The 60,948-nt window shown below is 28.3% G+C and overlaps 3 protein-coding genes across 9 annotated transcripts; all 3 read left to right on the top strand.

Moving 5' to 3' along the window:
* The first annotated feature begins 1,397 nt into the window (after positions 1-1,397).
* On the top strand, positions 1,398-43,753 carry LOC132940168 (RIMS-binding protein 2). 7 transcript variants are annotated; one of them, XM_061007617.1, is made up of 28 exons: positions 1,399-2,248; positions 16,179-16,277; positions 20,104-20,193; positions 20,319-20,393; positions 20,468-20,626; positions 20,691-20,859; positions 21,033-21,125; positions 21,229-21,375; positions 21,586-21,690; positions 22,431-22,534; positions 22,596-22,806; positions 22,874-23,000; positions 23,065-23,167; positions 26,902-27,082; positions 27,162-27,245; positions 27,931-28,121; positions 28,809-29,058; positions 31,675-31,809; positions 32,597-32,773; positions 32,937-33,097; positions 33,275-33,428; positions 33,485-33,647; positions 33,710-33,953; positions 35,675-35,785; positions 36,571-36,693; positions 36,946-37,303; positions 40,565-40,596; positions 41,487-43,753. In XM_061007617.1, exons 1-28 carry the CDS (start codon positions 1,514-1,516, stop codon positions 41,892-41,894), a joined length of 4,989 nt encoding a protein of 1,662 aa, XP_060863600.1. In that variant the 5' UTR covers positions 1,399-1,513; the 3' UTR covers positions 41,895-43,753. The 7 variants fall into 7 exon arrangements, with proteins under 7 accessions (XP_060863602.1, XP_060863600.1, XP_060863598.1 ...); XM_061007615.1 differs by having other exon boundaries at positions 27,910-28,121; positions 33,488-33,647; XM_061007614.1 differs by having other exon boundaries at positions 27,910-28,121.
* A 1,294-nt stretch (positions 43,754-45,047) lies between these two features.
* On the top strand, positions 45,048-47,479 carry LOC132940988 (malignant T-cell-amplified sequence 1 homolog). The gene is made up of 6 exons (XM_061008834.1): positions 45,048-45,245; positions 45,916-46,068; positions 46,137-46,237; positions 46,475-46,608; positions 47,169-47,236; positions 47,305-47,479. Exons 1-6 carry the CDS (start codon positions 45,235-45,237, stop codon positions 47,384-47,386), a joined length of 549 nt encoding a protein of 182 aa, XP_060864817.1. The 5' UTR covers positions 45,048-45,234; the 3' UTR covers positions 47,387-47,479.
* A 7,222-nt stretch (positions 47,480-54,701) lies between these two features.
* LOC132940587 (zinc finger MYM-type protein 1-like) lies at positions 54,702-57,380 on the top strand. Its single transcript, XM_061008313.1, has 3 exons — positions 54,702-55,467; positions 56,029-56,849; positions 56,895-57,380. Exons 1-3 carry the CDS (start codon positions 54,702-54,704, stop codon positions 57,378-57,380), a joined length of 2,073 nt encoding a protein of 690 aa, XP_060864296.1.
* The last annotated feature ends 3,568 nt before the right edge of the window (positions 57,381-60,948 follow it).

The raw sequence follows: 60,948 nt of genomic DNA, 5'->3' as shown, positions 1-60,948 counted from the left end.
TTATTTCACTATTTATTTTATAAATTAACATTTTTATGGCATTGTTATTAAAGATATCACATTTTTAATTAATTAAGTAGATAAGGCTTGTCGTGTAGAAAAATTTTGATTTTATAAGTATTATAAAACTCATTCATATTGGTAATTAATAATTATTAATTAGGTATTATTATCAAGATAAACCAATAACAATAACATATGAATTATGAATTCTTACTTCAGTGGACAGCGGTCAGAGCTTTGTAGCTATAAACAAATATAATATGGACACTCAATTCAAAATAAGAACGTCTCTCTTCAGAGATCAGTTTTTGTTAATGGCCGACTGCCCGACCGGCAATACTCGTTTGTGTAGTGAAGCCTTACCCACAAGTCGGCTGCCTAGTACAATATTATTTTGAACAGAGTACCTATGTTAACCAATTCGCAAATATTTTTAAAAACAAACATATTTATTAGTATGGGTTAATAAAACCATATAGTATAATCTTTTATCATTAATTGATTGTAGTATAATTAGATATGGGAGCTTGGTAAAATTACCGATAATTTTTTTACCCGGTAAATATTTCTTACTGTTTTAAAATTTGAGTGACCAATCATTTCAATTGTTTTCATATGTGCAACAACGCAGGCTATAGTGACATCCATATCTCCACAATGCATGATATAAATATAACTAGTTATATACCTACTTATATTATTTATGTCATGCACATGAGATCAAATAATTATTACAAAGACAATTTTTAATACCATCATCTCTGATTTACTTTAATTAATATTTTTAGTCCAATATAACTATTATAAGTTAGAGGTGCTAAACTGCTAAGCACCCCCTGGCACCCCCGGTTGTGCAACAAGACATACTTATAATATATATAAATATAATACTTGTAGTAAGGAGTGGACGAGTGGTATATTGGTTAAATGGTTAGCTTAGTTATACAAATGTTATTGAGTTCGTATTAAATTTACTAAATAAAAATATTATACAGCATTAAAAAATGTACGTACATTTACATAAATTTACGGTAAAATTCCCATCTCTAAGTATAATGTACTAATTTTTAATTAAAAAAAAAATAATAAGCCATTTCAATTAAATGTTTTATTTTATTCTAATTGTTGTAGGTATTTAACCTAATTAGTACTTACTTCTGAAAAAGCTATAATATCATATTATATCAAATATATTTCGATTATATTGGGCTGAAAGCGATAAGCAGGGCCTCTGAAATATCTTTTTAACCTTCGAAGTGTATACATTAAAAATTGGTGTAATTATGCGATTATTTATGTCCCCTCATCGTGCATTTGTTTGCACAAATGTTCGCACGATGCCTTATCCACCGCACATACCACACATTTAAATTTAGTATGTGTGTGTTTGCGTGTGAACTATGCTTTCGTGTTAACGACAATAGGAGTAATTTTATATACTATTAATTGTGTTCATGATATAAGAAATTTAGTAATCGACAATGTGTTTGTATAATAGTGCATACTTGCAATGGATACGGCGGCCACTTGTAAGTATTATGTGACAAAGTTACTTGGTATAAGTCCTCCGAAACCGAACTGTGTGTACGATATACGTTCAGGCAATGTCCGTAATCGTGAGCAAAAATCGTTGTTCCGCGTTTTCTACCGCTCAAATGACCGACGTCGAAAACAACGTCAGAGAGCTAATATACAAGAATCGTACGTTCCTTCTATGCATGCAGACGAAGTCGGTGCCAAAATAGGCGATGGCCGTGTACTGGAAGAAGACACTGTTGAGGATATTGAAAAAAAGTTCCAAGGATTTCGGAACGTGTTTGAAAAATGTAAGGTAAAGAAAAAAAAACCACGTCTGTTCAATGTCAGTTCAGGATTGCGATTCACACTTGTTGCTAATTCCATGTTGATGGACAATCAAAAAAAAGCTAACGAAACTGCTAGTACAGCTATTAACACTGAAGAAAATATCATTGAAGAGGACTATGCTGAGGAGGAAGAGGAGGAGGAGGAGGAAGAGGAGGATAATTATGTAGAAGATGAAAACGATAATGATGGAAATTATATAGCTGGCAAAGATATAGCAATTGCGCAAAAGGAAGCAGTCGTTAACGACTTAAATGAAGAGGCTTTTTCTGAGTCCAAATGTCCAAAAGATGTAGCTGATAAAGTGAATTTATGGATCGATAGTTCCGTTAAGCAGACGGATGGATATTCTGAAGAGGAAAGCCTATTTGTCGACGAAGAGGTAAATTTTTATGATAAATATAAATAATGGAAATTAAAAAAAAATATTGTAATAGAATAAATTATTAATTTAATAATTTCAATAATAGGCAGCAAGGGTGGTAGGTTGTGTCTCGTGCCTGTCACCAAATGTTTGATATTTTCAAAATATTTAGATTAATTTTAAGCTAATGTCTATTCAGTTTTAGTAAAATAAATTACTATAATAGTAAATAATAAATATATTATATAATAAAATAAATTTAGTAATATAAGCTCGTTATATACGTCTAAGTAATTCGTTCAGAATCGTTTTTCATAAAGGTAATAATATTGTAATGGTTTATCATTGAAAATTGAATTCAAATTGAATCATCCATTATAGTGATTTACTCAGTAACGAGATGCACTTGATTCCATAGACCTATAAACTAATGGACAGCGCTTAGAGAGAGAAGTCAGGGGTACGATATAGCAGGGGCGTCTTCAGGTCAATTCCATGGGGGGAGGGGGTGAATATATTGCTAAATAATATGCTTATATAATCCTTATGTTTGATGTTTGTATCGACGGTCTGTATAATCAGTGTACATACAGAACAACATTTAGAAAATGTATTTATCTATTAGCAAAAACAGAACATCTTACGACTTATGGAGGGGGTGGTCGCCCCCCCCCCCCAAAGGACGCCCCTGCGATATAATAGAGTGAGCGAGAAAAGAAACAAAGTAGTAAAATGTATACAGTTCCTCATGCGGGCCTTATGCTGGCTCCTTCACTACTTAATGTTTTTTCTCTCGGTTATATGGTTATAATATGACCGCCTAGCGTAGATGGCAGGGCGGAGTGAAATGCGCTGTCCATTATATAGGTCTATGCTTGACTCCAACTGTATAATATTATAGCGGTTACCGACTTCTTTTTTTATTAATTTCGTTGTGCATTAACTATGTAAAAATAGATTGAAAACTGAAAAGTGCGGTACCTTGTGAATATAGTGATCAATGATCATAGTGACTATGTCCATAGTTCATTGATTATAGTGATCAATGATCATAGTGACTATATGTCCATAGTTCATTGATAATACAATGTGTATAGATTTTTCTTTGTTGAAATGTTGAATTCATTTTTCACATTTAATTATATAATACAAGAATAAAATTAATTTTATTGCCAAGCATTACATTTTGAAAGGTCCGAAAATGCTGCAGAATAATGCTAGTTAAATACTTATAATAATAACTAGGGAACTCGCTCTACTTTATCGTAGACTTTAGTTGTACTTATCTAGTAATTTAATGGGTCTGGGTCACTGTAATGGATGTGTTTAATTTGAATTGATTAATATCATATTAATAATAATAAATCATTAATAGGTACAGACAAACGATTTTGAGCGGAGATTGCGTGTCAGCCTCTATGTATTTTATATTTTATTAAATTGTATTCATAGGTTTCTTCTACTTTTTTATACTAATATAATTGTTAAATGAAAATGTCGCCTGTGAGGTATTACATTATTAATTACAGCGAATATACCAAGATATATTTTGCTGTCAAAATCATCAAGTGTTCTATAAATATTTCCGTGTTTTGTTAATTGTTCCCAATTATTAAAAAAAGTACTACCCTGAAATTTTCCTACTTTGTCACCCCCAAAAAATTTGATAAGTACTCAAATATATCAAATTTTACTACTTTTTTTTAAACTGATTTACAACATTTCGATATTTTGACAAATTTTGTTAAAATTTCAACTATTTACTTATAAAACAAATTTTGACCATGTATTTTTAATATTTTTTAGTTGCTGTAAAAACAACTTATAATTGACATTATATTAAAATTTCAAGTATTTTATTTACAAACAAACATGTCATTATATATCAGTGGCGGATCCAGGGCCTAATTTTGGGAGGGTCTAGGGGGGGTGCTACAAAAAGTACAAAAATTGGCGAAACACAGTGTAAAACAAAGGGAAACTATGGCAATTGAGGCGGGGAGGGGGCAAATGCCCGTTTTGCCCCCTGGATCCGCCATTGTTATACATAACTTGAATAAAATCTAAAAAAAGTTGAACAGCCCAAAAAGGGCCAGGATATTATATGAAAGTTAAATAATGTACAATAATATTAATATTTTCTGGAAATTATTAATGTATGAATTAGGTACAATAAAAAATAAAAACAAATACAATTTGGTCAAAAACTGGGTCAAACCATTTAAAATTGTTAGAAACTGGTTATCAAGTAATAACTTTATGACAAAATTCGGTTTCAGTAATTTTATCGAATATTTGAGGTAGTCAATACAGTTGGCAAAAAATGTATACTTTTAGACAAAAAAAAAGAGAAATATTATTCGTTAGCGCTTGACGACACGTTGTTGACATAATATGTGTGCACGTGCGGGAGTACCCCGTTATTTCTTTACACTACAGTCACGCACACTATAATGAACACTTATTACTACGCACGCATGCATAAAGTAAAAAATCCTATATTGAACTCTTTTAAAACGATCTGCATTAAATCTTCTTAATATATTTGAATGATACAAATTAGACATAAATTTAAAAAAAAAATCTTTCAACCATGGTGTGGAAAATGATTTTTATTAATATCTGTAATTGTCTGATATGTTTGGGATACCTATTAATTATTATTATTATATTTAAAACTAAACTACTTATATAGTTTACAGTAGTACAGTACAATTATATCTCTTCATTACTGAGAACAATACCTAAGTTATGAAAATCTATCCGACTAAAAAATATTGTGACATAATACGTATCATAATTTATATTAATATATTAGATTGTTATAATTTAAATAGAAACTGCAGTAAATTTGTGCGAGTATTATTCCTATACTACAGACCTAAGTAGGTGTACCCTAAATATATTTTTGGACAGCAGTATGAAATAATAATAATTAAAATGCTTCGGAAAATAGTATTGCGTGTTTGCGTATGAGCATTTAAAATAATAATTGTTATAGAACGTGAATTGACTATAGTGTATTGCGGGTGATCATTGTTGTAGTGTGCGTGCAATTGCCACGGGCGGAATATTATCGACCCGCATGGATGCCCACTCTTTCCGCAGTAGAATTGTTGTGCGGGGCGCTTGCGTTGTCTCAGAATGACGCGTCGAGACCAACTGCAGACTCTATAGACACCGCTGAAATAGTGTGGTTTTAAATGTTTCCTTTTTTGTTATATTAATTAAAGTTTTGACCACGATTTAAGATATCTTAAATACCTATACATTTTAAATCGTGGTGTTGGGTGATGGGACTACGATAGAGATCGTGACCATGTCGACAACTCAACAGCGAACAAAGTTAAGACGTTGATGGCGCTGGAAAAGAATTTTATTCCTGACATTTTAGATCCATATTTCTTACTATGCAATTTTTATGACAACAATTGTGAAACCAAGCTCTTCAAAGTTATTGTATAATTACTGTATAGTGTATATCTATGATTATAAATCCATTTATTCTAAATTACCTGTTGTTTCTCTGCCTTGCTCATTTACAGATATTACTTATGTAAAAATTGTGCCATAGTACTTTTATATTTTTAAATTACCTACTGTAACTTTGTGGAATATTTTATTACATTTTCGAACATTGCCGAATGCCAACCTCGATTTACATCGTTAAAAAACAACATTTTTATAAAAAAATGTATTTTTCTCTATTTTTATTGTTATCATTACTCTTTTTTTAATGACTGTATTCCTTAAAATCCTTTAATTTCTTCTAACGTTAAAAGTAACATTGCAGTAATATTGCTGTTTCGATGTAAAACAATAGTGTGGTTGAGCTTTGGCGGAATTCGGTGGGGGGGTCTTGATCTTTGTATCTAGCCCCCCCCCCAAGTACATCAAGCCCCCTCCTTTTTTAGTTTTCTAGGATCGAAGCGCCCTTGCTCACATTTATGTTAATAATGTTAGCCCCCCCTCAAATGCTAATGTATTTCCGCCTATGTTTGTTGAGTTTATTAAGTAAATATAAAATCATCTATTCAAAAGTTATTACAAGTTACAACATGTATTCAGTGTTGATAACCTTTTTTATATTAATAAATTAATAAAATTAATAAAATTTTTATATTTTTATATTTTTATATTTTTTTTTTTGTTACCTATTCAAACGTGGAAGCTTAATATTTTTAACAAATATTTTGGATCTTTTTGAGCTGTCATTTAAAGACACTTGCATTTTTTTTAGATTTTTTAGGTTTATGGTTGATATTATAGTACAGTTTTGTTTATGAGTAAAAATCTTTAAAATATAGTTGGTACTAGGTTTCTTATAAATTGTCACAGAGATTAAAATAAATATTGAAAATACATAGTCATAACTGATTTTATACACATTTGAAGTTTACATTTTGTCAAATTCGTCAAAAACAGTCGTGTCGACTATTTTCTAATAATTTTGTTGTTAAAACTTTACAAATCAATAACATTGTTACCTATTTTTAAAAGGATTGAAAATTTAATAAAATACTCCTGGTAGTTACTTTTTTACTGGAATTATAAAAACAGTGTATATTTAATATTACGATCCTATATTTACATTGTTATTTGTTGTATACAGTACCTACCTACGTCGGTATTGAATTCTATGTTGATAATGTTATAACGATAATAATATTATATTATAATAATCCGGGCACTAGGAGAAGAAGAAGAATACTATAATAAAATAATAATTAACAACATGATAATATTATATGCGATGTTTTTGATCAAAATACGTTCAATCTACCGTAATGCTAATAGAAAAAAAGGCCATATTTTAGCTAGGTGTAGGAGGTACTCATACATTTCTTTGTCAACCTATCGATAAAATCTCCCGAAATCCCCTGGGTAGATAATAATTTTACTTTCAAATTTTATAATATCGATCAACATCAACTCACTCTAATTTTAAAAATAACAGAATAAAATGAATTATTGTGAATGTAATGTTTGCCATGTTATACGTTTGTGACACACTAAGACGGTGATAACACATATGGGTGTGGCGTCCCTTTATAAGAAAATTAAAAAAATATCTTTAGAATTATAGATTTTAAACACAATCTCAATGTTCTGACATCAATCTCCAATGATTTATCATTGAATTCGAATTACACAGCTAGCTTCTTTTAAATGACTCAGGGACAACTGAAAGCTACACTCGAAAAGTTGATACATATTATATATTATTACACAAACAGCAGAGTGATTTAATTGGTTTTCAATATAATATTAATAATTTTAAATTGTGTGGGAATTTTTTTTTAATAACATAATTATAATATACTATACTATATTATTTAAATAATTTATTATGTTCTCGAAATTGTTAAATCATTGGTAATACATTGTACAATATTGAATACATCAAAACATTGTACCTACACTAAAATAAACTATTTTATCCTCTCTTATCAAATTATATTAATATATTGAAGGGAATATAATTCAGTTTTAAAAGACAACTTTTGATAGATTTGGATTGATAAATACGTAAAAATAACTAATACGTTATTGTATGAATGTTGTGTATTTGTGTACTTGTACGAAAAAAACACTCGACCATTAATTTTTAGTGTTTGTTAATTGAATTATTATATCGAAACTAATTTTAATTTTATCTGCTCTACCGACATATTTAGTATCCCATGGTACATATAGGTACATACGTTAAAAGTATTTAACAATGACCTGTACAATTTTATCTAAATATTTGTTGTTGTCTTGCGAGATTTTTAAATTATTTTTACTTTATTTTTTTTTATTATAATTTAGTATTAAGTCATTAATTAAATATAATTATTCATTCAACAGTGAACGTATAATTGTATAAATACCTAATATAACGAATAAAGTCATTTTAAACATTTAGATTCAACTTAAATTAGAACATAGGCGCAATTTCAGTTTTTAACTTGGAGGGGCTTAACATATTTAAATGAAACAGACCCTCCCCCCGGGCTTCACCCCACACCCCCCTTTATTTTTGGATTCATCACTACATGGGAGCCGTACGCTTTCTCATTCCTTGGCCCCCATGCAGCATCGTTTATTTAAATAAGTAAGCATATAGATGTGTACAGCAGTTGGTTTCAACCCCCCCCCCCCTCCCCACAACCCCTATTCAAATACCACAATCATATTTTTCTCACCCACTTTCCTACATTTAATATATTATAATAAATCTATTAATAAAACTAAAAATATTTGTACTAAAACAAATAACATTATTTAGTTATTTATATGTTATATAATCTAACATCATGTTGGTGCACAGGCTCGTATCCATGTTTATATTTTAGAAAAAAATTTCTTCAAACAACGTTTACTGTATTAGATATATAGATTAGATAATCACATCAATGAAGGATTTAATATACATCAATTTAAATACAAATTTTTGGAGGGGCTAATTGTAATATTATAAGTACCCCAAAATTGCGCCTATGAATTAGAACGCAATATATTCTAAGAATGTACCGAATATGATAGTTCAATATATAGAAACAAGATTATAAGAACTTCGTATTTTTATTCTAATAAACTAAGTCACCTAATATATATTTCCAGGTACAACTATTACTGATAGTCTCGACGTCCAATTTTCCGGCTAATTTTCATTATTTCCTTATTTACCTACTTACCTAATATAGCATAACGTGACAGTGATTTCAATCAATTTTGGGAACATTGATTGCTTTGAATATAATTTATAAAATATTTCTTTTTAATCAATATGCTTACGTCTTAATTGTTAGAAAGTAAAAACTATAGCTAATAGTAAGTGCACAAGAAATATATTGTTTTTTTTTATTTCGAAAACTTCTTATTAGAAAATTTAAATCTCTGAAATAGGTAACTAAAGAAAACATACGTATTATATTTCAAGATATATATTTTGGCTCTTTTTAATTTACTTAATTTTGAAATATTTAAATTTAAAAAAAAATTACATAATGAATAATTTCATAAATCATTACTTATAAAATTGTCGTTTTTTGGTAAAAAAAAGCTTTAGAATGTAGTACAATACAGTAGCGGTGCCGAACTTTATCTTGGGGGGGGAGGGCATTGGGGGACTTTGAAAATTTGGTAGGGCCAAGGCAAAGTTCAAACCGTGGTCTTTTTCCCACTCATAGGGGTGACACACTACCTATTATAAAGATTGGGTTGCATATATTAAGTTTCCACATAATAATTGGTTTCATTTTAATTAATAATAAATATCATATATAGGTATATTATTTACACACATAAACTTTATATTATATCATTTCAACAATTCATATTTTATTCGGCCAAAAAAAAAATTGTTTTTGACATAATATAGGTCATATAGAATTATAGAATTTCAATTTTATAATCTGTTCTTTTAAAGAAAATGTATTTATGGTTTCTTTTGTAAAGGGGTGGCCAAGGGGTGGCTAAGACAAATTTAGGGGGCTGTGGCCCACCCAGGCCCCCCTTGGCGCCGCCACTGGTACAATAAGACTTTACTTAAAAGTTGATCACATTTTGTTTTGTTTTATTATATTTTTTAACCAAGCTTTCATAATTTGAGAACGTGCAGGGCACTTAACTTTATATTCGGTACCTACTTATAATCTCCCTTTCAATGGTCAGTCCATCTGTCGGTGACAGCGCTATCTGTGCGTATCGCTTTTGACGATTCAGTATAATAGTGGCGACGCCAGTGATGACGGTAGCGGGAACGGTGGCGGTGGTGGAACATAGCTGGAAAATCGATTTCGCCCCCGCCCATGCACAGGAATAGCGCGCGCTGCGAAAAACCATCTACACGGTTTTCACAGCGCGCGCCACCACATTATCATACGTATATGCGGCCTTACCGCGCGCAACCGAACTATACGGACCAATGACAGCGGGGTGTTTCCCCGAAAAGTCTCTCCGTGCCCAGTGTCATAAAGCTCACCGAGTAGCAACAAGCCCAGTTCTGTAGTTGTAATTACTATTTTTTAAATTTATTTTTACTACTAGTGTATTATATTTTTAAAGCCAGTTTCCTAATTTACATTTTTTTTCATAATTAAAATCAAAGTTTTTCCATTAAACGTGCAGTGCAATATTGTTCAACAAACTACTGCCGTCGCCGCCGTCGCCGCCACCCTGTTACTGGGTGATAGCACTGCCCTGTCGTCATTGTACGCTGACAATAATCGTTGCCTTAAATAATCAGTATGTTATTAATAATAATAATAATAATTTTTATTTATTTCCCTACTACTATTTTACTTTACTCTGTAATTTCAATCCTATGCAACAATAAGCGTAGATTAATATACGTATTGTTTTTCATGTGGTTTCATTGTAGGCCACCGCGTATACAGTAAAAGCAAATACTCGTGTAGGTCCGCGTGTACGGCGCGATAGTGTGCCATGGCACACTATTGATTGCTGCCACTAGCTCCCCATTACTACACCATAACACTATGCCGCCTGGTAGACAACGTTATGTATGTGTGTGTGTGTGTGTGTGTGTGTATGTGTGCAATAGCTATAACTTATAAGCCTATATAACTGTAGCGTTTATTACATGGTAAAACGTGGTGGTTTATCCCCCCCCACAATTTCTTTTTATAATTGTGTCTCCCCCCTACTTTCTATTCCAATGATACACACACGTTGTACCTATCACCTTTATTTTGTGAGATCAGATTCATGATTCATGTGCAATGAGATCAGCTGGAGTTTATGAAAATAAATTTGTATAGTTTTACTAAAGTATTGTACTCTTGTGTGAAAAATATGAGTGGTTAACATTTTAGTTTATGTAATTTTGGATGTATTTTGTAATGTAGGTACCTATATATGTTTATTATTACTTGTTTTCTAACTGTGATTTAGTAAAAATACAAGTGTCATTGGTTTTATTATATTTTTACTTCGTCCGTTGTCGTTACGATTCTACTATTATTTTTTTTATGTTTTGAGCTATTGAACAGAGTATACGAATAGTTTGAAATAAAAATGTCTTCACTTGTTATATATATAGAGGTATTACGCCTTAAACACACAATCCACATTGACTTACCTGCAGGCCTAAAATGTTAACGAGGTATAGTTTTTATAAATAAATAAATAGCTTTATTTATAACTAATCAATAATCATAGTAAACTTTGATTTTAAAATGTTTAGCCAAATATATAACGACTTCGTGGAAAGTAGATAGTTCAATGAGTACCTCTATGCCCTATATATTAGGTACTTATTTTATAATTTATAACAATTGTATGAGAATATATTTTATAATTACTTACCTATTGAATATTTATTTAATTTGATATATTTGATATATTTTATTTTGAGTTATTACTAATTAGTATATGTTTCAATCATCATGTAAAAGATTACTCATGTAATTAAGTAGAAAAGGTTTATTTTTTAGAATTTTAACAAAAAAGGTAACTCAAATCATTAGAGGAAAGTTGGTTATTTTTCGTTTAAATATTCAATTTCGTCAAAATTTGACCTTAAAATTTTTTTTATATTTATTTCTAAAAGTTGTGAAATGTTTACTTTTGACCACCCAAAGTTCAAACTTGATCCAGTTTTCTACCATAAAATACCATCAATATTGAAGATTGAAGCATTTTTCTGATATATAAAGTGTTTTCACACGCACAAATAAAAACACACATTGTAAAACCAACACATTCGTTGCTCCGATAACAATCTAAAAATTAATCTAAAATGTCGGAACCTTAAAATATCTGAGATCTTTGTATTTTCTCCAACATATTAAGTTTCAAATATAATTTAAAATTATACCTACGAAAACAACATTTATTATAAAAAATGAATATCCATACGACCATGCATGTTTTATAATATAAAAAATGTACCTAATACAATATAATTGTGAAATCGATTTTTTCTGTTAGCAACAACTAATCTTCGAAACTAATGGACGGATTTCTTTTAAAGTTATATTAATATATTCGTTGAGACTCAAGGAGTCAGGATGTGTCTTAGTCATCTAAGACTTTTTTATTTTTGAACTCAAACCTTCAGGGTGGTCAAACGTATATTTTACAAATACAAAAATTTAGTTTTTTTTATATACATATATCTGGTTGCCATTGGTGAAACTGATGAAAAACAGATATGTACTAAGTACTTATTACTTATTAGGTATTAATTAATTTGATTATGATTGGAAATAAAGACCCCTTTGAAAATATCCTTATATTTGCTTATTATTCTCATGTTTAAATGGGTATTTTAAATACCGTCTCGGTTTGGCTCTGGAAATTAGAAACAGTTATCCAATCGTAATGCGGTTTTTTGTAAATGTATAGAGCACACCGTGGAAAAAGTTAAGTAAAGTGATCCTGAGTGTTCAACCCCTCCAACCCCTTGGTGTTTTTTTACTAGATTATACAAATTAATAAAATAAAAAAAATGTTTTGATGTACATACATATTGTGCATATATTTTTTTTATATATTAACCCCTCTCATTGAAAATATCTGGGTATGCCACTGTATTCAACACGATTCACCGAGGCATACATCACATCAACAATAAAAACATTAATATTAAGTATTAACAATAGTTGTACAGTGTATACATACTACATAGTACCAATAGATATATAATATTGTTATAAATAAAAAATAAATATTTTGTCAGTGAATTCAAATTTTTACAAAGAGAAATCATCAGTAAATATATTTTTGGTTTTAAAAAAACTTACATTATGTTCTATAAAAAGACATTGGATGTGTTAATGTTTTTTATTAAGTCTCTACACTTACTACGTTTAAATAAGATCCCAAATTCACAATAGAAATAATACGAATTCAATATTTTATATACAGATTATGAATTATGATAGATAAAGTACAGCATATATAGACAGAATTATTGCTAATATTATCTGAGATTATAAATATTTGTCAACCGCATCGCCGTGGTAGAGCACATTCTAGTATTCTACATGTAACCGTAACAGCCAAGAGATCGCAATCTGCGGTAGAGCACATACGGCAAGATCGCAGTTATGAGTTATGACTTACGAGTTGAAGGCAAAAATCAAAATCGGTTAAACTTTAGAAATGCACGGACAAAACGAGATGAATCCACTGTACTTATATACTGAACGTATTATTTCACAGTTTTCCCTGACAATTCTAGTATTGTGAGTAACGTCGTTTTGGCAAACTGGAGCGTCAATAAATTTGAATATATTTTTATAGTAGATACATATGACCTATCTATTCAATGTATTTTTAATATTAAATATCAATAATTATAGAATGCATAATACTGTATAAATGGGGCCTAGTGCTATGCGGTGGTTGGCCGCAATCACTTTAATGTGTACGTATCATCATCCGGCGTCGCTGGATCCCGGATGGGTGACCACTCGTGTTCTTGGCAACAAATCCTTGCCCCACATAAAAACACGCGTTCCAACTGTACAAAGGCCACACTCACACTTACACACACACTCAATGACCTATGTTCCCAAGGGTAAAAAAAAATACTATCAAAAGATCTAAGAATGATAAAAATAAGTTCTTAGTATACCTACCTAAGTAGCTTAATATTAGTCATAATATTTTAAACAATTTTCTGTGTACTTATAAAATAATGATATTATACATGATGCCAAAAAGTTTCAAGTCACTGCGATAATTACAACAAAAAAAACTAAAATCTTTGTCTTTCGTTTAAATGTTAAAATTTGTCAACATTTAAAATTAAAATGTCTGTAAAACAAAGTTTGTGTATATATTTTGGATAGATATTTTGATGTAGCTGTAATAAAAACGTACGATAAACTTTTGATTCAATTTTCAAACTTTTTACCCAAAAACATATATTGTGTAAACAATAAAAAATTAAATTTAAAATACCTAAAAATACCACAAAACATACAATATATTTTGAAGAATTTTTCGTGTTCAGTAAACTCTAATAAGTATTAATAAACGGTGACATTTTCAAGTCTTTACAGTTAATAATTTAAGAGTTCCAATGATTTAAGGTCCAATAGTAAAAAACGCAAAAATATAAAAAAAAATACAGATCTTTGTAAAATTAATACGTCATATTTCATCGCTTCGATCAGAATCTAAATTTGAAAAACAGACGTTTTTACCTATACCGAACTAGTTATCAACAAAATCAATTTTCTTATTTTGCTGAACCTAATTAAAAAATAAATAATTGTAGTAACTTCAAAATTTCCCCAACATATTTATACTTGGTAAAATTTTCTCCGAATATTTACATTTTCTATACATGGTATAATTTTCAAAATATTTTGACTTTATTTGTGAGCCATTTTTATTTTATAGTTATAAATGGTATTTTCTCTAAATACTTATAAAACTTTTTTCGCCTGCTCAGAAAATTTAATATAAGCTTCCTCGTACGTTTTTATTACACTAATAAAAGAATATCAAAAATACATAGGTACCTAGTCATAATATTTTTTTTATAAGTATTTAAAGTTAGATATTTGTTAACATCTCGAAAATCTGAGAATTATTTATAACATTTTTAATATTCTTATCTACCTAAGATTTGAAAATTTAGGATTCCCACAAATAATTCATTCTGTAACCAAAAAATCTAAAAATATATAAACACAATTTTTTTTTATAGACGTTTGAAGTTTAAATTCGGAAGAAATTAGATATTTAAACCAAGAATAACGTCTTTAGTTATTTAATATTTTGATGTACCTAATCAAAAATGTTATTTGCATGGACTTAAAACTTTTACGTATATTGTTATATTTTACTACCTATACGCAATGACATTTTCAAAATATTTAGTTTAGTTTAATATTTATTTATACGGTAGGTATACCATATAACACCTACAGTATTACTAATAACTAATACGAATATAAATATATAATAAAATATATTTAGTATACCTATCTAATATAGGCTGACAGACAGTCTTTCCACAGAATTCTTTTACGTATGCAATTAGTTATCATTGAATTAAAATTTAACATATAAATATACATTACAATTTACAGTGACTTACTTAACGACGAAGTCACACGACATATACTGTAATGTAGAGAAATTACCTACCTAGGTACTTCAATGATGAACCAAAATTACTTAACCAAACCATTACATCTAACATTTACCCCTCTTTTTTCTATGAATCATTTATTCAAAAATTACTTATTTACAAAAACTGAATTCCATTTCTACTTATCCAAACTACTTTCGTTGTATTAAAATATATGTTTGTCTAAAATACTAAAATATCATTGTTACATTCTTAAGTTATCATCAGCTTTTTCATTTTGCCCGTACTCAATACCTAGCAGTTTAATAAAAGTGAAATGTATAAATTTTTTTTACATTTTAACTATAGGACTTCATTCATTTTTTGTTTTTCATCATCTGACAGACAACAAAACGCAGTGTGCACTCCCAAAAATATAAATGGGTCGGACGACATACGGATTAAATGTGGACATTCTATTGTATGCGTGTGCAACGAATATAATGTACATCTTGCAGCCTGCAAATCAATAATATATTATCTTGAAAATACAGTTATCGTTTGGGACTTTACCTTTTTCTAGATGTACTTGACTACATAATTTCCATATAACCGACTTTTACGATTGAAAACTATCTATAAGCTACTATTTTGTTTGATTATTAATTTGAATAAAAAGGGTCAACGAAATAATATTTCTGAATGCGCTTTGTGCCAGGGTGCTTAAAAAGAATATTTTTCAGTTTGACCTACATACACAATAGATATTTTTTGCTCAGTTTTTCTTAACTCCGCCACAATGTACTTTTTTGTATAGTGTCCGTAAAAAATGTTAAACACTACTCAGTGCACTAGTGACCAATTAATAACGATTAAGCTTAAGCGTATTGTTATTTTATTTTTTTTTAGGATGCCGATTATTATCAGTGCGTACAAAGTTGTGAACATAGTACTTCCCGTTTAAACAGTGACTTATCTGACAACGACGGCTCAACGGCATTCGCACTGGTAAGTTTTATTAATATTAGGTACCTATACCTAATTGCTGATATTTGCTGAAATATGTTAGAGGCACAATATTTTTGTCACCGTTTGGCTTTCATACCAATATTAGACTGATAAGTGATAACACTTTGAAAATGTCGGGTATTTTACGATAGCTCAATTAGATTACTTTCATATACCTACGTGACCTTTAGTTATTATAGTGATTAATTTCAACTAAAGTCTGTTATTGAAGAGCTGTTCAGACATTTAAAGTTGGTAACGTGTGTTTTATAAAACCTTTTTTTAATGGTTTATTTAAAGTTCAAAAAAAAATGTTGAGAAAAATTGAAGAGCCATACATTTATATTTAAAGAGCAAACTCTTGTAACGTTTTAGTACAAAGTCAACCTTTCTCCGGTCATGTGAATGCAAAGTAAAATATATTCTACCGAAAATGTTTAGTATTGCCACTTTAATATTGTGGAAGAAACAAAAATACCGACTAGTCGTAAATAACCTTTCTGTTATATTTAAATAATAATAAAATCAAATAAATGTTAGTTAATTATTAAATAACTAAATAATTTGAGTTGTAAATTAATATGTCAGTCTTTTAACATGATTTATTTTGAAATTATATTTTATACTATCTATAATATTAAAAATTATTAATATTCAAATTCAAACATTGTAATACATACTTATTGTTCAATAATAATTTTGTAGGTCTGATTTTTCAGTGACGGTATGGTGCCCATTTGTGTTCATGGTTTTTATATTATGCAAGTCCCACCGGCCGGTATGAATTAGATAATATTGTACCGGTGTGACTTCAGACTTGCATCATATTAAACAATATTACGATCAAAAATATTTTACCGTTACCGTCTACCGCAGTGTGTATGGACGATGGACGTCAAATTTATTTTTACGGTAGATCTTTAAGTTTGTTTTGAACATTAAAACTACTTGCTTATTTTAAAATAAAGAAACTAATATTTTCCTTCTTGATTAATTTGAAATCATTTTTGTAATGGTTAAGAAATAGTTCAGAAAAGTTTTACCTCTAACTCTAAACGTTAATAAAATTCAAGTTTTGTCAACAGCGTGACTGCTCTTCTAATTGGTATGAATCTGATACGCAGAATGCAGATGGTTGTTTACACTCCTAAGATTATCCAGCTCCTGTTCCGGAGCGATACCGCGTTTCTTAGTTTTTCATTATTTTCCCAATCAATAACATGCCATATTTACTCCTAGTGCCACATTTAGTGCCGACCTTTATAGCCCTTTAAAAAATTAGTTAATCATGGTCTGTATCTATGTATTGAATAATTCATTGACCTTATTTATTTTGCCTTGTGAAAAGTCTCGGAAAGCGATCTAAAGCTCAGGCAACAAGTATAAGTGTGTAACTATCACGAATCAATTATGCCGGGGGATCCCGGCAGAAAGAAAGTTGGTAAAACTAACATTTGGATGTTGCTTCGCTGGGTAATATTTCAATTATTGTATTCACTATTAGAGAGATTTTTAATTTGTTATCAAACAAATAGTTTTTAGCCGTACTAGAGTACATGTTCAGTGAAGAAGGCTAAAACCCAGGTCATGGGGTTTATTGTGAAAATATTTTAATTTAGTTGAACAAACAAAAAAATAATAATAGATATGTGATATTATAGATTGTCTTGAAAGTCGATAGGTTATATTTATACAGTTCAGTGTGCAGTTGATACTTGATTACACCGATGTTCTTAAAATTAGTATAGGTATACTACCTAATCGGTGCCTAATTCTTAAATAGTTTAGTAATGGTTAGTGATAGCTGACTGATAGGTTACTAATAGTAGCTATTCCAGTCTTCATGTAGTTATGTATTCATTGATACAACAATAAGCATACATAGGTAACAGGTAAAAATAAACCAAATAAAATACAAAAGATGTTGAAAGAAAATATCAGTGTTTGGTGAAATTAGACATTAGTATACCATACTCCCAATTTGAATAATCAGAATAATGAATTATATCACTGAATACTGAGTCCGTAGTATTTGTGTTCTAAATGGTCCTTTCACACGTATCTAATGATGTGTAAGCGTACCTACACATACAACACACGATAAACATTATTCTGTTAGCTGAAAAGTTTGATAATGTTTTTTTTTTATTGTTTTATTCTATATGTTATATGTATATATTTTTATTACAATAAAATAATATTTGTGTGATAATCATTACGTCTTGGGAGGTAATATTTGATCTGAATGGTACTTAGAGAAGTAAAACAAAAAAAATCCTGATAACTTTATTAATAGTTAGGGAAAACTAAAAAACAATCGGGAAAACGGGAATATTTATGCAGTAAATAAATGTTTATCATTGACCTTAAATATTATACACATCCCATTGCAGTAATAAACTAAATATAGAAGTCGTCAAACTTAAAATACAAAGTACAAAATATTAATACTCTTACACGCATTTAATTTTTGATTTTATGAAGATTGTATTTATATCGGTTCAGTTATTGAGTTTAAAACGTATTTTAGAAAATGCCATACTATTATATTTTAGCTATTATTTTAGTATATTATAGTATACTAGGAGACTCTGTCCCTGCTTGCTTCGTTCACCACATTTAATTTTTTTTTTTTGTAAAGGGGTTAGTAAGTACGTGTCTGATGCCTTTTTTATCTATCTTAAAATGTACAAAAAACTGTAATATTGGCCACCAGGTTGATTATTTGATGAAGCTATTTTTCAAACTTTTTTGTATAATAGAGATCACGAGATATTAGAAAAATTGAGTAGGGAGTTATATAATAAAGTATATATTGTGTCATTTGTTATAATTTGTTATTGATTTATATTCAATGTGTTTAGCTTTTTCATTGTCTGGAACCACATCTTGACCCGCTCATATATTGTTCAATTCGTATGATATAGAAGAGAAAAACAATGAAACAAAAGAGGTTCTTACTAGTGTCTAATTAAATATGAAAAATCTAGAACGTACATAATAATAATGAGAGTGGGGTTGATTTGAGAGTCCTTTGTGTGTGTGTGTGTGCGTGTGTTATACGCGTCACCTATCCTAAAAGGTATAATATATTGTGTTCTTATTCATTTGATTTATCATGTATGGTGCCATGAACAATTCATTGCTTGGATAATTTACAAATGTATTAATTATGTCTAACGTGTGAATACATTTTTTTATAATATACTTATTGACTTTTTTTTAACCAACGATTAAATTGGTTTTAATAGCCACTATTTAACTATGACTTCAAAAATCAAAATATCATTAAATACATTGGAATTCGTATGTTTTTACGAGATAAAAGACACTTTAAAAATAATTTATCATATAAATTTAAGTAACTAAATGTATTTATATGTATTAAGTTTTTGATTACTGGACAACTTCAATATGATTTCAAATTTCAATATAGGTAATACTTTATTGTTTATTGTATTACATAAATATAATATATAATATTTTATAGAAATTACTTTTAACAAGGAAATTAGTAGTATTTTTCCCCATTTACCTTACCAGCATTTTACTACTGAAATAAAATATAATATTTTATTGATTTTAAACCACCTGTTGGCTAAATGAGGTCCGGGATTTTAACAGTAAGAGTTTTGACCGACAATGGATTGTAAATATAGTTTATTTTATTAAATAGTAAATAGAAACAACAATTTCCGGGTTCATGCAGGGTTACTTAGCCAGCATTATATATGATATGTATTAATGTATTGTATGTATTATTAAATGTATTATTAAATGTACAATTTTGTGTTTTTTCTAAAATTTGTATTTTGTTGTGTTATAGGAGGATCAACTAGTCAGAGTGTTGGAAAAAAATACCGAGCTAACCATCCAAAATACAGATTTACACAAACAAGTATTGCAACTTCAACATGTGAGCAAATTTAAATTATATTATTTTATACAATTTCAATTAATGTTTAAACATAGAAGTTCTTTTCATTTTTAATACAGATTTATAAATTATAATTTATATGGTATTTATTTATTTTTTCTTAGGTGAAAAAAGGCTCCGGGCTGAACTCAGTATCAGCCCGGGCAGATGCCGATCAAGAAATAGATGAAATTCTTAAGGTGAGTATATTTATACTGGGTTCATAAAAATGTTATTTTATAATCTTTATGTATTACATTGTACGATACTTTAGCTTATGCAAGATGCGACGGATAAAAAGAGAGCGTTGGAAAAAGATTATAAAGAATGCGTTGTCCAGCTTCAAGATAAGCAGCGCGAATTACAGACCCGGCCATCTAATATCAACTATGCAGAGAAAACTAGACTGTGTGAACACATTGAATCATTACAAGTAAAATATAATAATATTAATAAATAATACATAATTTATAATGGACAAATGTGTTTAAATTTAGTCTAAGATTCGAGAGTTGGAAAAGAAGATGGAATTAGAGAATGTAAAACAGGAGGAATTGCAGTTGGAATTAGAACATCACAAAAAGTCTACACTAAGAACTTCGTACAAGTCTATAGATCTGTCTTTAAACTCACCCTCAGAATCTACAACATCTAGTGTAGAACTAAGTAAATTGGATTTATACTTAATACAACAATAATAAATGATTTATAATAAAATTATTATGTATTATAATATACCTATAATAGACATGTAGTATTAAAAATTCAAAAACAACAACTATCTTTATGAACTATCCCATTAAACGTTTATGTATATTTTTTGTATTACTATTTCACAGGATCGAATTCTATTAATCATTCTTCTTTACCTGCATCATTGGAGCACATGTATTCGACTGACCATCTGAGACAACACAGATTACAATCTGCAGGTAAAAATAATTGTTTTTTATTCACATTTAACACCTACATAAATTAAGTTATGCTATAATTTGTAAAAGTCAATAGCAATAATTAATATGACTCCCATTGCAGGAGATGTATTGGAAACAATTAATATCAACAGACCAAGTATTGCGGGTAGAGTATCTACTTTGCCATCAGAAATCGACCGCATAATGGCGAAAATAGACCAAGATAATAGAGTATTAGCAGAACTAGACAAAACAAGATCTACTATAGGTAAGAATAACACCAAGTTTCATGAACTGCATAAATTGTAAATATAAAATCCAGGATGTTTAATATATATGACTAATTTTTTTAAACTAAGATTACGTAATATGTTTATTTATGAAAAAATTAATTTTATATTTAATTATATATACTGAACACCTTGAATAATGCGTATATATATATATATATATAAAAAATAAAAAATAAAAAAAACAGTTGCCGGGGGTCCTGGGCAAACAGCACCGCTGCATAAAGTCAAAATAAAAAGTGATAAAATGGATTCAAACACAGCACCGCTTCGGTCGTGCTTGAAAAAACGCAGTAAGTCATGGACAGAAAATAAAAAAAATGCCTTACTTATAGTTCAAAGAGTAGTTCATTAGATTATTAAAATTAATTTTAAAGTTAATTGTTTATCAATAAGAAAATAGTCAAATAAGCATAACTTATAGGTAATTTAACAAAATATATTCAATAGGATGTTTAGATTTTTTACTAGCACTGACGCTTTTATATGTATATAATATATAATATATATATATATTTATATATTTATATTTACTATTAAATATACTTTATTTTAATATAATTATCTAGACTAAAATTTTATAATCATTCTAGCACAATATTAATAGTTAGAACCTAAGTATTTATGGTGTATTAGTATTACGTGCATTATAATTATATTATGTAGGCATATAAGTATGCATCAAAACACATTGAAAATTAATGTGGTCCATGTGCTTATCCATTCCTGCTAAAATTATTGCTAGAATTATTTTTCCATATTTTGCAAATTGATTTTGACCAAATTAGCCGATAATGCATTACATTTATTAACTAAATAGCATATATAATATAATATGCATGAGTTTGGTCAGTGCCAAATTTATAATTAATAATTATTCTATTCAAATTATTCCTATTTATGTCTCAGCCAATTGAATTGCTAGTTCAATATTTTTTTTTTAGTAATTTTAATCTAATTATTGTAAATACGCTAAGGTACGAATTAACATACAATTTATTTGTGTTTAAATCTACATTTTGGCATATTTCAGGTTTGCCAACTGCTGGTGTACTTACACCATCTGCGAGTTCAATACAAGATCCGAATTATGCCTTGGCTTCTGTACCACCGCATATGAATTATCCATATACAGAGGTATGTCTAATATTTTGTACCTAACTAAATAGTTTGTAATTTCATATTTTACCATGTGAAGCTTTATCGCGTGGCCCCTGGTCATCTTACACAGACATATCAACCCTTATCCATTGGCACATCAGTGATGCCAACCGTAGGACCGCTTACTACAACGACTCCAGCATTGGATACTGTCTTATTGGCTACTGGACAGCAGTCAAGAATTCAACCCAAAGGACGGATTATGCCGGCAATTCCCAGCATGATCAATGCTCAACAAGATATTGATTGTGAGTGGTTATTTTTAATTTTTGCACAATGAAATTTACCACTATAAGGATTGAATTTATTTCGTAGACCAAAATAACATAATTAACGACGCATTAGGCTTAAGTATGGATTCAACAAAACGTATTGGGGAAAGGCGAATGCCAGACATGTTGGATATACCAGGAAAAGGACAATGTTATGTTTATTGTGCGAGGTAAGTAAAAAAAAAAAGGGATAAATGTTTTTATTTCGTATAATTACGTAATATTTAATTGCAGGTATACATATGATCCTTTCTATTGTTCACCTAATGAAAATTTTGAAGAAGAACTTCCAATTACCGCAGGGGATTATATTTTAGTGTGGGGTAATAAAGACGAGGTACGTTCCAGTATTATTATCATGTTTTAAATTATTGTAAATTCTAAACAGAGCGATGAATATTGTATTGGTTTTACATTCATGTGTATTATGATATTTCTAACGTATTTAGAAATATTTATTTACATAATTTTCAGGTACTACAACAACATAATTTGTTGCTATTTACTATTATTAATTATCATTATCATATATTTGTAGAACATGTAACTACATACTTTTTTTATGAGGGATTGAATTTCAAATTTTGACGGCATTGGATATTCATGTCTAAAATAGGGATTTCTCCTCAAATGATTTTTTGATATTTGTTAGTAATTACAAAACGTAAATTGAAAAAACATGAAGATTTCACTATTACTTAAAATATCATTTACCATGCACTGTGACATTTTCAAAATATTTAGAATTATTTAAAGCTATTTATAAGCATTTGAACGTTTCAAATATTTTTAGTTTTTTTTTAAATGCTAATAAAAATGTGAAGGTATCACAAAGTTTGAAAATTTAAAGATTCTTTATAAGTTTTTATCACAGCAACTTCAAAATATCAAAAGAAAATGCAAAATTTTTTTATAGACAATTCAAGTGCAAATTTGGTCAAAATTGGATGTTTAAACGAAAAATAATGATATAATTTACTTATTAAAAAAATATTAAGTATTTGTTAAGAACTTTTTGCCTCACAGATAAATCACCGCATTTTTTAAATTTTTTTCCCGTAAAAATTTGGATTTTACAGCCAAAGTAGTATATCGCGGAGAAGGTTTTAACATTTTTCTTCCCCTATAGATAGCTAGAGGGTGCTCACACATGCATATTTTTCAACTTACGATTAACAAATATTATATTTGTCTATGTAAATGGTTGCCATTGGTTACATATTGTATCACCTACTATTATTATAAATTATAATATTATAATAATGTGGCATATCCATCTTTTTATAAATATATTAAAAAAAAACAACAACAAACCCTTGCACGGACAGCGTCGGACAGGACTGCTAGTTATATAATACATACGATTTATTTTAGGTAAAAGTTAGTTGAACCTACTGTATTAACTAATAACAACAATATAGGTACCTACGTGTATTATAAAATATAATTTTCAATTACTTATACGGTTGGTTGCACTTATATTTTTTTTTTGTGTCTCTCATCACCTTTTAGGACAGTAAAAGTGCTTGGATTTTCTTCAACAGTAACTTTTCTGATAGGAAAGTGAATATAGTTGGTACTTTGGGGGGGTCAAAAGTAAAAATCTAAGCAGTTTTCAAACGCGAGGTGAAAAACAAAAGAAAAATTAAGGAAAAAACGGGAATTTTTACGCAAAATCTGTTTTCGAGAAAATCGATTTTGGTTTTTGGTGTAACTCTATTACAAATGACTGTAGCCTGTAGGTTCATGAAATTTTGACTGAATGTTTATAATTGCATTTCCTATACACCATAACATTTTCCAAATAGTTTGACTTATTTTGAGCTGTTTACGGACATTGTCAATTTCCATTTTTTTTAGTTTTTTTTTCTATAAATATCAATAACATTTTATTTGTAAAAATAAAAAAAAGCTGTAAAAAAGCGTGGAAATTTAATATAAGGCTCCTGATATATCGTTCTAATAGCACTTGAAAAATATTAAAAATACATAGGCACAATTTTTTTTTATAAGCATTTAAACTTTAAATTTTGACAAAATTTATCAAATTTATAATTTAATAATTATTTTTTAGTTAAAAATTTATAAAATATTCAACTTTTATAGCTAAAGATTGAAAATTGAAAACAAGGCTCCACGTAAATAGGTTACATATAAATTACTTTTTTTACAATAATATCATCAAATATACTTGGTAATATCATAGGCTGACTGACCGTTTTCGCTCAGAATCGTTTTTCTTATACAATGATATTATATTCAAATTAACACCATCCATTACAGTGACCCACTTGTAACCTACTGTATAGCAGAGCGACATCCACTTACCCACCTTTTTCCAATTGGAGGTACAATTTTTTTAAGAGTGTATGGAATTTAAGCGTTGACAAAATTAGATATTTATGCGTAAATTAACGATTTCTCATCAAACGGTTTTAGTTTATTTGTTGTACCTACCTACTCTATTGTAAAAAATAATAATCGTAGAAACTTGAAACATTACACTGTTACTTAAATTGTTATTTTATATTATATTCCATGACATTTAAAAAAATATTTAGTTCAATTTAAAGTTCTTTAAAGACATTTAAAATTAAAAAATTTTTTAGTGTTATTTTTTTAAAGGGTTGATAAATATTTTAAGGTACGATCAAACAGCTTAAAATTGAATTTAAGATCCCATATGAGTTGATCTTTTAGCAATCTAAAAATATTTAAAATGCATGGATACCTTAAATTATCACCAAAGTTGTTAGCATTTTAGACGTATAGTATAGTTTAAAACAAATTGAGTTGATTATAGACGTTTGAAATTGTCTTTTATTTTTAGATTTTTTTTCTACAAATGTTAGTATTTAAAAATTTGTAATTATAGTTAATAATATTAAACGCTCAATTTTTATTTGTAAGTATTTAAGTTCTAATTTTGACAAAATCTGTTATAAGATCACGAAAATATATAAATTTTATTTTATAGTTAAAAGTGTATGAAATGCTCAATTTTAGCTAAGGCTTGGAAATATATGTAAGGTTATTATATAATAAGGTAAAGGTTATATAAATTTATATTCCGGGGGATGGCCGAGAAGACTAAGGCGTCGATTATGACGCGCGCCGTCGCCGGTTCGAGCGGCACTTCTCTCCGGGCAGACATCTGTCTGGAGAAAGAGGCCATCATCCCCCGATCAGGTATGACAGAAACCTACAGGTGCCCAATTTTAAATTCTGTCAAACTAAAACACACGTGTTTACAAAAACTTACAGTACCTTCCCACAGTTAAAAACCACCCAATGGTCTAAAATGCCGCGGATTAATTAATATATATAAAAAAAAATATTATTATATTATACAAGATTCCCAAAAGTATAAATAATACTAAAAACCTTGAAAATTCTATTTAAATTGTGTGTTTAAAAATACATATTAAAAATATTAAATTAATTTTAAGCTATTAGGTATTGCCTATTTATTCCACGAACCTATTAACACTGCAGTTCAACGGTAAGTATATCGGTATTGGCTCAAAAGTAAATAACAATCATATATTTATATATGATATAAGTATATATGCTATTATAATAATTTAATAAAAATAATGTTTTTGTCAAAAATTAATTCAACCTAGGTATCATATTACTAATAGTAAAATAAATTACTATAATAGCAATATAAATACATCTTAGGCAAATCTAAAAAAATTGCAAATGTCTATAAATAGCTCAAAATGCTTGTATACATATTTATGGTGAACATTTGACGTAAGTCCGGACATTTGTTTTTGAATTAAAATAAAACAAGAAAATCGATTTTGTCAAATATTGGTGTTTTGTAAATATTTCCGCATTTTGTTTTGTTAATTATTCCTGATTATTTAGAAAAGTGCTAGTACTGTTGAGTTACCAACACATTTGTTGGATATATTTCATATGTGTCTGATAATTGTATGGTTGTACTGCTAACGTTATGAGGGATAGGTTAGATTATGTTTACATAATATTTTTTTTATTGTATAGTACAAAATGTCTATATTTTATGTAACAATAATAACCGGATATATTTCTTTGATATAGGACGGGTTTTTTGATGGTGAGCTTTTAGACGGAAGACGCGGATTAGTGCCTTCAAATTATGTACAACAACTATATGGTAGAGATCTTGAAGATTTCTATCAATCTATGGTGGTCAGACTTAGAGAATGTGACGATAGTGCGACAACTACGGTTCCTCAAAATATTGAATACATGCTCCCAGGTGAACATAAACAAATATTATTTATAATCAAAATTGCTCAAAAATTTATTGCCACTTAATTTTTTTTAAATCTCAACAGACGAACAAATGAAGAGACTGGCTCAACAAGAGTATAATAATATGTTAGAAGAATTGCAAGAAGACGATAACGTCGATGATGATGGTGAGATTTTGAAAATTGTTTACTTTTATAATTGAATTCTGTTGTTCAGCTTCTTATTTATTCTTATATTATATTAAATAACAATTAACATAACAATTCAGATAGACTTTTGTCCAAATATGGCAATAGGCATAGGAGTAAATTGCTTGCTAATAGGAAAGTATGAAATATAAATTATAAAGTATATTTTTAAGTTTGTAGAAATGTTGTAATTTAAATTTTTCTTTAAGTTTTGGAAGAGGAATACTAGAGGATATATTAGTTACAATTAGAGCTTTATATAGATCTTTAGATTATGTGTGAACTGTGGGTGATATGTCTTATTAAATAATTGTATTGTTTTAATATATTTTTGCCTAACCTAAACTAACATGGAGCTAGAAAAACGTTTATTTGAGAATTCCGTAAATAGATTGTTATTAAGAACAATTTAATAATAAAGCATTGAAATCCATTTTATTTGTATCAAATAGTTTCAAGTAACATGTTTTTTATGATAGTTAAAAAAACCAATAGGAAAAAGTAATAGTGGTCTTAAAATTTAAAAATACTTTTACATGGTGGTGGCTGAATATTCTAGACTAGTGCATGTAGAGCTAGCGTAGAGTAATAGCGTCTTGTTTTGGGGGGGGGAATTGTTTTTCCGGGACATCGTCACTGTTAGACATGTTCTTCTCGCTGCTAGTACCGGCACCGAAGCAGCTGACATTGGAAAGGCAGTTGAACAAAAGCGTGCTGATTGGTTGGAATGCACCTTCATCTGAAGAAGGTTGTTTGCCAGAGTCATATCACGTATACGTAGATGGAAATTTGAAAACGACTATTAAAGCTACAGAAAGAACCAGAGCTTTAGTTGAAGGAGTTGACTCAAACAAGGTAATAATAATATATAGTTATGTGTATATTATTTGGTGTAAAAATAAAATTTAGTTTGGTTTTTAAAAATGAATGCACAATATTAATTATGTATACTTATGGCTATTACCTACATAATAATTCCACATATATTAATCTATGACCAAATAAATGTACATAATATAACCTAAGGTATATAATTGTGTAAGCCAACAACAAACAACATTTTCTTTAACGTTTTTACTGTTACACGCTAATATATATAATATGTCACTTATATAGCAGTATTACCAATGATTACAATGATTTAAAACGAATTGAAATTGAATAACATATTATATACATATATTATAAGTTACATATACATACGTCATAACAGTATTTACTATAACTTGCTGATTCGAGTTGCAATACGACTTTGATGTTTTATGTTGGAATTATTATTTATGTAAATAAATGTTTAATGATTGTATTTCATGACATTGAAGTTTCCCATAGCTTTCTATTAATTTTATTCTTATATGATCAAAATATAATAGTGTATTAGGTAGGTATCTAAAAAATATAATTTTCAATTGCATTGTTTTAGTAAAATATTTATAAATGTTTCCTAAATATATTTCTAAAAATGAAAGGCTTTGTTTTGCTTATTTCTGAATGCAATACTTAACTTGCGTTTTAAATATTATTACGATGTATGGTTTGCAGCCACATAGGATCAGTGTAAGATCTGTAACAGCTAATAGAAGAACTTCTAGAGATGCTGCTTGTACTATGGTTATTGGTAAGGAAAAAGAGTTGCCATTACGGCCATCACACGTAAAGGCTAGCCAAGTGACATCCACGTCCGCTGTTATATCGTGGCTGCCAAGCAATAGTAATTTTCAACATGTGGTTTGCGTTAACAATGTCGAACTCAGAACTGTCAAACCAGGTGTTTACAAACACACAATAACAGGTAAAATTAATTGTTTTTAATAGATAGGTACTATTATAGACATCATCATTATCATCAAATATGCATATTATAGCTTTTATAGTTGACCGATTACCATTTAACAGTTTGTACAATATGTGTTGTATTTTAATCAAATGCATTTCAAAGGGTCATGTTGAATATTGTAGTTGTAGGTATAAATATAACGGCATGTGCTCGTTAATTGGTTTTTAATTTTTACAAAGAAAGTTGTAAAATAATTTTTCTAGAAAAATAAAACCATCATGTTGTATAATATACAAATAACATTACAAATAAACAAAGTAAAAAATAGGTGTAATATTATTTTTGAGTTAACCTAGTTAGTAGTTTCATATTCCTATTCAGTTAATTGAGTGCGTCTGAGAATCCCCTATGTAAATAATTGCAAGTTATATATTTTGTATAACGATGTCCTGTTGTTGTTTACTAGTTATTTTATTTTTGTATTTAATATTTATATTTGTGTCATAAGTCTATGCAAATGTTATTATAACATTTATTAAACTGTTACAGTAGTGTCATTTTAGTTTTTATTAGTTGGGGGCGTAACTTTATTCTATACCTGAGGCAAAAATTGCATCATTTTATCATAGCAAAAAAGACGCAGAGGAGCCAAATAATAAGTTATGGTACCTACCTATACCGGCTACATCGGCCCAGCACCTAGTTGGCATAATTTTAAATATTTCTAGAGGGGTCAAACAAATTAATTTACTATAAAACGTAATTAAAAATCAAAACATTTTAAACATATTATATTATACAGGTTTTTTATAAATCGTGGATAAATTCAATAGTGATAGTTTTATTTTTAGAATTTATTGCATCAGACGACTATTTTGAACCAAAAACTATCATAAATAATATTAATAACTATCTTCACAATCATTTTCTAGTATCTTCACAATATTATGTTTCCTCAAAATTAATAAAATGATTACGACAATTTTCAATGCTAATACAGAAACAAGATAATAGTTGTTAATAATTATCTTACATGGTAATATACCTAGTTGACCTAAAAGAACACAGTTACAATTTAAAACAAAGAAAAGCATGATGTGGATCTTAAATTCCAAAATTGCCAATACGTTTCTTTTGGTTTTTTTTATTCATTGGATAACTTGATTATTTAAAGAACGTAGCAAACGTTGTAGGGGATGATTTTACCCTATATGATGATAAATGGAAAGATATATGGAAAGGGATATGATTTATAGATTAACGTAAAAACTGACATTGAAAGGATGCCAAAGATCGACTAAAGAGCTATTAAGATCAGAAGATCTCATGACGTCGAGAAGAAAGAGTTGTATCTTAAATATACTTTGTAAGAGCGGCTAGTATTGCTGTGGATGATTAACATTAAGAATATAGGTTAAATGAGAGAGAAATTTATTTTGGACATGCTCAATCCTTAATTCATCTATAGCTAATTGAGAACGATAGACTACCACAGTACCACCCCGTATTCAAGTACCGAACGAATTAGGACAAAGCAGAGTGTACGGAGCCAAACAGTGGAATAAACATCGCCATATTATGTTTAATAAAACCTAAGGCTTTGAGACCCTTGGTATGATGGATTTTGGCATATAGTTTCTGACATCAGAGTATCAGTCGAGTCACCGGATTTAAGTACTGTGGAAATTGAACATACAACTTTTGTTAAGGATCACCTAAATAGTAAATAAATATGATACGGATAATAAAGTGACTACAGTTATATGAACAACGCGTTTCGGGGTATGCCATCAGGAGCGTTAGAATATGTATTTACCAATGAGTTAAGGGCAGAGATAAAATCTTCTAGAAAAAATAGACTGCTCCACATTATTAATATCAATATTAAACTTGAGTCTTGACAGAGCTAAACGAGAGCTTGACAACATTAAGGATGCCACAGCCTTGTGTGAGGACTATTTAAATGGTGCCTATCAAATATAGGATAATGATATCGTATGTTGTAATAATGTGGAAATAGTACATTTAAGATCGATCAACTTAGTTTTAAAGCCACGCACATTCTGATAAAAAATATTTAAACAAGAATTAGGACTTAGGAGTATAAATTATTGCATGACTTAATGATACACCTACTATTTTTAGCAATAGAGCTGGAATAAGAATACTTTTATTGGTAGAGATATTGCAATGTTTATCGTTAATTTCAGAAAAATACTCAAGTATAGATTTATAGCGGATTTAGACGTGTAGGTGTAGTACTGTAGTAGATACATTCTGAGTTGGAGAGAAAACTAATAATATGTTGGCAGTTCACTTATATTATTGATATTATTTGAAATATTTATGTCACGATTAATATCCACAACATTTACAAAATTGTTTTAATAAAAAAATCATACGTATTATAGATACTAAATAGGAACCCAACTTTTATCTATTCAAAAAAATTTAAAAGAAAACCAACAATAAAAAATACATGTTCAATTATCTATGATCAGTTGATTGTACTTTGTAGATCAATTTCCTTTAATTTAATATGAGTTAAAAAAATATAATTTTTTGATTATATAAAGTATTAATAATTAAATATATTTTTTAAGTACATTAGTTCATGGGTTTTGTTTATAGGTTTGGTGCCCAATACATTATACAGAGTAACAGTTAGTGCTAAGACGTTACGTGCACCGACGTTTGATCAAAAAAGGACTTCTACCTCTATGGAGAAATTTTCTACGCACATAAATTTTAAAACGCTGCCTAAAGGTAAACATTTTTGAATTTATGTTTCATATAATAATCGGACATGAGAATTACCGCTATATTACCCATTGTTACTTTTTATTGAAAAATAATGTGTTGGCTTTGCGAAGTTTAAAGCTAACCGAGTCGGTTTATACCGAGTGAAGTTAATTTATTCAACTGCAACATTTTATTTTAAATCATATTACTCTAATAAATATTGTTAAATAATGATATATGCAAATTGTAATTCTTTGCTTGTTTTCTTTTTTGTATCGTGCTTGCATGTTTGCATACAGGCTGCAAAGGTAGATACTACATCATTTTATATTTTTGTAGAATATATTTGCTATACATTACAAAAAAAATGTAGATTATTTAAAGAAAAAAATGCTATTATTAAAATGTTATTTTCTCTGATAAATATTTTTTAATTCATTGTCTTATAGTTAAAAATAGCTATTAACCTCCTATAAAATAAAATGTATTCTTCTTCCAACTTTTGGATTTAAAAATTAAAATCATTATGTGTTGTACCTATTACTTAAAATTTTGTTTTCGTGGATTTTGAAAATTAAAATACCTTCCTATTCAGATATATTCTAGATTTAAGAACTGAATAATTTTGTACTTTAATATTAATTAAAAAAATATATTAGAGGTACAGTTTTAAATTTTTAATAATGCCTAAAAAATATTATTTTCATTCTGTTTCTTTTCAGTAACATTTTTTTCTTTAAATTTTCTTTGTATTTGACATTACTTTTTAGTGGATATTTTATTATATGTTAATCTACAATGTTATTTTTAGGACTTCCAGATCCACCTTCAGAAGTACAAGTAGAATCAGGACCACAAGATGGAACTTTATTGGTTACGTGGCTTCCGGTGACTACCACACTCAGTGACCCCTCTAACCGGGGTCATATAACAGGTTATGCTGTATACGCAGATGGAAAAAAAGTGTCAGATATTGATAGCCCAACTGGTTAGAATTCATATTCATAATACATTATATACAATTATATACATTATACAAAATATTATTATACCTTGCCACTTAGGTCAAGTAGAAATAAAATAAATACCATTATAGGAATTAGTATGTTATAACATAATACAATTGTATTGATTCACATTTTGATTTTCAGGCGATCATGCTTTAATTGATATCACTCAACTGCTCAGTCTAAACCCCAGACAAGTAACTGTACGCACTAAGTCTAGAGATAACCAGTCTTCTGATAGTAATCCAGTTTTGATACCCGGTGCAAAAAATAAATCTCCTCATCATCACAACCATCATCATAAAGTAAACAATTAAGTACCAATAAACAAAATAATAATAAAAAAATTATTTATTAGTTTATTCAATGTAATAAAAAAAAAAATGGTATTTATTTATCTATCTTACTATTATTAGTTATCTTTAAAAAACTTAATGTATGCCTACGTAAACTTAATCTAACCAGATTTAAATATACTTTAGCAAGATGAAGACAAACGAATTAAGTATGGATCGGCAGTACCAAATCATATAAGACCGCAAAGAAATGCTTATGGTCAGGTCATCGTGGACACGGAAACTGAAAATCTAAGTGATAAAGAAATATTCCCCGGGCAAATAAGCATACCATCGATAGGTACGTAATAAATTACATTAAATTATTGATAACCTTCAAATCATACATTTGGACAGAAGTTACGAAAGATTTTGCTGGAGAGGGAAACTATAGTGAAGAAGAGTTCATGGAAAACGGTCGAGGAGCAAGGCGTGCTCCCTCAGCTCATCCACATAGACCTGCAGCGCCCACTCCTAGGTCCAAACCTCCTCATCATGGCCGCCATCATTACGATGAAAGGTATTTTTAGAACTAGTGATTGTGATATACTATAGAAACTATTTTATTCGTCATATTTATAGAGAGCAGTTCTATCAAAACGAGAAACAGATAGAACCTAGAATAAAACACGTTAGTGGTAGTGGTGACCAAAGAGCCTACAGAGGGAGAAGTTCTGATCCCAGGCAGACTGTTTATCAGAAGACACCTAGAGACAAGCGACCTAGATGGGTAGTGGCTATTTATGACTATGATCCTACTACCATGTCTCCTAACCCAGATGTTTGTGACGAAGAATTACCATTTAAAGAGGGAGAACATATAAAGGTTTGCTGTTAAATTACATTATTATATTATAAAAACATATTTAGTAGGTACTTAAAAATATTTATTTATGTAACAATTACTATCATAAACCAAAAATATTATGTTTATTAAAAATAATTATTAAAGTCGGTATAAATATATAATGCTAAATAATACATTTAATAGTGAATCTTATATAATTAACTAGCTGTATCTATTAGATATAGCGGTTGGTGTATTTGGTTTAAGTGTAATAACCTCTTGAGATAATCGGTTGAGTACTTGAGTTATACTTCCACCCAGTGCTTGAAACCAATTGTTAAAAACCGTTAATAATTTTGAATCCTTATTTTAAACACAATTCTATTCCCGGTTATCGGTTAGTATTAACCGGGTACCAACTACCGTTACTCATAAACTATAATATGTTTAATTTATTTTAGCTACATAAATAATGATAAGCTTGTAGCTCCTATAATAGTTTAATAATTAATTACTTTTTAACTTCTTAAATCCTACTACATACGTGTATCTATTTTTAGAAAACCGGTATTTACACAGACAGTAATTTTTTGTTTAATAATATTATTATAACATTATAATAATGAATAATATTAGTATAACGTTATTATAATACTATTATAATATTACCATTACAAAATTCTGTCTGGGTAATCGCTTAACGGGAACCGACATTTTTTTAAAGCGGTTACCACTTAATCAGTTACCTATAATAATGACTATAGTACCGGTAATAAGTTACCGCTAACGATAGGACTGGTTTTAAACCGGTAACTGGTATCAAAATTTTTTTGGTTACCACCAAAGCGGTAACCGAAAATTTCGATAACGGTTTCAAGCCTTGTAGTTCCATGAAAATTGTTAACAGTTTTAATGTTTGGAGTTTTGTACTCTTTTAAATGACTACCTACATATATTTTTAATTCCATATTCCTAAGCAGAATAATTATGAACTGTTCAAATTTTGAACAAGTATTTTATTAGTTATAAGTATTTAAAGTATAGACAAGGGAGTAGTGGACCAATATTTTGCGAGGATACCCTTCTACTACTCAACCCCTCTACTAATCTAAAGTTTAAATACTTATAACTCCTAAACAATAAACTACTTGTTCAAAATTAAATTTATATATTATATCGAATAACTCCAAAAAATATTCTGTTTTGGAATAAAGAATTAAAAATGCATGTTATCGTTAAAAAAGTAAAAATATTAGAAAATAATAATAATTAAAATACCTAGTCAAAAATTTTTTTTAGAAAAATTACGTGGTTTTTTAACAACTTCAAATCATACACAAAAATATAATTTCAAAGACGTTAATAGTTTTTGAAATAATGAGTGCGTTATTAGTCGGTAGAGATAATATTATATATACTATTTCATAACTCAATTTTCCAGGGATAAAGTTGGGTGTACAAAACTATGATTAAAACTTGATCCGTAGTGTGCTCCATAAATTAAAAAATATATATCTTGTCGGTAGATACGTGGTTACAGAAAATACTTTTTTCAGTCACACCCATTTTCTCGGACGCCACCGCCCCAAATATCTTAGAATAAATAGACTATGTATATATGACAGTGAGCCGTTTATGTATATTGTATACACATTATAAATATTATAATCCAGATATCAAAAATATAATTATGTGTTATTAACATCGTCCAAATTAAGTGAATTACTTTTAAAAATATACTTATACTTTGATTATTGTAGATATATGGAGATAAAGATCCGGATGGTTTCTATTGGGGTGAAAGTAGAGGAAGATTTGGTTATGTTCCTCATAATATGGTCATGGAATTATCAGATATGCAAAAGGTAAATGTATGTAATTTTATTAATCCTCGATTGTTCAATTATATTATTATATAAATAAGAAGCAATAACATAGTATAAAATATAATATCAATATTTTTTTTGTATGTTCAAGTTTTGATCAAAATATATTTGAGTGGTTAAAAATATATTTGAAAAGGGGGAGCGTAACTAAGTATTTAACAGTGCAATAGTTTAGTCAAATGTAAAATGTGCCTCGTCATTGAGTACTGAGTAGGTCAAATTTTATGGATGTGTTAAATTTAAATTCAATGATTTATTCATTGAATACGAAAAACGATTCTAAGGGAAAGTCGGTCTGTCAGAATTTTATCATATAAAATATATACTGTTATTAATTATTATAGGTAATAATTTATTTTAATATTAGTAATACGGTATGAACTATAAATAGGCAATAGCATAAACATTATTATTTATTGTTAATCCAATACGCCTTGCTCAAAATCTAAAATTTAACCAAAACAAAATACCTCCTATATTCATTCTAATATTGGTTTGGCATTATTTGTAATAGTAAAATTATGTTTGAAAGACTCAAATAAGTAGTGTAGATTAATGTATGCTGTATTTTTTTTTATGGATGACTTAAATATTATAATCCCCTTTCTACTCCCTGTTTAAACAAGACAAGAAAAGTAAATTGGATTAATATGGAATGATGTTTTGAAAAATACTGGTAATATGTGTGACAATAGGAACTATATTTTTATTTATTATTTATTTATACTAACATTTTTAATATTTTTAATATGTTATTGCACTTTTTCTAGAATCAAGATCCTAGGAGTAGAAAAGATGACCGTTGGATTGATCCGTATTCAGGTCCTGTGAAAAAAATGGTGGCACTGTACGATTATGACCCGACTGAAAATTCACCGAATGTCGATGGAGATGTTAGTCAATTTATTATACCTTCTAATTTTAGGACAGATAATATTTTTAATGTAATATATATTATTATATTGACATATTGTAACTATACGTTAGTCGTGATAAATTACCGTGGATTTTATTTTTATATGTATTTATTGAAACAGTTTTGTACGTGTAATAGTTCATCTATATACTTAGGTATTATGTATCAAACGCAAACCATTCAAAGCTGAACATACAATGCAATGTTTTTGTTTTTTGTTTCGTTACAGCAAGTGGAACTACACTTCAAAATGGGTCAGACCATATTCATATATGGGGAAATGGACGACGATGGTTTTTACAGAGGTGAGTGTAATGGAGTCCGGGGCCTAGTACCTTCAAACTTCTTGGTGGAGGTAGGCTCAGAATATGCTGATGGCGAAGGTGTTGGGCCATTACAGCCCAAAGGCCAACGGCAGTCACAGCATCACCAACAGCAGCAACAGCAGCAACAACAACAACAACAACAACAGCAGCAGCAGCAGCAGCAGCAACAACACCAGCAACAGGATATGAGAGGACACGGCCCGGGGGCTCGTGGTCCACCACCTCCACCTCGAGGCATAGACCAGCCACTTAAGCGCAAAGGTACGCATCTCCAAAAATGATACCCTCCACTCTTTAATCATAGTCCACACATAATTATTTCACAGATATTCTTTATGGTTATATTCTACCCTTGAAGCAGCTGTTTGCATTTAATGTCCATTACACACTTTTACATTTTTCGGGTGTGCGGCAATTTACATAGTTAGACGATGATCAGCAATGGAAACTATAATCGTTTTGCCGCACTCAACTCTTACAATGTAACAATGTATTGAATCAAACTGTAAATGAAAGTACCGTGATGGTGGGTTATCCATTATCGTTGTAAAAGTAAAAAAAAAAAGCGCGTTAAATAAAAAAATAAAATAAATACATATAAAATATTATAACATTATGGTTAATATTTAGACACGCGAGATCTTTAGGAAAAACATGCATATACACCTACACAATAAGTCGAAATAGTAAAAATATATAAATATGTTTTATTTGTTTTTGCCTGATTACTTCAGCAGCTTGTTTTTGTTTTGTTATGTTGTTATTTTCCGGCCCGGTTTTTGTCACGGAATTTATTTGTTACCCTATTGCAATGGCTTTTGAAATTTTTGTTTTGTTTTGTTATTGAAAACTTGACAAAATTATGTTGTGTTATTGTTAATAAATAAGTTTGTTTAATGTTCCTACCCGTTATTCTCTGCAACATAAAATATGTGCATCATACCACAATAAAGCGGACTTATTATAAATTCATATTACCCAACACATATTATACAGTGATTTTTTTTTAAAATGATTTACTAATTATCTCGGTAAATGTTTGTGATTATAAAATAAATATTTGTTTACAGTTTGAAGTAATTATAACACATAATTTTGAAAAAATAATTAAATATATTAAAATTGTTTGTATAATAGTGATTTTTAAATATGTTTTATGACCACAAATAATTTATTTGTGTTAAAAAGCATTTCCATTTTAAACATTAAATAAGAAATAAATGGTAAGGAGTATCCTATAATATATTACTAAGTATTCCGCTCATTAAAACTTTAACTTATTAATAAATAACTATTAATGTAATAAAACACTCAACACTTATACTTCAACCTTTTTTTTTTTTGATTTTTAATGGTTTCATTAAAAAATAAAAATACTAAAAACAATTTTTTTCAAAAATGAGATTACGATTAAGATGAGTCTTGTATTGACTTCAAGATTGAAACTATACAAAAATGTATTTTTTTAAACACAAAAATTAACTAAGATAATGATTGTTTTTTTTTTAATATTCCATAATCCATAATATTTTAAGTTATATTATGCAACTAATTTTGTGTTTGCAGTAATTTTTAAATGTAAATATGAAACATGTAAATTTGAATGTTCGCACGGTAGCACGAACGTGTTGGTACTGCAATCAAAGGAAGGTCAAATGTTTAGGTTTTAACTGATTCCATTTTAATGGATATCTAATTACACCCCTTATTCCAATAGCATTGGTTTTTATTCTGTGAACATTATAGAAGAGTACAATAGAAATCGATAGCAATCTTGAATTAAAACAGATTAACTAATTATATATAATCTACTATTTTTCCTTATGCTGCATTCAAAATTAATTTCTTACTTTTTTTTTAAACATTTAGGTTAATTTGAGTGCGCTTTAATAAATACAAACCGGGGAAGAATCTATGCTTTATAGACGTATAGTTAATATCAGGTGTGCCTCATCCCATTGAGTAGGTGATAGGTCACTGTATTGAATATATTAAATTTGAAATTGAACGATAAATCATTGCACACGGAAAACAATTCTGAGCGGAGATACACTGCAGCCAGCTTTATAAAAATATTTTATATTTTAATATTATTATTAGGTACTATAACTTATTAGGTGGTAATATGGTAGGTTAAATAATTTTCATTAATTATTACTATTAATATTACCTATATAATATATTGTTGTAATTAACTTATGAGTAAATATCGTATCTATTTTACTGCTCCTAAAGGTGACATATTAGACGTAATAAAATGAAAACACATACATATATTATCTTTCATTTCTCCGCTCAGAATCTAAAATAAAACATATTATGAGAAAGTTTTTTTAATTGTTTTTAATAAAATTAATTGTATTAATGATTAAATTCGAAGGAATTAAAAAAAGAGTAAGTGGAGCTATAAATTACAAATAAGTACAATTACGTTTTAACTCCATATCTTTAATCTTGTACCAAAACATTTATTTCATAGTACCTATAGTATTGCAGAATATATAGAACATGAAAATAAATAAATTGATTTATTGTATACAGGTACTTAAAAATCATATTTAAAATTGTAGGGTAGTTATGTTTCTAAAGAATGTCAGTTGAAATTGTTGAATCAATAAATATTTTATTTTAAAGAAAATTCACAATTTGTTAGCTTATTAATTATAACAATAAAAAAAAAATGAATTTAACTAAACTTTAAAAAAAAATCAAAATCAATATAAATTTAATATAACATTTTCAACATTATTTATGTAACCAATAATTTAACAAACGTTGTGTTCTTAAAAGCTATTTAGATGTATTATTAAAAATTGAAAATATTATTTTAAGAATGTATTTTTACATTAAAAAAAAAAATAAAAACTTTTATTAAAAATTTATTTTTGCTCACTTTAAAAGGAAAATATATTAAATATCGTTTAAAATATACGAAATAAGTATACAAACGCAACTGATTTATAATATTAATTTTAAGTTTAAATATACATGAAAAATAATACTTATAGCTCCACCTACATATTTTGTTTAATTGTTTTTTTTGAAAATACAAAGTGCATGTTATAACATTGATCTCTATGTGTGCTTTAAATGTTTTATTATTTTTTTCTTTATTTTTTATAATTCTTGATAAATTCAAATTTATTCATCAGTTATAATAATTGTTGTTTTAATAAAACATGCTGAATTGGTTTGTTCAAACTGAATAAATTTGTAAATTTTTTGTCAACGATATGACCCACCTTCAATGTGTTCCAAGCATGTAAATGGTTTTCCGCCGCACACAAACACATCTCAAATAAAAACGAAATTAAAAAAAAAAAATCTACAGTTACGTTTTTATTTTTGATGATTTTATTTTTGTGAATTCATCCATTACTCATCATTATGAAACTCAGATATTGCATGTTCTGTGTCTTAGTTTTTTTGTCATGGTCAAAAAAACCAAACCATACAAAATTATATGTTTTCTGTATGTTTTTCTATCTTTTTGTTTTTCTATCTTTGTTCTGTTCGCTATAGATGCCTGCCTTCCGCAGTATGATTATCACCAGGTGAGTGCGTGTGAGCTATTAATGATCTGTGTCTTCTTCAGTACATATATTTATACAACAAATACACTCACACTCTTTATCGACCAGACAACAACAACCTCTACAATATTAACACACACAAAACATAACATATTCTGTGTGCTGCGTCTAGCTGCCGGTGCACCCGTCGCATTATAAACATAATGGAATAATGTACACAATATTTAAGTTTAAATCATTAAAATTCTATAATTACAGGTATATTGATAATATAGTAATACATCACATAGGATTTTATAAGATAATAAATTTATTATTAGTGTATGTTTATTCTGTATTTTAAATGTATGCAATTGATATTATTTTTCTCTTTCAAAAACTTATAACATAAATACTTTTTTTTCTTGTCCTTTGTAAGATATACACTATACAGTTTACACTCTTATATTTACTATTATAACGTAATTTTAATTTTGGATTTATCGTCATAGTAGCAAAGTAAATTAATTTTAATAACTAATTAGTGTAAACTGTATATGTTAATAAAAGTGTGATTTCCGGAGCCCTTGGATGTATTGAGAAAAGTTATATTTTATTAAAGCGTTGGGTATAAATGATAAATCATAAAAATGATTTTGCTTAAAGTTTTTAATCCAGTAAAATTCGAAATTAAATTTTAATTGTCTAATCTCAACACTATATTATTTTAGTCGATAATCATTAATAATATTAATTCTACCTAGATATTGATTTTATTTTCTATGTTCTCTCGAAATGTATTCATAACAGGCAGCTGAATTTATTTACTCAAAGGTATAACCAAGACTTTGAGAATCCTATGTATGTTGGTCGCGTGTTAGGGTAATTTTGTTGGAATATTTGGGACTTAACAAACCATGACGGGATTTTAGATGTCAGCGGTGGATGCGAGGGAGAGAGGAGATCCGTACGAGAGGAGAGATGGTAGAGACGGAAGCGGTGGTCAGTCAGCAGGTAGTGGTGGTCTTCAGAGCACGTCGGGCAAACTATTCAAAGGCCTAGCACATGTCGTTCCAGACTTTGGACTTGGTAGCAGGCCACAAGATGGTCAACAAATCCATAACCAAGGGCAAACCGGAGGCGGAACGTCAAGTTTCATGCAAAAGCTGAACGATCTGACCCATCACAATCCTGTTAACAACACCACTATGAACCAACAAAACCAACAGCAGCAGCAGCAGCCACAGCAGCAGCAACAGCAGCAGCCCGATCATGGTGTGGATAACATTCTGTCAAAGGGCAAAGAATTGATTTTCATGAAGTTTGGGCTGGGAAAATGATGTTTACCGACGACTATTAACGTAGTGTTCACTGCCGATGTCACTGTGATCCGTTTATATTGCTAACGTATTATTTAATGTCTTTCTTTACGTTTCTTGATATCGGTAAATATTTCTATATATTAAAAAGATATAGTAAACCGATATGCTCACAGTTAATTGAATAAAAATATAAACAAATAACAAAAATGCTAAAAAATGATCCTTCTTCTAATAACTGTAATCGTTGATGAATAAACCATGTCACTTGTTTATGTTTTAATTTTTAAAACCCTATTTGGATTCATGTTAATAGTCAACGGTAAATATATCTTTTTATAGAATATGATGTCATGTATTATTCTCTTTTTGACTTCCATATAAGATAAAGATTAAAGATATTATTATTATTATTATTATTATTATTATTTTTATTTTCTAATCCGACTTCACGTACATTTAGTTAATTATTATTTTTTATAATAATATAATCCAATAATATAAAACAATAATGTAATAATTTCATTATTTCGATTGGCATACATAGTATAACGTACATATACATAATACACGTCATTATTATATTTTAAGTATATTATTATTAATTGTTAATATATATTATATATAAATTTATATTGTATAATTTGTATATGCATACATAATAGTATTATAATATTATATGGTTACGAATATTAAACGATAGGTTTGTTATAAGCTGTACGTGAGAAAAGTCAAAGGCTGTGATATTATTAGTTGTTTACTTACAACCGCCTGCACTATACTTGAAGTAAGACATTATTTTTGAAATTACAAATTACATGATTTCGATACTACAAATAGTAAATACACACAGCGGCGGTGGCGCCAGCTTTCAATTTTCCTATGGAAACAGCATTCGTGACTCGTTTTATCTCGAGGAGCCCCTTTAAGGCCCAAAAACGACTTGTACATTCATAAGCTGCAAAATTTGCACATGACCGCACGAAATGATCACATAAATCATATTCGTGTACGCACTAGTCTTTTTAATTAATGAAATTTCTTAAAAATGTTCAATTCAAAACGAATCGTATTTATATTATTACCTACCTACATTACATAATGTAAATATATTATATTTTTTGGTTAACTAAATTTTCACATGTTACAAATTATACGTGCTTATAATAATAATAATAATAATAATAATAATAATATAGAGATTTCGGTGCCTCGATTATAATACTATAACAACACTGATTCCATTTCGCAACTGCCAACTATACATTATATACCATATACGTACTTCTTTTCTTTTTCATGTGTCGGTTGCTATTTGTGTTTTTGTCAAATATTATAATATAATAATGGATTATGTTAGGTATTTATACTGGAGGACGTATTAGTTATGTCTTATCAAGTCCTATATTATAGCCTCATTGATGTACATAGGATGACATAAAAAGTTATAGATAGGAATAATTTAAAAGCAGATGGAAAACTCTTTTTTTCGAACGTTTCTTGGCATTCCCATGCGTATATAATTTGTATGCATATACACATATGGTAATATTATTTATATACATACAAAATTTAATAACATAATTATAATTATTAGGTACGTTCCTCATAAAATGTGTATTGGTGTAAATAATAATTCTCACCTTTAGATTTTTACTAGAAAAATCTTTTATGAACATTGTTTGCGTTATCGTTTACTATCATTTTAATATAACATTAAAATTGTCTATAATTATATTCTACAATGATTATTTTTAAGCTATATAATGGATTAAATCTAAAATATACTCATTTTATCATAATATGTAATGTAATTTTAAGGTACTTCAAATAAATTATTGAATGCTGTTCATAAATTAAAATATAATATCTTTCAAATATGTACAGTCTTGTTAATTCTAATCGTTTGAGAGATAAATATATGACAAAAGTTTATAAATGTTTTCTATTCAGAAATGTAAATTGCATGTTTTCACCCAACCATTAAAACTTCTTAAAAAATATTGAAACATTTAATTTTTTTATTAGACTGATTTGTTCTATATTACACAGTAATTCTTTATACTTTTATAGGTAACTATACATATAACATTCACGTATTTAAACCAGCAAAAATGAAAAAACCATATTGGGGAAACAGATTAACAAAATGCGCTCTGGTGGAAACAATTTGTACCTTCCAATTCGGGATGTATAGATATAGTTTTATATTGGTTATTTTACTTTTTATAATAAATTAATTTTGGTATCGAAACTTTATACGCTTTTATAGCTAACTGTATACGTTGGTAAGTACATTTTCTACTAATATTATCAAATACATTCAAATACACTCCACTTAGGAAAATATATGCGAAATGTCGGGAAAATACATACAATCTCCCGACTCGAGTTTAAGATATACTTAAATCGTGGTCCCGACTCCACGTAGGGGGAACCCGCCTAACCCTCAGTACGATAGTCGTCGACAGCGCTCCCAGTGTTAATCTGTCTTCCCAAATCAAGTAATTTAAAAATATGATTAAATAAAAATAGTATGGTTTTTTTTAAAACATGGCATGGATTAATGCGTAGGTATCTGAGCCACATCATAACAATGAAAATGAAGTCGAAAACATATTCATACGAAGTAGTTTAAACTTTAAACCCGTTAAAAACATTTCAACAATTTTTTCTCAATTACATTGACCGAACAAATTCCACATGTGATTACTCAAAACACCCAGTAAACATTGTTTCACTACCTACTAATATTGCAATCGGTCACTGTGTTAGCCAATGTTCCTCTATGTCAAAAGGAATCGCCTTACAATTTAAAAATAAATGTAATAATAGGTATAACCACGATTAAAGATAGTATGGCCACAGTATAAAGAGTAATATAATATATATTTATATTTTTAAATTTTTATTAATTAACGCCAGTCGGCTTTTACAACAATATTGACAAAATTGTACATATATAAGGGAATATGTTTAAGAATCAACGTAAAACAAATGATAACGTTGTCCGCTTTATAAATGGCGGCCGACTTCAACATTGGTCACAACAACTGTAGTATAAAGACGGCATAGTAAGTTGTTGTATATCTATGGTGGTATCCGTGCATCACACTATCACCTTATCTTCTCTACATCGTTCAATATTATAATATTGTGGGTTTATCACCACAGACTACAGACTACAGAGTGATAAATATGATCAACAGTCAACACGATAACATTCGATTTTTAATGAGCTAGTTTCATTTTCAATATTTTCATATATTTTCATAAAATACTGAATTCTCTAGATTGTTGAAAATCACTCTACAGTCTGTACACTTATTTTTTTTAAGTAAAAGGATCATAGCCATATAAAATGTTCAAAAAGTAAGTATAACAATCTTAAATTTATTTGATTAATGAAAACATGAATAGTTAGTTCTTAATTTATAGTAACATTATGACTTTTTTTACTCAGTGTTATTTTAAAATATACCTTTAGTGTACCGTCAGTTTTGATATTAGAGTTAATTTACCTATTATCAAACTTTTAGGTAAGAACATTATCAGTAGTTACTCGATGATTAATAACGATATTTTTATTTTTAAGTGAATTATGAGAGTTTTCAAATATTAAATTTTACATACTCTCATAACTTACTTATAAATTAAAATCCAATAATCATCGAGAAAACACAGACAATGTTCTTACCTAAAAGTTTGATAATAAGACAATTCACTCTAATATCAAAATTGACAATACACTATTGAAACTGGCGAACGAAAGTTTGCTATGTCGTATTTGTGTAAGACGGAGACAATACATGCTGATCAATATAATAAATAAATCAATACAATACATCCAAGTCCTCTTAATTCAATTTCAATTTCTGAAAAATGTGTGCACAGCACATTTAATATTGTTTGCATTTTAATTGTTTTTTTATTTTTATTGGTGTTCACATCATTATTAAAATTTTTTTTTTTTCGAGTATCATTTTAATAATATTATTGATACATATCTGCTAATAGTAGTATACTATTTTAATTTTTCCAGATTTGACGATAAAGATAGTGTGATAGGTATTCAACAGTTAAAATCGTCTGTCCAAAAAGGTATTCGAACAAAAATTCTTGACCAATATCCAACACTAGAGGAGTACGTAGATATGATATTACCTAAGAAAGATGCACTAAGAATTGTTAAGTGGTAAGTCTTTAAATGAAATGTACTCAATAATATACATTTTTAATTATTATAAAACCATTATTGTCTAGCCAAGACCATATTGAAATAATTGTTAATTCAGCTGGTGACTGTTTATTTTTCCGGCATAGAAATGGCCCTTGGCTGCCTACACTGAAGCTTCTTCATAAATGTAAGTATTATGCCTCTTAATGCATTTCACAATATTATTAACCTATGAAATATTTGAGATTTTATATAGCAGAAGTAACTTGTAAATAAAATCTGAAAAAAAAATTATTAATATTTGATTTACCATTGTACATATTGGATTCTTAAGTATTAGAATATATGCATTAGGTACTAAGAAATATTATTTGTTATTTTATAATGTATTTAAATTAAATACGTATTGTGTTTTTTTTTCTAGATCCATTCTTCCTTCCTAAAGAACAAGTAGACTTAGGTGCCATCAAATTTGTTATGAGTGGTGCCAACATTATGTGTCCTGGTTTGACTTCCCCTGGAGCAAAAATTGAGCCTGTTCCACAAAATACAATAGTAGTATCCTTTAAATTTTATATTTTTAAATTAAATCTTATACTGATGTTTTGACTGACTAAAATTCACAATTATTATTTACTGGGTCATCCACGGTGTTTCCCGTGACAAATTAAATAATGCTAGTGGATTTACCCTGTCTTAAACTCCTTTAATTATAAACTACACATATTTTTAATACATTAGTTTAGGTAATTTTGACTACATAAAATAAAAGTCTAAAATGATATCCAATTGTAATAATTATTGTATTTTCTGTAACAAATGACAACCCTATTTAAACAAAAAAAATATTTATTTTTCGTGAGCCAATAAATCCCTGTGTAAACCCCTTATTAAACTGCAAAATCTAAAAATTTGCCTTCAAGGTATAAATTCTCATTTATAAGATTATGTATGCACCAAATTTCAGAACCATCAGTGTGATAGACTAGGCTATGGATCGCTTACACACACACATACACACAAACATTGCCTTTTATTATTATTATTTTTGTATTATGTTATTTAAATAATTTTTGTTACAATTTTACTAGTATTTTCTTTAACTCTCATTTATTCAGGCTGTAATGGCAGAAGGCAAACAACATGCTCTGGCCATTGGAATTACTAGTCTTTCTACGGATGATATGTAATTTTATAGTTGATATATTTTCTTATAACAATTTTCTAAAAATTTTATTTTGATATTTATTTCAGATTAAAAGTGAATAAAGGAGTTGGTATTGAAAACTGTCACTATTTGAATGATGGTCTTTGGCAAATGAAAGCTGTGAAGTAATACAAATAAGCATAGTAAACATATTGTATCAAACTATGTACGAATTATTTTGAAATTTAAGTCGTATGTTTAATAAAATATTCTCAACATTAATCTTGTATGAAAATAATTTCTAAAATTCTGTATCTATAAGAGGGCTGTGTTTTAACGTGCCCATGTTATCTCCTCAAGCATACAACGTACATACACATTACACACCTATATAGATAGGAGTGTATACAGGGTGTTTCTGAAATGGATGAGGTAATTAGTATAAGTGTACTAGTGATGGCCCAATGAAGATTATTTTGAATTTTTTTTTCTATCTTCAAAATCTGGGTTTATACAATTTATTTTTAGAACATTATCTTAAATGTAAAAATAAATGGTCAAGTTGTATTTTTTGCAAAATTCTAATACGAATCGAGGTGTCACATCATTTTTGCGCTTGTCGAGTGTTTTTCATGTTCAAAACGCCGACTAAAAAAAAATGGTGTAGCACATCAATTTGTATGAGAACACTACAAGATAAACAGTGGTGATAGTTATTTGTTGTCATTTAACATATATGATTAATTGACATATTATTTTACATTGTCAACCAATAAAAATGATAAAATAATAGCAAAATTAGGGTTAACAAAGTTTTAAATGATCAAATTTACTGGCATACATTTAAGTTGTGTTACATTGTAAAATAATCATAATTAAATACACTTGATTTTGAAAACCTATTTTTATCTACAGTTGTTCAATGTAAGTATGTGACTACTGTTAACTTCGATGCACTTTTCCATCCGATGATTTAATGAACTCCAATTTTTTTCCAACAAATTTGGTGTTTAACGGATAATATCAGCTACAATATTAATTATGATCAAAAAGTTCATCTTTATTGTTTAATTCTTTGGCATAAACATGTTCTTTCTGCAGATGTTCTCTATGCATGCATATTCAATGTTAGTGTACTTCGTTGTTCAAAATTTAAATTAAAAACAAATTTAAAGTGTTGTTCAATTTCAAGTATTGAACTCAGTTATAATCAAATCAACTATTGTTATTTATGTACAAATTACGGTCAATTAGTTATTTTATAATAGACATAATGGATAAAATAGTTACCATATTTTATTACTTGTACATCTAAATCACACAAATTAATGTATGTCAGTAAATTTGATCATTTAAAACTTTGTTAACCCTAATTTTGTTATTATTTTATAATTTTTCTTAGTTGACAATGTAAATTAATGCGTTAATTAATCATGTATTTTCAATAACAACAAATAACTATCACCACTGTTTATCTTTTAGTGTTCTCATACAAATCAATATGCCACAACATTTTTTTTTTTAGTCGGCGATTCGACCGTGAAAAACGCGCGACAAGCGCAAAAATGATGTGACACCTCGATTTGTATGAGAATTTTGCAAAAAATACAACTTGACAATTTATTTTTACATTTAAGATAATGTTCTAAAAATAAAATGTATAAACCCAGATTTTGAAGATAGAAAAAAAATCTACATTGGGCCATCATTCTGAGTACGCATCTACTAATAATTACCTCATCCATTTCAGAAACACCCTGTATAATATCATAGTGGCCTAGTGTAATAAAATGTAGGATTTGAACCAACATTGTATTTTAATCATACAACTGTTAATACACATCTATGATCAACTTCAATGTATTTTATGCTGCAGGAAAGTGGGCTGTGGCCGTTCCAATTATTACATGTTAACTATAATATCAAGTATATACCTTATATACTTTTTACCTAACCTCCGGCTGTGTCCTAGGTGAATCGGTGAGTACGGTGAAAAACAAAACAACTTGTATTTCTCTGTATCGGAGAACGGTCAGAATAGAACTCGCACTCATTCACATAGAACACGCACGGCACGGTGTTATAACTCAATATAATTATACTCTTTAGTAGGGGTTCCCAACCAATTAAAAAAAAGGTTTATAGCAATACGAATTACAAATTTATCATTCTATTTTATGATTCGGTCAATCATGTTCATATTTACATAATCCATAGAAACCTATAAAAAATATTGAAAATAGAAATTATTGTTCATAACTCAGTGCCATATTGCCATCATAGAATCATGTGGGTATAATATAATACTTTTTGTTTATAAATTATAATTAGGGCTGAGGATTTCTAGTTTTTTCATATTTGTCTAGAAAGGTCACAGTAAAATGTGGGTGATGTATAAATATGTTTCATAATACAAGTGGGTTATACAGAAAATTGTATTTTGTATATTCTGTTGTTATTGCATATAAATGCATATTTGAGCATATTAAACAAATTAAGAACATATTTAGCCATTTTTTTTTATGCAATATAGTTAATTTGGAAAAATAAGAACGTATTATTTATTTTGAAAAATGTTTAGTGTAAAATTATGGTTTTTGACAAATTAGGGGGTATGAATACCGACCGTTTCTAAGGCGTTCATTATAGGCAATTTTCTATTTGAGTGCATGCGGGTCGTGTAAATGTGTGCGTAATAAGTGATCATTAGTGTGAGTGACTGTAAAATAAATAGCGGAGCGCATTCGCACGTGCACGCACATGTCTGTAACGCAGCATTTGCACACTAATTACAAATGTGAATTTTAGTGAAACACTGAAGCTTAGTTTCGTATTTCAAATAATATAGCTTATCGAGTGACATTATAGTATGAACACTTATTATACAAATTTAAGAGATAAGTTTATCTAGGCTTGTATTGAAGTCGATTTTCGATATTTTATTTTCAATTTCCAATATTTAGCTCTAAAACTACGGATTCCCTGCAGCGTCAAACAATGGAACAGCACGGCCGCGTCAGACGCGGACCTACGTCGAGACCGGTATAGTGACGCTAGACGCTGCGTCCAGCCGCTGCAGGGAAACGTACCTGAAGACTTCTGATATTTTACTTTTTGGGTTTTAATTATTATTTATTGAGTTTGGTAATAATTAAAATATCGAAAATTGACTTTTAAGTACCTAGGCATAGATTAACTCCTCTTTTACAAAATTTTTAATAGGTGTATTTATTCTCAAACCTCTCAATAAACCATATTATTGGAAATATAAAAATACATTTTCATAGAATTTTTCCATACTATTCATACCCTTTAAGGCTGTTGGAGCATAGAATATTTTAAGTAGTTAAGTTTAGGAAATTGTACAAAAATATTATTGACAAATATTTGTCATTGTGTGAGTAGTAAATGAACCTTAGTGTGTGTAATCCGTTATCTGGGCTATTATCGTGTTATCGTAAAAAAAACGTTAAAATCGGTACAAAATAGCTATAAGCGGAAGATTAGTTTATGTACTTCCCGATGTCCGATTATTATTTTAAAAATATGTATGAACTCATCATCCCCTTTACTAGGTTATGTAGGAAAAATAATTGATGTTTTAAAACTGAATGTAAAAGTGTATAAAATAAAAATATTTTCATAATTTTTTTAAATGTTAACATATTTTTAAGCTTAATTGAATACAAAAATCAAAAATCTGTTTCCTACATAACCTAGAAAAGGAAATGATGAGTTCATACATATTTAAAAAATAATAATTGGACATCGGGAAGTACATAAACTAATCTTCCGCTTATTGGTCTAAAACTACAGAAAATACGGTGTGCTCCAACAGCATATTATATTATGCTATATTATATCAACATTTGAAAATTGAATGTTTAAAAATAAAAAATTAGGTTCTACACTAATTGCAGCCTATTATACTATTATATGATATCTTATCGACTTTATTTATTTTTTTTATTAATATTTAGTATTTAATATTGGTATTCTTAATAATACATAGGTATTTTATATAATTCCTGGTCTATTTTAAATAAGTTGGTATATTATAATATATACAATTACCCTTAATACCTATTAAATTTAAAAATAGGTAATAACTACTACTAATATGGATAAAATGGCCCGGATAAGGAATATATAATAAATTCTTAGGTTTTTTAACAAGATAATAATAATTCACATTAAATAAATATTTCAACGAAACCAATATTATACCATACCTATTAAATTTTTTCGTTTTGTGTTTCTTATTTTTATATATTACGTTTTGCGTTATGTTTGTTTAATGATAAATTATACATTTTCAATTTTGTTAATCGTTATATTTTGTTTTCTGGTAATTAATTATTTTTGCTTATATTTTTCCGTTATAATTACGTTTAGAAATGCAACCGTTTTTTTTTTTGCCAAATATAACAAGCCCTGAGTGACTTCTCCGGGTTTTTTTACTTTTCAATTCATCGAATTGGTAAATAGGTACCTACCTAAAAGTTCTACAAGTGTGTGTGAATTATTTTGCAATCAATAGATTTTTTTAACGATTTAAATTCTGACTTGAAATTAATTTCACCAAGTTTTCTAAATAACTTTATAATGAGGGAGTTTTATTGTAAAAACGAAAACCCAGGATTATTGTATGTTTACTGGCACGTCATTCACACATTATAATGTACCTATTCAAACTTCCTATGTAAGTTGCTTGAAGGATAATTCTACGGATCGTTAATTGTACGGATTTTGAATGCATCGTAATTTAGTCTTTACTTCTTGTGGATGACAGGCCAGAAACAATGCTGAACTTCTGAACTGCATGTAGATGTAATAAAATAATTTATTATGAAACACGATTTAGGTACTTTTCGAGTTAAGAGTCATTGTACCTATAATACCTACCCGTTTAATTATAGTAAATTTATTATAGGTAGGTACAACACATTATGTTTCATAGAAGCTTTTTGAATAAAATAACTTTTATTACCTATAGGCACTTAATTAAATGTGGAAGTAGGTATAATTGCTAAATTTAAAACGTTTTAAATTATTTATATGAGCATATGGATACATGCTTAAATTTCCTTAATTTTTGAAATATTTATACACATATTATTTTTACGAGTAAAAAGTATTTTGTACAGGATTTAGAAAATAAAATTGTAAAAACTTGAAATATTAATACTACCTAATCATTGTTGACGAATAGGCATATTTTCAAGTTCGAAATTCGAATTTCCACGTAGTAGAATATTTAAAATTTTAAACAAAAACTAACAATATATATTATATTGTTATTTTAATTTGTTGTTAGGTATTAAAAAAAACACAACTATAGGTACGAATATTATTATTTAATTGGTATACCTAAGTACACAATGATTTCTTCAAAATAGGTATTTAGATTAATTTTAAACTGTTTATACCACTGACATATTAAACCATTCTACAAAAGTCAGTTGATAATAACAGCTAGTAATATGCAAAAAAAAATATAATAATTGATATTTATTTTTTAAAAATTTAGTACAACCTACCGCAGTTACTACTAATATAAATTTCAAATATCAACAGACATGTCACCCACCCCCTTCACCATTACAACATGGAAAGTATATGAATGTATTTATTATATTATAATATTATGTACCTAAGTATTATGATAAGCACCCCCATATTAAATTCCTGTACAATATAGGTACCCACAGGGCCGGATCTAGGGGGGGGAAGTCGGGGATTTATCCCCGGGCGTATAATTTTCGTGGGCGTATTTTAAAGGTTTTAAATTTTAAAAATTTAAATTTAAAACATTGAAACAAAAGTCACATAACTACAAAATAATATTTTAATAGAAATTTGTAAAAATGAGTATGTAAATAAAATAATATTATTTTTATTTTTAATTTTAACAAGTAATAACAATGTTATTTTTAAATGGACAAATAGGTACGTATTGCAGTGGAAATACCCGTCCACGACTGTCGGTGGGTTGACTGTCGCTGCAGATCTAAAATAAAATATTAATTGTTCAAATAAGTGGGAAATTAAAATATTGTTGAATTTGATTTTATTATCATTGTATTGTGATTCATCGATTCGTGTGTCCGTGTTATATTAATAATAATATAGCCCGTATTAGTTTATAAAATCAGTTTATTTTATACATTTTTGCTGAATTCCATTTTAATTTTGACACCGCAACAGTTAAAAGACGTCAGTGCTCAGTCATTAGTACTCAGGTTAGTACAACCAAAATACCAAAATTAACAATATTAGTTATTACTAGTTTTAGTAATCTGTATGTAGACATGTAGTCATTAGTTTTTTTGTTAAGAACATTTGTGAATATCTAGTATTTGTTATGGAACTTTATTAAGTCGCAGACCGCAGGGCAACCTTTTTTTGGAATTTTTATTTTATTTTTCGATGTGTAGATTTACTCTCCAATTAGTGATATAATGAAGTATGGTAAATTACATTGTTTTCTTGCATATAAATATATAATATATATACATATTAATAAATTATATAGGTATATCTTTTTTATGAATTATGTAAATAGTTATTTAAAATTTGATCTTAAAAATGGCTTCATTAATTGTAATTAATTGTTATGTAATTTTTAATCAACAGTTATTTATTTTTTTAAATAGAACATAAAATGTTACTTACTACTGATTTAATTTTATTAAATTATTTATTAAATTAAATACCTATTTGTACGTTTATAAAAGTCTTTATATTTAACAATGCCTTTTTACAAACTGAACTTTTTTATAAATATTACTATAGCCACTGGATAAATTAAAAAGAACAAAATTAAGCATTGTTACAGATTACACCAAGTACATTGTTATTTACATTTACTATTTAAATACTATTTATTTTCTTGATAAACTTGATAGTACAAAAGTACAACAAAATTAAAACAAAAATACTATCCTATCGATGAGTAACTTAAGTCAGATCGGTTTATTAATTATCATGTTTTAACTATTCATCATATTATAATAAAATAATTTAAAAAGAAACTTATTTTTTATTTTTATTTATTCTTCAAGAAGATAAAGATGGGTTCCACTGAACATGTTTGTTTATTTTGTTTCATAAATTCTAAGACATCTGATAAATGTTTAAATGCATACATTATTTTTCTTAATTTATTTATTACAAATTTTCTGCGGCCATTCCATTAAATAAAATGTATATAATCAATTTTATTATATACATTTTATGATACATTTCTATACTTAAATATTTACAGTTTAACTATTTTTACAAAGGTTTGGCATTTACATACATTTTGATTTAAACACACATTCTCATGTACCTATAAATCGACTTGTTTTATTTGGTTGATTCGAATTTATAGAGATATTTTTGAAAGGTGTACTTTCTCCTCTGTTTTGTTTAAGCTTTTTTCTGCAGTCTCATATATTCTATTTTTATAGTTGTTTTTATTAAACTCCTTTCTTCATCTTATTTATTTTTAAAGTTCAAAATGTCAAAAAGACCACCGGGTTCCTATTTCCGAAACAAAAAGAAGCAAAAAGAAGCAGAAGCCAAAGAACTAGCAACACAATGGGAGAAATCTAAAAGTAAATGGTTCAACGTTAAAAACGAAATCAATTCATTAGAAGATGGGGCTTCTGAAATTCAAAAAATAAATGAACGTATTCAAATTGAAATTGCTAGTGGTTGTAGTCAAGTTGAACGAACATCAAATACCAGTGAATTGATTTTCCAAGGAATACCTGTTGAGTTGGATGAAAATATTTTAGTCGATCATGATTTATCACATGGTATAGTTGAAAAACAATCACTTGTTGATGAAGAAATAAATGCAAACATGATTGAAAGAACATCAAATATCAATGAATTTAGTTTTCAAGAAATACCTGTAGAAACTGTAGAGTTGGATGAAAATATTTTAGTTGATCATGATTTATCGCATAATATAGTTGAGAAACAATCACTTGTTGATGAAGAAATAAATGTGTTAAAACCTCCTGAAATAATATTTAATAATCCTCAATCGTGGCCAACCATAAATGACAAGTTAAGATGCATACTTGTTCAACATGGCCCAGATCGTGGAAAAATGGAACATAAGCCTTTTAAAAACCATTGGTTTTACAAAAAATTACCTAATGGAGAAAGTGTTGAAAGATCATGGATGATATATTCTCAACCAAATGACGCAATTTTTTGCTTTTGTTGTATATTATTTGGTAAACAATTTACTGCTTTAAGTGATCCCAAAAGAGGTTTTTCGTGTTGGAAAAAAATGGAGCGCTTAAAAGAACATGAAGATTCTCAAGACCACATAAAACATTTTTTAGAATGGAAAATGCTTGAAAAAAAAGTAATGAAAGGAGGGGGTATTGATGACTCCTTACAGAAAGAAATAAAATCAGAACAAGAAAAATGGCGACATGTTTTGAAAATAATATTAGATGTGTTACTTTATTGTGCAAATAATAATCTAGCCTTAAGAGGAAATTCTGAAGAAATAGGTAATCCAGCAGCGGGACATTTTTTAAATCTCATTAACTTAATAAGTAAATCTGATGGAGTATTGAGGCAACATATTGAATCCCATAAAAAAGGATCTGTATCTTATTTTTCTCATCACATTCAAGATGAATTTATTTATTTATTATCTAAAAAGGTCAGAGAAAAAATAATAAATCAAATCAAGTCTGCAAAATATTTTACTATTATGTTCGATTGCACACCTGATGTTTCCAAAAGGGAACAAATGAGTCAAGTTATCCGATATGTACATATTTCTAATGGGAAAGTTTGTATAGAAGAAAATTTTTTAGGATTTATTTTATCACATGAAAAAACTGGAAAAGGCTTAGCAAGTGAAATATTAACTCAGTTATCTGATGATGATTTAAATATACAAAACTGCAGAGGCCAAGCTTACGATAATGGAGCAAATATGGCAGGGAAATATAAAGGTGTGCAAGCAAAAATTATGGAAAAAAATAGTTTAGCTACTTTCATACCATGTACTGCTCATAGTTTAAATTTAGCTGGTGTCAACGCTGCATCATCAAATGTTCAAATGAAAAACTTTTTTGGCAAGATTCAACAATTATTCAATTTTTTTTCGGGTTCACCTTCTCGTTGGGAAGAATTGAAATCATTGAAACTCACACTTAAACCATTTTCTGATACAAGATGGTCTTCTAAATCTGTAGCTATAAAAGCGGTTTTTACACAACTACCCGAAGTAAGAAATGCCCTTAATAATATAATTGAAAAAGGTAATGCTGAATCAATATTTTTGGCTAAAAGTTTATTATTATTCATTGACTATGAATTTATTTGCTTGTTATCTATTTGGAATGCTATCCTTTCAAGCATTGATCGCGTTAATGTTTGTCTACAATCGAAATCATTAACAATAAATAAAGCTGCAAATCTAATTAAAGGATTAATTAATGAAATCACCGATTTGCGAAATAATAGACTTGAAACATTATTCCAAAGTGCTGAAGAATTATCTAAAAAAATGGGTATTGCAACTGTTTTTCCTCAAAAAAGAATAAAACGAGTAAAACTATTGGATCTTGAAGAATCTACAGATGACTGGAATGCGACTTCAAAAAAAACTTGTATTATTAATTTTAAAAATGTTTGTGATGTATTAATTATGAATATGAACTGGAGATTTGAAAAGCTTAATCAAGTATCTTCTGACTTTGGATTTTTAAATGGAGCTGACCTCGTTGAAAGAGATTCAAATTATTTAATTAAAGCTGCTGCCGACCTAGCCATAAAATATGACAACGATTTAAAACCTTCAGACTTTACTTCGGAAATAATTAACTTTAAAAACCTTGCATTAGGTATGTTACCTGACCTTAAAAATCAAACTCCATTAAATATTCTGGAGTTAATACACGAATACTCAATGACTGACATATTCCCAAATATTTGTATTGCTATTCGTTTGTATCTAACATTGCCCTGTACTACCGCATCGTGTGAACGAAGTTTTAGTAAACTAAAATTAATAAAAACGTATTTACGATCCACGATGAACCAAAACAGACTTACTAACTTGTCACTTCTGTCAATCGAAAAAGAGATCACAAAGACAGTTGATTTTGATTCAGTTATTGATAATTTTTCTGCAATCAAAGCCAGAAAAATAAAGTTTTAAATATTAAGGTTAACATTTTTGAAATTTGGAAAATGTAGAATAATATATTTTATTATATTATTCATTTAATACATAAGTTATAGGTAATCATTATACTATTTCAATTTTCAGTACTTAATTATATTTTTCTTTCATTGTAATTTTTCTGTACCTAAGTAGATACATAATATGTAATAATTATGAAGTTTTGAGTGTAACAATAACAAAAATTGAAAATGTATAAAATATAATTGTTTATTTACATAAAGCTTTTTGCCTTTTTATGTTAAAACTTAAAAGTAAGCAATAAATTATTAAGATTTGTTAATAAATAATTTATAAATGTTATTATTACCAATATTATTTTTTCTAAACACCTGAAACTTAGAAATATTTACCATATTTAGCTTTAAATACACCATTAAGAAGTTCTTCTAAAAATATTACTTGATCATATAAAAATTTATTTTTTTTGGTTTTTAAGCTACAATTGTTCAAATAATTTGTGATAAATAATTTATTGGTCCAGTATATTGCAAACGGCTTTATAAATGGTTGGTGCTCACACTACTACCTATGTGAGTGTGCTTGATTTTTCATAAAATAAAATAATACTACTTCTGGTCATTTCCCTAAAATTTCCTGAAAAGGGCGTATATTTTTAATTTTCCCCGGGTGTTAAAAAGTTAAGATCCGGCTCTGGGTACCCACCTACCTAGTAGAATAATTACTAATTAGGACTGAACATCTTAAATGTTGAACACAGAAAAAGAGTACCATGCTGATTTTATTAAATTGCAAAAGAATGAAAAAATATTTTGAAGGTTTTTAATTTTGTATGCAGATTAATACTAATTGCAATGGGTTTCACAGATTTTAATTTACACGTGGATAATTATTAATTTTCAACCACAAAAGTTGTTAAATAAAATCTTCATTACAATTTAAATATTGAAATTAGTGGTAGTTATTGTTCGGCTGGGAATTACAATGCTTGAAAAAATGAAATAAAAAGAAAGAAAAGAAAAGAAAAGAAAAGAAATACCTTTTTCGTGAGTATAATTTATGTTAATATAAACTTTTGTGATGCGGAATTGTTGCACCGTGATTAATATAAAGTCAGTTGGGATTAATTCTAGACTCTTGGTCATTTGCCTTTCAATAAGCCACCCCGTTCTCATGTAAAAAACCTACCTTTTTCCATTTTATTCTTCTAAAAAAAAACTTTTCCCACTTTTATTCGTTTGCCACACACAAATGTAAATTTTTATGAATTGGGGAATAACAAGCGATTTCTTCTTTTATCATGGAATGGGCTACGATGTTATTGTAATTTATTGTCCTGAAATGTGTTCACTATACTTTTTTATGAATGGTTACCTATAAAACTTGTAATATTAATTTTTACTACAATTTTTTTTATAAAACTTTATTTTTGAATGAGACTGCTGTGTGAAATCTCTGAAACGACAATCATATTTCAAGGTTATAATGTCTATAATTTCCACTTGAAGTAACATTCAAAGTTACCTCAAATGTTTAAAGAGCATTATAAAATATATTGTCGGTTGATACACTTAATTGAGTAAAATCATTTATTGACTATATCGGTATTTTTTATGAACTTGGAACTAAAATGATTATTTAGTATAATATACTATTCTAAATTATAATCTAATTAATTTAATACATTATATAAAAGATATTTCACCGAACAATAAAGACATTTTTTACTTTGAAAAACGCAACAGTTTTTATAACATATTAAGGTATCGTTGCCCGTAGGTAGGTAATCAAAATGTTTTAATACAGTTGCCTGTACGAGTATTACTGTAATTGTTAACTTTTATTGATCACGAAGTTTAGTCTATATTTTGCATTGTGGACAATTTGTTGCACAAGTGTGATAGTGTGCATCACCCTACTTGTGATCAACCCTTTGGTGCAAGAATAAAACAATAAAAATTATCATTGGTGTGAAAAAATGTAATATTAAATATTAAAAAGTATACATGTGTATAATCTTTACGTGTGCTGAATATAGTCAAGTGACCTAAAGAATGATGAACATCTCTTGTGGTAAATCAGAAAGAGATGGAAACGGAGAAAGAAAGAAAAGGTTTATAACCAATACTAAAATGGAAACAAATGCCAAACAAATATACCGGGTATTAAAACGGTGTAAACAAATCTTTTGGACGAAGCGCAAACAATGATAAAAGGAAATTCTTTTCTATTTTCCCACTGTCGTGGTTTTTTCACTTGATGAACACATTTTAACTGACAAATAATGCTTGCAAGGAAATAATGGTGATTCTTTTTTGAGTAAAACATATTGCAGTGGATACAGAAAATTGTATCATAACTAAAAAGTGTACATTGTACATATTATATTATATTTTCTTGTCTTCCTTGGCTCGTCTATATGAATTTTTATCACTGTGAACTTTAAATACGAAAAAAGGAGTAGAATAGTAGTTGAAGAAACACGTTTGATGTATCGCTCAAGGCCGATTTTAATCAAAACTCAAATATATACAACATCATCGCATTATAGAGTTCTTGAGGACTGAGATGAGAAAAAAACCAAACCTAAACCATTATACTAATGATTACAAATGCTCCAGTACTTACTAGGTAGATGAGTAAGTGTGCGAAGTATAATGTTTTTAATTAAAACTAATTACATTCCGGTCGGTAATCTCACCACATCTTTGCCATCCGGATGCGCATACATCACAGTATTAGATATAGGTATATATATCATATATTACACACTTTACACTTTACAGTATGTTTAAAGTGTGCTTATAACACTCGAAACTTTATTTTCTGGAAAAGTTACGTCCGATGCATGAAACCTTTGACTATCTATCTTAAGTGGATGATAGAAATAATGGGAAATTTAATGTATTCTATACCTATATAATATTATAAAATTTAATTTTAACTGAACAAAGGACTTAATAAACCTACAACTATATGATATGTACAAGCATTGATATAGAATTGATCAATGGTACAGAGTAAGTTTGAATTGTATTTAATTGTAATAATTTAATTAAATATTAATTGTAATTTACTAAATTATTCGTCATTGATGTAGGTGTTTAATGGGATTGTACAATATGTCACTCGGGGGACTAAAGATATGAATAAGCCTTCTAATTCACTCCTTAACAAATCATTTCTATTTCTTTAAAAAACTTTAAGAAGCTTTAAAAACAATTGGAATTAGGGATATTTGTGGAACATTATGACTTAAAATAAAAACACCTATATTTTTTAATTATTATAATATCACTTATTAATTAATACTAATTAGGTAAAGTTGTGAAAAGTTAATAATTAATAATTGACACAAGGAAAAATCTCAAAAATAATTGAGATAATATGTTGGTAAAATAAATTATATTGTGATAAACTTATAATAATATCTGAACTAGCATTCAAATAGGTATGTATAATTGAAAGATTGATTAGATGTTATGAATAACTGACCTGGTAAAAATGTAAAATGTATGTTTAAAATAAAAGAGTAAAATAACGAAAAATCTGCATAGAACAATGTATTTTTCACCATGGCAAA

This window comes from Metopolophium dirhodum, chromosome 3 (assembly GCF_019925205.1).
Source record: "Metopolophium dirhodum isolate CAU chromosome 3, ASM1992520v1, whole genome shotgun sequence".
In the NCBI taxonomy this organism is placed as follows: Eukaryota; Metazoa; Arthropoda; class Insecta; order Hemiptera; family Aphididae; genus Metopolophium; species Metopolophium dirhodum.
This window is presented reverse-complemented; position numbering and strand designations above follow the sequence as displayed.

What these genes read in the sequence shown, in the direction of transcription:
- LOC132940168 (XM_061007614.1), top strand. Translation starts at nt 1,514, where the DNA reads ATGGATACGGCGGCCACTTGTAAGTATTATGTGACAAAGTTACTTGGT. An exon ending in GTCGTGCTTGAAAAAACGCA is followed by an intron (nt 21,691 to 22,430) that starts GTAAGTCATGGA and finishes GGCATATTTCAG; the next exon opens with GTTTGCCAACTGCTGGTGTA. An exon ending in CCAGCCACTTAAGCGCAAAG is followed by an intron (nt 37,304 to 40,564) that starts GTACGCATCTCC and finishes TGTTCGCTATAG; the next exon opens with ATGCCTGCCTTCCGCAGTAT.
- LOC132940988 (XM_061008834.1), top strand. An exon ending in ACTGAAGCTTCTTCATAAAT is followed by an intron (nt 46,238 to 46,474) that starts GTAAGTATTATG and finishes TTTTTTTTCTAG; the next exon opens with ATCCATTCTTCCTTCCTAAA. An exon ending in TTCCACAAAATACAATAGTA is followed by an intron (nt 46,609 to 47,168) that starts GTATCCTTTAAA and finishes TCATTTATTCAG; the next exon opens with GCTGTAATGGCAGAAGGCAA.
- LOC132940587 (XM_061008313.1), top strand. Translation starts at nt 54,702, where the DNA reads ATGTCAAAAAGACCACCGGGTTCCTATTTCCGAAACAAAAAGAAGCAA. An exon ending in TTTAAGTGATCCCAAAAGAG is followed by an intron (nt 55,468 to 56,028) that starts GTTTTTCGTGTT and finishes AAAATTTTTTAG; the next exon opens with GATTTATTTTATCACATGAA. An exon ending in GTATTATTAATTTTAAAAAT is followed by an intron (nt 56,850 to 56,894) that starts GTTTGTGATGTA and finishes AGATTTGAAAAG; the next exon opens with CTTAATCAAGTATCTTCTGA.